Source organism: Pezoporus flaviventris, unplaced genomic scaffold (genome assembly GCF_033815535.1).
Source record: "Pezoporus flaviventris isolate CSIRO_AGI_PZ_B2104156 unplaced genomic scaffold, CSIRO_AGI_Pfla_v1 ptg000041l, whole genome shotgun sequence".
Lineage (NCBI taxonomy): Eukaryota > Metazoa > Chordata > Aves > Psittaciformes > Psittacidae > Pezoporus > Pezoporus flaviventris.
In genome coordinates, this window is record NW_026892589.1 from 12,402,624 (window position 1) to 12,470,672 (window position 68,049).

Sequence of the window (68,049 nt, forward strand, 5' to 3'; positions counted from 1 at the left end):
CAGCAATGAAACTGCCAATTCATTGTACAGAAATCATCAGCTGTCAGGTGGTTCTTACTACTATTCTATAGCAAGATTTATATGAGAAGTCTCCTGAGACACAGCTGCATATGGAGACTCCAGTTAGACTTGGCCCACACAAACAAATGCAATAGAGAGGGAACAATCTCAAACTAAGAAAACAACCTATATCTTTCTTGATCCCCTGAGCCACCCAACTCTGTGCATTTCAATGTGTTATTCTTAGCAACTTATTCCTCCTACTGACAGCTTTCCAGGTAATAGTAAAGTAGCATAACATTAACTCTTGTGTTCAAGTTAAATAAAAAAGTTAGTTAATTTGATGTTTCTTTTTTAGGACTGCTGTTCTGAGGAGTTCTGAAGACTTCATTGTGCTAACAAAGAACAACATTCACTTCCCAAACTTTAATTACACCATGGAAGTGCAAACATTCCTCAGTGTTTTCTGAAGAGTGAGTAGTTGTGCTTGGAAAAAACTGCTTGTATAAATGGGCACCTTCTTTAATAAAAAAGGTTGTGAATTTAGATCTGTATCTGCTCAAGTGACAAATATCAAGTTTCTGTAATTCTTTAGCCCTGTTAATCCTTCAGGAAGCAAGAGAAATCAGGAGAGCTTAGGAATAGAGCCTCCCAGAAAAACACTGTTTCTCTCATACACTGGGCAACAGAGTTGTTCAGTCAGATACACTGGTTTATGTTAGGGTAAAATCACTAAAATACAGCACAACAGACATGTGCTTCACATTATAAGGTGAAGGTATTTAGTTTACACAGGTAAAACTGTGCTGGTGATAATATCCAAAGAGGAAAGAATTCATCTTGATTCCCAGATCCCGGTGAGGGATGTATACATCTGGTAGCTACAAAATCAAAAGCTCATATTCTTACAAACTGAGCACGTTTCACGCAGGTTCTAGTAAGTGTGAAGTTCCTTACCTGTATCTGTAGCTGCTCCAGCTTGCTTTGAAATTAAACAACTGTGTGTGTTCTTCACAGCCTAAATATTCCACCAAATTTAAATACCTCCTGCACTTACAAGATCAGTTCTTCGCTCTGTCCAGTTTTCCATCTGGGAGATACCCTTCAGGAAGCACAAGAGGAATTCTCTGAGGCGGCAGTGAAGGTCTGTGATACCACTATTTTTTTTTTCATGCTCAGTGTTAAAACATTAATTAGTGCATTTACTTAATGCTCTTGTTGTACATTTTGCTGTCTGACATGTAATGGAATTGTTCCAGGTTCAGGACCTGATTGTGTGAGAAGCAAAGTAAGCTCAGTCTTCAAGAATTAAATGTGCTTTAACATCTCACCCATTGGACCCATGTTGACAGAGTTGATATTATTTTGCCACTATTATAGCACACAGAGGCCCTTTTATAAAGCACAGTGCATTTAAATAGATCCTATACAAAGCTGTCACTCATGGTCATCTTTTGATTCTACTCAAGTGGATCCTAAATTCTAAACCATATTGAAGCAAGGGTGTGATGAGGTGTGGGGAATGATGACTTGGAATGATGTTTGATTCTCCTTCACTCTTGTAGTCATGCCCTTAACCTGCAGTTGCTGCACTTGTGTAGATGTATCATGATGGTCATCTTCCAAATGAGCATGATTGTATTGCAGGAGATTTTGCGTTGAAAGGCCTAGAAATTTCCAGCAAGTGTTCACAGAATAGCTGGAGCAGATTCCACGATATAGAAGCTGAGGCTTGAAATTACCTAAACTTGTGAGTTTTCCAAAGCAGTGAACACAAATAAAATAACAAAGTGTTGTTCTTCCATCTGGGTAACCTCACAGTTCACTGAATTACGATTAACTCAAAAGCAAATCAGAGCTTTCAGGTCTGTGTGCACATAGCAGATTTATGAGAAGTTTTGACAAAAAAATCCTGCTGTGACTCCAGTTGTAAATAATTACACAAAGCATTTATCCAGTGTTTATCAGCCTGTTGTAAAGTGGTCCCTCAGATCTAGGTCAAAACTCTTGTGTAACAGCACTCTCTTTTTTTGACTTGCAGCATAACTATTACTACACTATGGGTTTTCATCCTTTTGTGATGCTAACATGAGTGCCATAACTGTCTAGGAGCCGCCAGCGTGTTCCAAAGCTGCACTATGCTGGAGCTGTGCAAACACAGACCAAAGAGGTGTTCCCTCTGACCTAGCAACCAACCTGACAGAGCTCTGAGCCTAAGGCTAGCAACATTTTTATAGGCAAAGCAGTTTCTGAGAAGGCTTTTGGAAGAAGACAGTGGAGTAGTTTTGAAGATGTTTAGTGTCAGGTTAACACTGGGGTCAAAATGCCAAGAATGGGTTTGCCCCACATTTTTAATCCTTTAAACATCAAAATACCAGTCTGCAGAAAGATTATTTTGCTGCAGTTCAGCTGAAATATCTGCTGCAGGAAGTGAGCAGCACAGGCTCACTGGCTGAATACAAGCTGCTGGCAGAGTGTGCCTGATGCCAGACCACATCCTGGTGGCCTGACCATTTGTCAATCAAGGGGTTTATTGGCAAGGAAATGTCATTCTCTAATCTCTCCAAAATTAAAACGAGGGGCAGAGTAGTTCAGTGCAGCTATTTAAAAAGCAAGGACAGTGAACGTTGAAGAGCAGTGAATAGATTGAGCATAATACTATCTAAAACAAGCATGGATGTTTTGGCAAAGATCATACACAAACCCTGCCATGCTGCTGAGCTGGAGTGCCAGCTTGTATAAACAGAGTTGCTGGTTTCAGAGCTACCCAAGTGAGTGAGGGAGTTAGAAATGATCCTTCTGATAGTTATGTTATATTAAATGATCCTTAAATGATAGTTAATATATTTCAAGAGAACCCTTTTTGACATCAGTGACATGTCATAAGAATGTAAAATATTATCACATCAGAGGTCCACCAGCCCAGTGTCCTAAAGCCACCAAATATCAATAGCAGAAAAGAGAGAAATAGAACAGGTAGAGAATGCTGCTCCCCCTGCAGCCTGGCTGCCCGGCAAGTCAGGAAAGCTACTTTAGACAGCTTATAGCCTCTGGCTGCAGGAAGCCCTATTGATTTCCTCTTGGTTCCAAAGGGAATTTTGTGATGGACACATGCAAACAGCCTTTAGCCTTCCGAAAGAAAATAACTACTTGAGGTGCAAGGGAGCAAGGCTTCAGCCAGTGATCAAGAAAGCTCTTACTTAACAGCTCAATTCTGAGCTGTTACAGAGGAGAAGGCTTCTATGCCATCAAGAACAGATGTGAAGTCACCTCTCCCCTTAGGGCTAGAGAAAACCTCCGATCCTGGAAAATGAGGAGAACTTTCAAATAAACCCTAAGTGTCCTGCAGGCTTCAGAGGCTGAGAGCTGGCCAATAAAACACGTCTTGGCCACAGGCTGTGGAACCCTTCAGCACAGGGAAAAGGGCATTTCATGTCTGTGCCAGCAAGGAGAAAGCAGAACACATTACAGTGTGTTTTTCTGAGTGACTCACTGCCTTCAGAGAATACAAATCAGATCGCAGTGAATGGGAAGCAAATGATCGCATGATCTAGGGAACTCTGATTCAAAGCACTCAAAGTCTGCCAAACTTAGCTCGCAGTAGGATGTGCAGGAGAGGGTGGAATCAAGTAAAAGCTTTCTCTGAGCTGGTTTGTTAACATCAAGATAGCAAAGCAGAGCATCAGGGGCTTTTCTGCAAAGAGAAAGGAAAGGAAGGGAGGAAAACGTGGTTTTCTTTAGATGTCTCTTGTCATCCAAATGAGTACCTGGAGATGGGAGAAGGCAGAGGGCTGAGCTAATGGAATTTACACCAGACATATCCTCTTGGAACAGTTTACTCTTTCAATACTTGATCAGGCAACCAACTATAAAACAAATTCTAATTGGCAGTGACAGAGTGAGCTGGGAGGATCTGCTGCCCCTGGAACTGACCTTCTGTCCCTTCAGCTAAGCAAATTCCCATTCAAATTGCTCATCTAAATGAAGGAGAACAGGACTTAGAGATCACTCAAGTAAACCAGTCAAGAATGAAACAGCACTTTAAGTCCCGACAGCATGTCTGAGGCAGAAGGCATATGGTTGTTGTTATCAGAGGTTGGATATTCGTATTATTGTGTGGATTAGTATGTCTTTCAGTTTAATGTTATGATTTTGTGTGTGCTGCCAGCTTTTCATTGTCAGATTTAAAAGGATTTCTTTGTTCCATGCTTTGTGACTGCTTTTTGATCCATAAGCTGATGCGAGCTGTGCATCAGGTCATGTTCTTGACAGAGTAAGAAACTGGAAGGTAGTAAAGGCTCACATGATTCTTGACACTCTCTAGGGATCGAAGAATGAAAAATATCTGATATCCAGCATGCTAAGATGTGCTCAGGAGTTCAGAGTTGGTCTTGGATAACATGATATTAAAGCCCTCAGGCATGGGCACTTTTGTCATTGCCAGCTCCTCACACATCCTTGCTGTTGTTTTCAATCTGCTTTGTCTATGATTGAACTTCCTGCAGTTTCCTGCTCCTTCAGTTAGTTCCATACCATGTCTTCCTGTTCCCTTGTCCCCATAATTCCCCATGGCCTTGCTATCCCAGATACTGCAAATATGGGCAGTATTATTGAGGTAAAGACAAACACTTAACCTTTGGGATCCTTCCTTCAGTGGGGAGAACTAAGGGATATCATTCCAAACCGATTTAGGTTTCTGCCACCCTCCCATATTTCCAGATTAGATTCTGAAGGGCTAAAACTAGATTCCTCTTGTCTGCCTCACGGAAGTAAGTCCTGTGGCCAGAGGATGTATTTTCTAGAGTCAGCTAAAAATTGCTGCTCTCCCATGGTGGGTTATGTGCCAGCGGGAGAGCGTTGGTGTTGAAACAACTTGTGAGGTGTCGATTCAGTTTCGCTAGGGTGGGCGATGGCAACACAGAAAGACAATCCTCCTCCAGATCTGCTGATCCATCATCATTATCCCTATTGTGCTGTGTCAAATGAGAAACCCAATGGGGAGGATCACTGTTGTAAATTCTCTCTGCAGTTGGATGAAGCAGTAAATGCTTTTTTCTTTAATTTATGTTGGGAATTGTTGTCACAGAGCCACCCTGTGAAAGTTTGTGATGCTGGCAGCTGCTGCACCAGTGGGTCCAACGAGAACCAGGATAATGCAGAATCTGAGCCAAAGCACACCAGTGAGTGGGTTGTTCGTTGATGAGAAGCTCAACATGACCCTGGCAACGTGTGTTTGCAGGCCAGGTCAACTGTGTCCCAGGCTGCACCAAAAGATGTGTGGCCAGTAGGTGAAGGGAGGGGATTCTCCTGCTCTGCTCTGGTGAGACCCCAACTAGAATACTGTGCCCAGCTCTTGCAGCCCCAACATAAGAAGGATGTGGAGCTGCTGGAGTGAGTCCAGAGGAGGCCATGGAGATGCTGCGAGGGCTGGAGCAGCTCTGCTTTGGAGACAAGCTGAGAAAGCTGGGCTGGTTCAGCCTGGAGGAGAGAAGGCTCCGGAGAGACCTTAAAGCAGCTCCAGTGGCTAAAGAAACCTGAAGAGGAGCTTTTTACAAGGACATGTAGGGATAGGACAAGGTGGAATAGCTTTAAACTGAGAGAGGGGATATTTAGATTAGATATAAGGAAAACAATCCAGTGAGGGTGCTGATGCACTGACACAGGGTGCCCAGAGAAGCTGTGGCTGCCCCATCCCTGGCAGTGTTCAAGGCCAGGTTGGAGCAAGCTGGTCTAGTGGGAGATGTTGCTGCCTGTGGTAGGGAAGTTGGAGCTAAGTGATTTCAAGGTCCTTTCCAACCCAAACCATTCTATGATTCTGAGATTGTACCCTGGTTTTAAGATGGAGTAAGGATGTGGCACAACTTGAGCTCATGCTGTGACTTACCTTGGACATTTAACCTTTTTTTCCTTTCATGGATCTTTAAAAAGAAAACAGAAGAAAGCATGTGACTTCCCAAAATCTTCTGATTTCTTATATACTGAATTCTTATATACTGGATTCTTATATACTGTCTTTGGAGAGGCACAGTGGCCTACTGCTCAGCATAGAACAAATACTTTGACCTAAAGTGCTTTCTTCTGCCTTTGCTTTACTCTCTGAGGGAATGGTTTGGAAATGTAGGCTCTGGGGTGAGTTCTTAGGGCTTCCTTATAGTGGAAGATTCCAGGCTCCTGCCTTTGCACTGCTGCACATCAGAATCCCAGCTGAGTCAGGAGCTGACCAGCACCATGAAAAGAACATGGAGCCAAGAATCATCTCAAAGCATGACTCCTGAAGGAAAGAAGTCCAAAAGAGAGATTGCTTGAAAACGTGGTCCTGGGCATCTTTCTGCTCCAGCCTTACCACCTTCCTGCAGCCCTGGATCGAGAGACTCTGGAAAGAGGCCATGGAGCACGTAAAGTTTCATAACTCGCTGTTGAGGGCCTCCTGGTCCATCCACACTAAACAGGCTCATTTTAGATGATTTCAGTGACATGAAGCATTTTCTGAAAGGCCCAGCTGTTCTCTTGCTATTGCTCCTTTAAGCTTGAACTCAGGAATTACAAGGAAAAGTGCTTTTATTGTCTCTATGTGTTATTTTGGGACATTTCATTCATACTCATTGAAACTGTAATGTTGGATTTTGGCCTCTTGTTTGCTCTTAGCTTCAAACAGGCCTTTCCTCCTTCACCTCCTCCTCATGAACAGCTCAGTGCGAGTTGCTTTGTGCACTGATGTGCAAGGGCAGAGTGCAGCTGAGGAGCACCATATTTGGGGTAGATTAATCTGTGCTCCAACACCTTTTCAGTCCTTTCTTTTTGTTATACTTGGACATGTTCTATTTTTGTCGGAACAAGGTGAGAAGGATGCTAATGTATATATTCTGCCCTCCTTTCATCTAAGCTTTGTTCTTTGAGCTAACCCAGCAGTTTGCCATTCCGTTTCCCACATATTTTAAAATACATTGCTGGGAGATTATGCTAACAGCATTTATATCTTCACTGGTAATATGCATTAATTGTATTAGCATTCATATTGCAGCATCTTATATATCTAGAGTGGGAAAATATTATAATTGGCATTAATGCGTTCCGGTTCTGACACATGAGCTCACTCTCCTTTTGGAAAGAATTACGCTGAATATTCACTTAAGACTGATTTTAATCTCCTTTTACATTTATATGCATATATTCTTCCTTATCCTCTCCCCTTTTCTTTTTAATTCTGTCAGATTTGACTGTTTTTGTAATAAATAGAGGGTTTTGCTAACTTGTAGCTGACCTAAAGTCCTTTTAATGATTTCATACTCCCTGGATTTCCCACTGCCAGTTTGTCAGTTCCCTTCACCTCTTTCTAATGGTTTACCTGCTATTATAAGGGTTATGGTGATGTTTCTAAAATAAGCATCACATTGGGCAGCTCACCATCATGGAAGGTGCATGAATTAGGTGGTGCAGATCTCTGCTTTTGCAGCAAAGATTAATTCTGTGAGATTATAAATGTAAAGGATTTGCTCATTGTGGATGGGAGAATGACTGTTTCAGCCATGCTTCTGCTACCTCTTACAGGCAGTTGTTATGTCCTTGCTCTGAGCTGTCTGAAGTGTTAGGATGGCCTGAGGTTATATGTACAGCTTCTTTGTGAGATTTCGTAGCCCAGAGGAGGGCTGACAGCAGCAGACTTACAGGTAATGCCTAACTCCTGTTTGACCAGTATAGAGGTGAAAAACTCCCCATAAACTTGCTAACAGCGAGTAGCATGGGGGGGTGGGGGGGGGTGGGAATTCTCCTTTATTTAGCAACTGGGGTGAGAGCATCCTCCTCCGGGTGACCCACCATAACCCCGGTGTCTGTGCACAGCAGCGGGAGGCCTCGGGTACCCCGGGGGTTATCCCCGGAGGGGTCAGGGCGGTGGGGAACCGCTCTTCCCTGCCGAAAGCAGCCGGGGCAGCCGCTGCCTCCTTCTCGCCCCGCCCGCCCAGAGCCCGGGGCACGCTGCGGGGCCGCTCTCCGGGCTGCTCGGGGCGCTGTGATTCCGCGGGGCCGCGGCAGCCGCTGCCCGGCGTGTTAAGGGGGGTTCCCGTTCTCGCTCCCGCCCTTCCCAGGCCTCCGCAGCCGCCGCCATGGTGTCGTGCGCGGCTTTCCAGAGCTTCCTCTTCGAGTACGACACCCCCCGCATCGTGCTGATCCGGAGCCGCAAAGTGGGGCTCATCAACCGCGCGGTGCAGCTCGCCATCCTCGCCTACGTGATCGGGTGAGCGGGACCGGCCTGACCCCCGGCCCCGGGGAGGGGGCCCGGGGCGGCTCCGCGCTGAGAGCCCCCGGTTGCGATGCTAAGGGGAGGGAGCCAGCTGCAGCTACCGGCTGCTGGGACCCCCTCTTTTGTGTCAGGTCTTAGGGCTGAAGGGAGGCTGGAGATTGCCATGGGTGCCGACACCAAGAGGTGACAAGCTGGGGGTGGCAGGGCTTAAATGGGATAAGAGGGCTGCTCAGGGAAGCTGTTAGGCAGGGGAGGACCCCTCTGGAGTGGAGACCATCCCAGAGGGTGGTCGACATTCACCCGGCAGGATGTGCATAAAAGCAGTGATTATACCCTGCCAAACCACCCTGAGAAAAGGAACATAAGGGAGATTGCTTGTCTTGTGACCCCTTCAGGTGACACACGAAAAAAGGAGACATTCCCACTGCCGGTGCTGATTTATGGCATTTACGTGATGGTTTCTTTCTTGCAATCCTTCTTTGACAGGTGGGTCTTTGTATGGGAGAAGGGCTACCAGGAAACAGACTCTGTGGTCAGTTCTGTAACCACAAAGGTGAAAGGAGTAACGCTGACAAACACATCCGCCTTGGGAGCCACGGTCTGGGATGTGGCTGACTATGTCATCCCTCCTCAGGTATCCGTCACTTTCACATGCAGAGGGGGGGTTCTAACAACCAGCTATTGCTCTGCCAAAGTCCAGCAAGGTCTGAAGCAGCTTTGGCTCCAGCGTGGCCTTGATATGAGAGAATGAAGCAGCTTTGCTTTGCTGCAGATCATGTTGAGCACCTGCACTCCTAGCCCTGGGGAGGCTTGTTTCAAGGAAAGAGTGTCTGTGTGTTTGTATAGGAGGGAGAATCTTTCAGGCTTGAGGAACAGAGTTTCAGCAGTAACCACGTGTGCTCTTTCTTACTGCTGTCTAAAGCAAACAACTCAAAGTTAACTTGTTGGCAGAAACCCCAAGAATAGCCTGCAAGTCACTTGATCCGGAACTGAACAGGAGGTATTGCTGTAGTTACTGATTGACTCTGTGTGAATCTGGGCTGTGTGGGCAGTATGTTCAGGGCTGCTGGTTGTGGGTCACTCTGCATGAAGTGTAGTGAGGTAAAAGTGGCAGATTTAGCCAGATTTTGGCCAAGTGATCCTATTTGCGTGTCGGTGGAGAAGCAGCAAACAACAGATCCTGAACTGTGCAGATTTGAAGATCATGGAAGCTGTGCTCCCTGGAGAAACCAACAAGGACTGGTCAAATTTCTAATAGATAATTGCAAAGAGTGGGAGTTGTGCTCAGGCTTGCAGCTGGAGGTTGATTTCTGCTTCTGCCTCGTGACTCCGTGAGGAGCTGTGTGATCCCTGTTTTCATATGTGAATGAGGAAATTTGGGCCAAGTGGGGGGACAGAAAGGGTTGCTAGTCCCACAGTCCTCCCTCCACATAAAGGCAGTGGCATTAGGCAGTACATGCGGGAATCTGCTCCTTCAGTGCTACACCAGCACTGCCCAAAGCAGGTTCCCTCTGTGGGGCCACCTGCGCTCTATCATTTGGCACAGTACCTTGGATACTCTTTGCAGACTCACTCTGAAACTTCCTCCTTGTTTTGCATGCTCAGGAGGAGAACACGGTGTTTGTCATGACCAATGTGATACTGACACTGAACCAGCGCCAAGGCCGCTGCCCAGAGGTAGGTACAGGATCTGCTTATATCTGCCTTGTCAGGGTGGGAGTGTGGGGGAGAGAGTTCATAGAGTTTAGTGTAATTATTGCTTCTTTCCAGCTTCCAGATGATAAAACAGAGTGCGAGGTGAAGAACAACTGTGTTCCAGGGTATGCCAGCACTCACAGCAGTGGTAAGAAGCCTGCTGCAAGGGCTCCTTTCAGTGTGTTGTGATACCTGTGTGCTGTGCTGTGAAGGAAACAGAATTTGACTTCAGTCTCCTTGTTCTCATTCTCTCACATCTAAGAAAACTGAATGGGAAGCTTAAGTTTTTCTTCTGGGGGGCGAGCAGATGGGCTTAGTCTGTGGTGGGTGGATGCTGGATAGATGTGTGTTTTGGTGAGTTAGCAAACAGGGCGAGAGCGTTTGCAAGACCTTGAGCCCGTGAAGCAGTGTTTCATGTAGATGAGGATTTGACTCAGAAAAAGGATCTGATGCTTCTTTCTCTGAAATTTCACTATAAATTGCAGTGGCGGTCTTGGTACTGGCACTTCACCTCTGAGCAGATAGCTTTTACCTTATGGAGTGAGGAGATATCACAGGGCATCTGCTGCCTCTGTATTTTTCCTTGGTGGCATCTCCATTAACATGACTTTCTAGGCATCCAGACTGGGGAGTGTGTACCATACAACAGCAGTGTTAAGACCTGTGAAGTCTTTGCGTGGTGCCCTGTGGAGAATGATTATCACATACCCAAGTGAGTGCTCTGTTCTCCTACTCTGCATCGACCCTCCTGAGAAGAGGCTAGCAGTATGCACATTTACTTACTTTTCCTATTGTTTTGTAGGCCAGCATTTTTGCAAGGAGCTGAGAATTTCACCATTCTGGTGAAGAACAACATTTTGTATCCCAAGTTCAACTTCAGCAAGTAAATAGTGTGGGGGCCCTTCCACTGTCTGGGCTCTTGGACAGTAAAGAGGAGCTGGAGGAGTGGAAGAAAATGCAACAGATCTCTCTCTCTGTTCCCCTTCTAGGCGAAACATCCTCCCCAATATCAACTCCACCTACCTCAAGAATTGCATCTATGACTCTCGGACAGATCCCTTCTGCCCTATCTTTCGTTTAGGGAAAATAGTTGAAGCTGCAGGGCAGAACTTCCAGGAAATGGCTGTGGAGGTATTTCGCAGATCCTTCTATTGGGCCTCAGTTGTGTAGAAGAGGAGTGGTAGGTGGTTGTCCCCCTCTGCCTCGTGGCATCAGCCACAGGACACAGAATAGCTGCAGAGGGGTGAGTTACTCTGGCCAGATGGACTAGAGCGAGTTCTGCTTGACAAATACTTGGCTTTGGCTTGTTTGGGTGGGGTGATCTGCAAGGCCCTTCTATAGTAGCAGGACTGTTTGACTGGGACTGGGACATGGGTCAGTAAATCAGGGTCCTGGGTCAGCAGAGAGCCTAGTGCTGGGCTGACTGGGCACTTGCTCACCTTCTCCTCCCCTTGACAGGGTGGAGTCATGGCGCTGCAGATCAACTGGGACTGCAACCTTGACAGAGCTGCATCCCACTGTGTGCCAAAGTACTCCTTCCGCCGCCTGGACAACAAGGACTCTGCTCACACTGTCTCACCTGGCTACAACTTCAGGTAATGTGGCTGTGGAGGGTCACCTGGTGTCCCCGAGGCTCAGTCTGCCACTGGTGTTAGGAAGTGCCTGCGCTCCTACAGCTGCAGGTTCTCCTTGCTGTAAAATGTGGAGAGTTTCTCTGCTGCTGTTAACACAGGGCAGGTCTGATCTTCACTGTGTGCAAACAGCAGCGGAGGGGAAAGGTCAGTGAAGCTCCACTGATTGCATCAGTCTCTTTACATCATCATTTGCATGGCCATTTGGGCCAGCCTTCTGGGGCATGGCAATGTGAAAACTGCTTCAGGGTGTGCTGACAGGGGGAGGTTTGAGAGCACTGGGGCGTGGAGATTGGAGACTAAGCATCTCCTTTACTGTGGACAGGGGAAAAACCAATCTCTAGAAAGTGGCTCTGCACCAGGAGCATCCACCATAAACACACTGTGGCCAGTATGGATAGATCCAGCACCTCCAGTAAAACACCAATGCAGAGCTGGGTAGCTGGTTGTATCCAGACTCAGAGCTGTAATAACAGGGATTGGCCTCTTGCTGAGATCCATTTGTGAGGAAATGTGGCTCAGGGTTATTCTTGCTTTTAGAACCACAAACTCTCAGCACAGGGGATCTCTTTGATGGAACCTGAATGGTTTCACTGAGAAGCTGCTGTCATACAAACACGTGTGTTTGGGAGGTGCCAGGCCTGCAAGTACTGGGGTATTGGGTGAGACTGGCTGGAGGAAATCACAGCCTGGCCGGGATGGGCTCTGAAGCGTTCTTGCTAACTCCAGACCATAGTGCAGCCCCTTACCAATCGTTCCTCTTTTCTTCCACCCTCTTCTCTGCTTCCTCCTGGCTTAGTCATCCGTGCGGTGGAGTAAGTCTGATCTCACTTATTCTCATCCCCCTTCCCTATCACTTGCCTGCGAGTGACATTGTATGGGACAAGGAGCAGCTTTTGTGTGCCAGGTTGAGTGGTGCTGCCTGCTCCCGGCCCTGCCCTCTCGTGGCTACCTGCACTCATGCAGCTTCCTGCTTGCCTCTCTCTGAGAGGGCTGATCCTCATGTGTGGCTGAGTTTCTTCCTGTCTGTCCTTCTGCTTTCTCCCCTTCCTGTGCCTTGCAAGTTTCCTGATTTGGCTTGTGCTAACCGCTATCTCAAATTCGCCTGTTTGGAGCTTTTCTCTTCTGTGTGCTTGCCTGCATTACGTCTTCATCATTTTGGTACTTCTAGAGACAAGCATCATGTTCAGCCCATCCTCTTGGAATGGGGAGCACACCTAAGTGTTGCATGATCAGCAAGCTGATCAACATAAGCAGCCTCAAGATTTTCCAGCTAAGCTCTGACCTATCTTTTCTCTAGGTTTGCAAAATACTTCAGGGATAGTAATGGCACTGAATCACGGACACTTGTCAAAGCTTACGGCATCCGCTTTGATATCATAGTGTTTGGAAAGGTGGGTGACTTAATTCCTGGAGGTCTTGTGGGGAGGGCTTTCAGAGATGCTGAGAAGCACATTGACCCTTGTAACTGTCTTCTAGGCAGGAAAATTTGATGTCATTCCTACCATGATTAACATTGGCTCTGGCTTAGCACTGTTTGGCGTGGTAAGTGACCTATCTGCTCTTGGACTCAGCTGTGGGTTAGTGCTTCACTTGCGAGGATCGTTGTTTTAAACTTTTCCACTGTCCACCAGGCAACGGTGTTGTGTGACGTTGTTGTTCTGTACTGCATGAAGAAGAAATACTACTATCGAGAGAAGAAATACAAATACGTGGAGGATTATGAACTGGTGAGTGTCAGTGAAGGCAAAGTTGCTTCCTTCCCAGTCTGAAGAGATTGAAACAGGATGTAGAGTCTGCATCAGAGATTTTGAGCCACTTCTCTGAGGAAACTTTGTCTTTGTTACAGAAGCTAATTTTTACCTCAAAGCTGCTGCGGAGAAGAGCATTAGAAACAAATATTGTCATGTTTCCTGGGTAACCACTCTTGGAGAGGGAAATGTATGTTCAAGAACTTGTCATGTTCCCACTGCACCTCTTTTTTGGGTTGCAGTCCTTGGCAGTTGCCTTCTGAGAGCCGTAGACAACAGCTCTGTCCCTATCAAATCCTTCCTTTTTGGCTTTGAGGGTTCCTGCTGCTGTGAACAAACTCGTTCAATGGGTTGGTATTTTCTGGGAGGAGTATGCTGACAGCCACAGCTACAGCTCCCTCCAGGACCCAAATGATCTCTTTGGCCAATAGGACTTAGTGATATAGTGGGGTTGTTTGACTGCTACCAAGCACAGAGCTTGGCCCTGCTGCTGTGTTTGCTGGAAGTGTTGCTACAGAAGGTGGATTTCTAAACCAAAAGGCCTTGTGGCACTGGAAAGTAAAGTCAGAGTAGTGCAGAGGGGTTTATGTGAAAGGAAGGGAAAGGAAGAAGCTATTTCTAGTAGAAACCTGTGATCTCTGATCCTTGCAGGGAGTCGGTGAGACATATGGAACAAACTCCTGACCTCCTGTGCTACAGCACAGACTGCTGCTGTGAACGTGACTCTGACCCTGCCGTGAAACCCACCTGCTCTTCCCTGGGGGAACAAACCTGAGAAAGGGACTTTTTCTTCACTACTCTTCACTACTTCGGCTGGCTGGAGCTAACACCCAGAGAGAAGAACTGGGTCTGCTCCTTGGCTGCTGTCCTTCCAGGTTAATTGCACTAAGCAAGAGGGAGAATTGCGCTTTTATGCCAGGCTTCAGCACTGGCTAAGCCTAGGACGGGGACTGCTCTGACATTCTCATTTTGACAGGCCTCCTTTCTGGTAGCAGAGAGCACAGGGTGACAGGCACAGATTCTTCCTTGCAGTGAACATGGCCCCTGCCAGGTCTTCCCTAACCTTGGATGAGCAGCTCTTTGCTGTTGTCAACTCACTTTTCCTTGCCCTGAAGGATTGTCATGCTTAGCTGAGCCTGTACCTACCCTTTAATCATGTCTCCAAGCTCCAGTGGCCACAGACTGAGACAAACCAGTGGCTGGTGCCATTGTGCTGTGGTAAATGGCTCACTGGTTACAGATTATTCTGTTTTTTTTTTTTTTCTGTTTTGTCTCGTTTTTATGGTACTACTTTAAAATTTACTTTCTTTTTAATAAAATATTACCATCTCTCAGCCCTCCTAAGGTCCTGCAAGCTGGGTTTTACTTGTTTATTTTTCCTCAGGGAGAACATGTGAAGGTTAGGGGCAGTGAGAACCGTCTTCATTTTACACAGATACCATTAGAGGAGGGCTATCAAAGCCAGTGCTGCTGTCTGCTTGGCCTCTTGGTTCTCTCAAGAGTGATGCAGTGAGAACAGCTTCTGCTCCACCTTGGATCTCTTAACACCATGTCTGGGTATGTTGCATTAAAAAGGGAAAAGGCTTGAGAGGTGGAGGTCAGGGAGGGTTAGTTGAGCATGGCTCACCTTTTGTTTTAGTCTTTATTTGGCTCCTGGTGCTGAGTGTCTCAACTCAAATGGGATAGAATCAGAGCTCCAGTCTGTACATGTGAATGGCCCAGTTTGGATGATGCAGTGGCTGGAGCTGCTGCGGTCTCATCCTGACCCCAGTAATGGCAGAACACCAACCTTCACTAATGCAGGGAGGTGCCTTCAGGCTCCTCTTACAGCAAGGAGGCTCTCAGAGCTTAATAAAGACCAGTCAAACGGGATAATGGTTCCACTTGATCACTAACTCTGGGTTTGGTTGCATGTCATTTATTTCAACTTGTACAGTGAAGTTTGAACAGCTCTGTGGAAAAACACTTAGTTGTTGGTTGTTTTTTCCTTTCTTCTTAGGTAATATAATTTAAAAGTGGTAAATACACAGTATTTAAACTTGATACACCTGATAAAGTTAAATGCATAATAAAGGGATAGGAATGAAACACAAGCCTTGGTCATTAAACAAACAGTATAAAAATCAGCAATAGTTCAGGACCTTAGAAAAGAAATGGATCAATTGTCTGATAGGTAAGAGAGGACCACCAAGGAAAACTATTCAGACAAGAGGCCTGGTTTCCCCTTAGCACTTTCCTGTGTGCTCAGAGCCAAAATGGCTTAGTACCCAGCATTAAGCCTACAGTCAGCACTGGGCTTGCTTGAAGAGGAAGGGAGCTGGGGAAATCAAGCTAGAGCCCAGTTCCAAGGCACAAGCAAAATGTTTACTTCACTATAAGAAAGAAGCTAGCTCTACTACAAAGGAACAGCCGCTGGGGAACTGAGCACGTTGCTATATACAGCACAGCTTCTCTAACAGGTCATGCAGTTAGACAGCCCTTCCTCACACAGCCACGCTTTATGCTTTCAACAGAACTCATCAGCAAGAACAATTGACATCGAGTTTGTTTCACAGATGTGCGTTTGGCTGCAGCCCGCCCAGAGCTGGCACTGAGAGACAATCCTTTTGGAGCTTGAGGATCCTCCTGAACCGAGCCCATGCTCACTGTAAGACACTGAGCTATGGTAGTGCTTGAGACCCAGTGGCTTTGTGGCTGGGCATCGAGGAACTGGTACAATTTCTTCTGTTCGGAAGCTGCGTTGCACCTGACAAGCCTGTTTGGTAAGTGTAAACTGCCTCACTAGGCACCCGACAAATCACACACCAGAGATACGCAGCACAGAGCATCTCTACAACTCGCCTTTAACAGAAACACACCACACACGTTACTATGCCCCAGCTACAAACAATCACATTCCCTGATTCTTTTTAATTGTTTCTTTTTTTTTTTTTTGGCAGAACAAGTCCATTTGCAGGGTTAGAGGATGCCCCCTCACATACATTCCTGTTTAGGAAGGGGGGAGCAGGCAACTGTAGTAGTGCTGGCACCCAAGTTACCTGTTTGGTTTTGCCATAGCTGAAGCTGCAGGGCTTTGGCATAGCCTCTGAGTAAAAATGGTAGGAAAACAGTGCATGTCTTATGGCTCCAAACTCCATAGTACTGCTCCTAAACCACAAACCATTGTCACTGGCTTTGGAGAGAGACCAGCCCCAAAGTGTTTTGGTAATAAATTGTGGTTTAGGGGGAGCATTAATTCAAGTGATCAAAAGATGTAAGGGCCAGTTTGTGTAGGCACCCGTGCACTTGCTAACGCTGTCCTGGCTTTAACAAAGACCTGTCTTAACCAGGAAGCTGCAGTGGGGAAAAGGACCTTGGCACGCTGCCCAAGGTAAAGGAAGACAAGGGGATGGTCATTTCCTGAAGTGTGGTCAGGGTTAGCAGGCAGAGGTCTTACCATTAACCAAAATACTTGTGTCTCTCCTAGTGTCTTCTTCCTCAGGGCAAAGAATTACTCCTTAGCAGTCCCTTACAGGCTTGGGACATGCAAATCCTCCCCCTCTTTCAGGTACACCGTCACTTAAAACACCTCATTCAAGGTCACACAACCACATCAGACATTGTCAGATCTTACCCCCAAGTCCTATGCTCCATCCACAGAACAGCTGTACTTACCGTGACCCCTTTCCTCAAGCAAACCCTGATTCTTCTCCAGCTCACCCATACTCTGCCACTCTCCAGCTCTGCCCAAGCAAATCTGGACATCAGAATCTCTCCCACCACACAATAGATGATTAGTTTTTTTACAAGCACCACAAAATAATCAGAGTAATCTGACTGAAGGTGAAGGAGCTCTTCATAAGAAACAATCCATGAATTAGGTATACACTTAATTTACTAACAAGCCTCTGATCCACAGGCATTCACAAATTACTGGTAACGAACTTGCAAAAATACATAGCATTGGCCCCAGAATCCAGATTAAGAGTTTGGAAAATTACTACCTAATCTAAGTATTTCATTAAGATCTTAAACTCTAACAAGCCCTAAATCTATACTTAAAAAATAGCATAACTTGTATTATTTTTAATTGTAGTAAACCATGTAATGTACATGGAACTGAAGGATTTTACCCTGAATTTTATATTTCATAATATATCTACCTAGATCAAGTAAAAGACTTAGAAACAAACAGTTGTTAGTGCTTCTCCCACTGTTCAAAACAAACATTCAGCTAAACACCACCTTTTACTCCTGTGTCTGCAGCAAAAATAGTTCAAACTGAACTTAAGCCCTTAAATACCTTTTCCTTTCATACACTGAATAGTCAACTTACCAAGTCCTAATCACACCAAGACCTTGGGAATGGCATTAATTACACTGGGAGGTAATTAACCTCACTTTCTGAGTGTCCCGAAGATGCTGCTTTAGTACAGCTTGGCTCACAAAGGCAGGCATTCTTTAGAAAGCTGGAAAGGTGGCTTTTTGCTTTGTTCCCATGCAGTTAAAAAGATGTCAATTAAAACCAAACCAGAATGACGAGAAATAGATGCAACAACATTTCTGGCAGGCTGTGAACCCTCAAAGTGTAGTTTTACTGTTGTGTATGTCACCTACACGATGGGCCTACAACACCCCTGGGATGCTGGCATCAGCCTCTGGAAACTATTTGGCATTAAAAGCAGTTCCAAACGCATGTTTGTTTGACTGCTTTGTTGGGTTCTTTTTGCTCCACACAAGCTCACCTCTGCTGCCAGCCAGCGCCTTTCCTGTAGGAAGTCAGCAGTGCCAGCGATCGGAGATGCTCGATGTTCACGACAAGCAGTCGGATGTCTGGTAACATGCTGCTATGGAAGCTCTACATCCAGCATTATACTGAGATAGCGCCATGTCATGCTGTGTTCGGTGCAGGCTCTGTTGATGTCGCTCATCCTCAGCTGCACACTTTGTAACGTGCCCTGGACCAAGCTGCTCAACAGAACCATAAAGTAGATGCTCACGAAAGAGGTTCCTCCTCTCCCACGTTGGGCAAGTCGTTGCATTTCAGATTATCTTCACTGCCTTGTTTCCTGCTTTCAAAGGAAACAAAACGGTTGCTGAGTGACTTACAAAAGCCAAAGCAGAGGCACCAGCATCATGGGAGCTTTGGGACCCTGAACATGTGTCTTACCCCTCCCAACTCCCCTGTAACGGGCTGGAAGTGCCATAGAAAGATGCTTTTCAGCCTATTGAAGTAGCAGGATATGTCACATCACGAAACATCATCCCTCAGCAGTTACAGGTCACACAGAAGGCGTGTGAAGATCCCAGCCACAGCCCCACCGAAAGGTTCAAGCCAAACTGCTCAAATTCTCCTGTTCTTTGCAGTGATTTCCAGAGACAATTTCCATTAAGACAAGCTGCAAACGTCATCTGAGGTTGAGGTGAAGCGATGACACTTACGGCAGCAGGTTCCCGGGGGCAGACAACGACCGCTCCTCCCTCCTGCTCCCCTCAAAAGGGTTCCCAAAGGATCGCTTCCGGATCATCGTTTTAACCAAGATCTGCAAGACCAGATTGGAGTTCATCAGGATGCTTTCCTGTCATTCAAGAGCAACAGGAACATGCAACCCTCATGGCCAAGTGATTATGAAAACAAGTGAAAACAAGTCAAAGTTTTCTTGTAACAAAAAAGCAGAAGGAAACATGTTTACAAGTCTGCAGCTGGGCTTTATCCTCTGAAAACCATGGTGCAACTGAACAGGTAGATGACAACCACACTAGCTGTGAGCAGCTGGAAAGAAGAGCAAAGCCAAGTTTGGGAAGGTTTTCTCCCCCCAGAAGTAGGTTTTACTGATTGTTGCATCCAGTGCCTGCAAATCCCCAGTTCCCCGTCATTACCTGGCAGAGGAATTCATTGGCAAGGGAGAAGGGAAGGAAGGAACCGCCACAGTTTTGCCTTAGGCTGCTGGGAACAGAGCGATTGTCAGGGTTCTTCCCAGTCATCCCCCGACTTATTTTGCTGGTGGGAGCAGAGAACAACCAGTGAGCAGCACTGGCCCTGCCTCAGCATGTGCATCCTGCTTTGGGAACCCCTGGCTTCATTTGATACTGCTTCTTATCCTTCTGTGCCTTATTTATCTGCTCACCACAGTGCACCAAGAGCTCTTACACATCGGAAATGCACGTGCCAGTGAGGTCCCACAGGGCAAGTCAAAGCCACGTGAATCTCAGTGTTAATGCCTGCAGTTGGATGCACAAAGATCAGGCACTGGAGGGTAATTCTGAAGAACAAATGCAAATGGGAAGCACAAGCTCTGCCTGGAGGCGGTGTTATTTAAGAGGCAAGAGTCAGTAAAAGCTCATTTGCCCTGAGCTGTGCTAAACACACCTGGATTTAAACAGGGCTGAGGCATCCTCCACTGCATCACAAGAAGTCACCTCCAAACAGGAGAAAGGGGGAAACCCCCTCATCAGTGGTGATCTCATTAGAGTGAGATCTGCTCTTTCAGCTTGAGCAGCACAAGGCACATTTGCATGTTAACATATCTGTGGTTGAAGAGACTCATGTGGGTATCTAAGTGGGAGAGAGCTCCAGAAATGGGTCCAGATGTGGGCACAGCCACAAGACAGAAAAGGGGATTCAAAGGGAGACCTGTACTTCAACAAATCACAGCCTGGGTGTCTACAGGCAGGTAACACTGTGACAGGAACTGTGAATGGTCACTTCTCCAGCATAAGGACATCCAAAGGAATTGTTAGATTTAAAACCCCGAATGATTTCACTTCCCACATAAGGCAGGGTTACGCTGTGGTTCTCACCACCACAGTGGGTTGCAGAGAATAAAAATATGAGCTTGAAAAGAGATGAGTTCACCAAGAATAGCTGCAGGCGGGGGCTAGAGCACACCGTGGCCCAGATAAAAGCTTCATCCCAGGAAGCTCCTGCAGCCCCTAAGGCTGAATGGGCAGAGCAGGGCAGGAGCTCCTTGTGCCTGGCCAAAACACCAGCTCCCAAACACAGGCAGGTCCTGACCAGATGCTCTTTTGCCCTGAGCAAATATAGTGGTATTTAGGCAGCCAGGTCAAGTGTGAGGAGCAGGAACCCACTGACAGGTCCCTTTGGGACCACTCTGAAATACTCTGGCCACCTCCAGCAAAATGCTGAGACCCCATCTCGCAGCACTTGTTTCTGAGAGAGGGAAAGTCTTTGCTCTAATCCTGCCCAATGCTTTTGCCCTTCAGCAGCAACCTCCAGCTGCTTGGGACCATCCTCGGAGGCAGCATGGACCTGGCTGTGCATCCGCAGACCATCATCTCATCATCTCCCTCATACTCACCACAGTGGCCAGGCTGGGGATGTGCTTGACCGAATTCTCCACCTCCTCCTCCGTCACCTCGACGAGGGTGCAGTTCTCATCCTCCGTGGGCAGCAGCTCCGCTCCGTTCTTGGTGACCCAAGGGTGCAACTTCAATTAATAACACAGCCTGTCAGGAACGATTTCCTCTTTTTCAGGACTCCAACAACACAAGCCTGGCAAACGCATCTCCTCGCCCAAGCTATGGCCCTTAACGTGCTCCTGAAGGACCAGGGAGCAGGGGAGAGATGTGCCGCCTCACTGGTGAGCCAGCTCACCCCAGCACCACCAGGAGCAGAAAATGCTGTGGTGTGGCTCATCTAGAGCCAAAGCTGGCCCCATCTACACAACTGGTTACCTACTGCACTGAGTGGGTTTTAGGGAAGAAGACCTATTTTCACTCTCATCTGTAAGATGAGAGCGACATGGTCTAACATCACTGCAAGGGAAGTTGGAACTAGATGATCTTAAGGTTCATCTTAAGGCCCTTTCCAACCCTAACTATTCTATGATTCTGTGACAATGCCAAGAGTGATTTATTCTGGACCATACGTATGAGCCATAGTGATGGGGAGGACCCACCAAGCCCTAGTCTTGGACCTGAATTAATCCACGACAGAAGGCTGAAGCTCCTCTTTCTCCTTGCCCACACACCAGGCGTCCGGGGCAGCTGCAGGAGGAGCACAGAATGGTTCCACAATTCCCCCACAATCCTTTCTCCCTACCTTAGTCTCCATTTTCTCAGCTTCTCGCCCCTTCCAGGCTCTCGCAGGGGCACAGGACCAGAAATCTCCTACGAAAGGCTGTTGCACAGTACTTTCCTGGTAGCAGAGGAAATACTGTGCTTAGGGGATTTCCTTTTGCCTGTGACTTCTCTAGGCACCAAAGGTCCCAAAGCTGAGCAGGTCCCGGAGCAGGGGAAGGAGCTGGGACTTACCTGCCCAGGGACCTGGGCACAGGGGGAGGACCTAGCCTGGCGCGATCAAACTGACTCCCAAAAAGAGACGAGTAAGGACAACCCAACAGAAGTGAAGCCACAGCCAACACCAGGGGGCTGGGTCAATACCTTGATTTCTGGGACCGAAATCCTGGATTCGGGATTTTTATCCAGCATCCGTGTGATCAAATCCTTCAAGAAGTCTGTAACTTCTGGCCTGGGGAAAGGAGAGGAGAGAGATGAGATGGGGAAGGGGATGGGTGCTGCAAAATATCCCCTTCGTGTGCAACCTGAACCAAGGTTCCATATGTACAGGGCTGGGAGAGCCCAACACCACTTCCACCCAGGCTAAAACCCAAGAGGCAGCAACTGCTGAGGTTATTCTGTTCCCTCAAACGCCTCTGCAGCTTCAGTCACTCCTTCAGCTGCAAAGCAAGAGATGCTGCCTTCATGTTTAATGCAAAGGAAGTTTTCCAGGGCCAACAGAAGGGCTCAGAGCCTGAGTTTTGCAAACCCACAGCCCCGCAGGCCCAGCTCCACCCAGGCAGCTCAGAAATGGCTCAAATGAGCTTTAAAATAAGGGCTGGGGCGTGGTTTATTGAGCACTTACTGGTCTGGGAACTCCAACGTTTGGGTCTTGATTTTATTGTGTAAACTGAGGATCCTTTCATCCATAAAAGGGCACTGCCATGAAGAATAAAGCAATGAGAAAAGCAATGACCTCTGATGAGAGGCAGCAGTGGGGCAGCCAGTTGAGCATTGGGATCTCATAGTGTTTGAAGGAGGGTTATGGGGAAATACCAGAAGATTTCCTGTTACGTCAATGTCTTCTTTTAAACACAATGAAAGTAACATTGGAATAAAACGCTCAAACAGGAGTGCAGATCCCACCACATATCTGGTACATGGGAGACACACACCAACCACCCACAGCACTGAAAACAGTCTCATTACCTGCCCAAACACGAAGCAGTACAGCGTGATCCCCATGGCCCAGACATCCAAAGCCTGCAGAGGGAAGGAAGCACAGTTAGATCTGCAGCAGACAGTGCGTGAACAGAAGACCAGTCCAAAAACCCTCAAACTGTTATTAAATACCTTTCCAGAGAAGATTTTCCTGGTTTCCGAGAGCGTCTCCGGGGCCATGAAGGCAGGGGTGCCCACTGTGTTGGTTAAGAGGGCATCAGCTCCCTTGAACTCATTGCTGACTCCGAAGTCAGCAATCTTGATGTGCCCATCTTCCCCCACGAGGAGGTTGGAAGGTTTGATATCCCGGTGGATTATCTTTTGATAGTGCACTGCAGCCAGAGGAGAAACAAGGGATTCAGCAGCAGCACTGCTCTGCAGCAAAGGAGCCACAAAGCCTTTCTGCTAACACCATGACCAGCTCCAGCTTCAAAAACCCGTGTGCAGAAGCATGTGCCACCAGAAAGGGCACTGCACAGCAGCAGAAAGTGCAGTCCCTAGAAAAGAATAACAGTAAGAAATACCATCCTTTCGGCAGACACTTACAGTATTCAATGCCCTTGATCAGATCCTGGAAGTAGAACCGAGCCTGGTCCTCACTGAGAGGTTTCAGGGTTGGGATTTCCATCACGGGGCTGCAAAGGCAACAGAGAATAGACCTCGATCCCAACCCATATGTGCCAAAACAGGTCTCAGAGGCTTTACTACCATCTGTTGACAGCACACAGCCCTGAAGGCAAGCACAGGGTGTACAAAGCTGTGACCAGGTTGGGGAGATGTGACCCAAACCCATAGGAGACCCACCATGAACCTCCCCATCTCCTCTGTGTCCTGCAGCAGCCTCAGGTGGCCAAGCTGTGCCACCACCAAACCCACCTTCTGTTCATGCTTTAATAGGTTTAAATCTGGAATCCAATACTCACCCTTGCTTCACCAGTTCAAACACTGGAACACAAAAGAGAAGGTGATTACTGATCATGTCCAGGTTAGAGCTCCTACGAGCACAATCTCAGCACAAAGCAATTATTTTTATGACAAAAATGCTAAAAATACTGGTTTTTTTTTAAACAAGGAGATGTCACCTCATGTAAGGCACGTGGTGTTTTGGTTGCTCCCATTTTCAGTTGAGGGGATGCTGCCAACTACCTCATCAGTGCTGCAGCTTCAGCCTCATGGAAGTGGCCCACTAAACCCCCCAGTTTGCCTGCAAAGGCCCAAGCAAACCCCTGCACTTGGCCATGAAGGCATCACACGCTCCTCTGCTGGCAGAGGCTGAACATAAGTGATAGAAAAGAAGCACCTCCTCCAAAAGTGTGTGTATTTGCATCAAGCAAACCACTGCAGCCTGCAAGAGAGGTTGGGAAGTGGCTCATTTGGACCGTGGATAACTAACACGCGCTTTGTTCTCGAAGCCAAAGAAATGAAGTCACTTTCTAGCAGCCTGAGAACATGACACTGGTGCCTCCCATGGCCAAGCAAGCCCTGATGTCCAGTTAAAGCCTACAAACACTTCAGTCTCCTTTCTGAACCCAGACTGGATCCCATTTTCTCTGACCATTAGAGGGAATTAACTCCTCTGGCACATCCAGGCCACACCAGAGAGACCCAACCCCAAAACAGTCACCCCACAACACAAGAGCATCTTTTTGCCCTGCCAAACCCCATCCCACTGACACCCCATGAGCACTGCAGGGCAGTGGCCAGTTACCCATGTACAGGTGGTCCTCACTGGGGTCATCCAAGACCTGCCAAAAGAAGCAGAAAGGCAATTAAACAGCCCCCAAAATCCTTGCAAATTAAAACATGGTGGTTTTTTATTTAGCAGCCATCTCAGTTCTGCACCATCTGCACCATTAGCACCGTCTGCTAATCTCTGAGCTTCTACCCACGAGGGGTAGGGAAAATACCCAAGAGGATGGAGATAGAGCTGTACTTTAAGGAAGTAAATATTTAAAACACACAGGAAGCATCATCTGATTCACGAGCCAAATCAACTCCAGCCTGCACATGCTTAGATCTTGATGGACGTGCAGGCAGTGGGTGGAGGGCAGGGTGGCTGCACCACAGAACCCACAGAAACACCAGCTCCTCCTCAAAACCCTTCTGAGCACTTTGTTTTCCCCAGGAAAGTGACATTTTTCTGCATTTCCCTTTCTGGGCAGGGAAGAAAAAATCCTCTTTTGGGAGATGAGAATAAAAAGCCCTTTTAAACCAGGGAAAACAGGAGTCTCCCATAGGCAGGACATGCCAAGGCCATCCCAGCCCCTCTGCCCAAGGCCATCCCCGCAGCATCCCGGCTCCTTCACACTCAAGGTGGACTTTAGAAGGGGCTGGCCAATGCTCACCTCCACCAGCTTCACCACGTTGGGGTGGTCCAGCTTCTTCAGGATGGCAATCTCCTGGTAGACCTGTTCAATGGGCCCTTTGGGCTGCAGGCAGCCCTCGGAAGCAGCTTTGGCTCCGCGGGGCGGCGGGCGGCCTGTGAGAAAGGCAAAGATGTGGTGTCCATCTGGGAATGAACCTCCCAGGTCCTTAAAGCACCCCACAACCCAAAGCTTTGATGCCACTTACGGGGAAAGCCTGCTTGCCTCATCAGCTTCTTTTTGGAGAGAACCTTCATTGCCTGCAAGAGGGGAAAGAACATGGGAACTGGGGCAAAGCAAAGATAAAACAGGGCTGGGGGATGCGGCTAGCATGGAGCCAAGCAGGGAGTCAGCAGAGGGGATCCATCCTCATCCCACTTGCCTCTCTGTGGGCTCTGGGAACATGCACTACTCACATAGTAGGTGTTATCATCCTCATTGTAGGCCAGCTTCACCACCCCATAGGAGCCCTAGAAAGGGGCAAAGCTTTTAATTAATATTAAAGGGAGGAATTTATTAATAATAGTTTTAAAGTAATAATAATATTAATAAGAATAATTAATAATAATTTTAAAGATAAATACAATTCCATCAGCACCATCCCAAACGCCCCCATCCCACCCCAAACCCAGCCCATATTCACCTTCCCAATCTCATCCTTCAGCTTGTACTGGTTGAGCTGCACACAGTCCTGCGGGGAGAGAAAAGGGGGATCTGACATGAGCCACGAAACCACTTGCATTCACTTTACTCCTTTGCTCTTTACTCTCCAGTAAAACTCTGTGCAAACCCACACCCTGCTCTGCTCGGGGCTGGGCAGCTTTGATCCCTGAGCCATGAGCACCAGCCACGTGTTGGTGTGTTTATAGGCAGCTAATTGTGAGTGTTAACAGCCCGGCAGGCAATATTGTCTGCTCATGTGGAACAGGAGTGCACCAGGGGCACGTGGTGGTGGGGAGAGCCCTGGGGCTTTAATGCCAGCGACTTGGTGCTGATTATTTCTATTTCTTATGGGCAAAGCAGTTGCTCGCTGCCTGTTTCCTGGCAGCACTGGCAGGCTGGGGGCAGGCAGGGCCCTTTTCTCTTTAGACCTCTGTGGGTTTTTCTCTTTTCTTTTTAACTGGGAGATGAGGAAAATCACAGTGTGCCAACAGCATCCCCAAAACACAGCCTTGGTGCCATCTGCAACAGGCACAAAGTGTGGTGAGCTGTTGGGTCCCACCTCCCCAGGGCTGTCTTTATAGCCCAGGATGGAGCAGGACGTCCCACCGCCACCCACCACAAGATGCCATGGGGTTTGATCCCGAAAAACCAACCAAGAAGGAATGCCACAGGGGAACAAACACGTGTACAAGTGTTCGTCCCCCCTCACCTGCAGCCCCGTGATGGACACGCGGTTCGATTCCACTGTTGGCCGCCGCGGCAGCCGTGGGGAGGAGTGTGGGGACGTCACTGGGGAGTACGGCAGGGACGGGTAGATGAAGCGCTCATTGGTGCTATCGCTGCTCCCGGGGGAGCGGGCCGGCTGCGACCGCTCCTGCAGGGACAGCTTTCGGCCGGAGAGGTGCAGCTTCGCCCTGGGCTCCTGGCTGTCCCCAAAGCCCTCGCTACCGGACACGTTCATCTCCTCCTCCTCGCTCACGCTCCCCGTTGTGTCATACTCGGTCACCACGATGAGCGAGGCCATGACGAGACTGTGGGGGCTCAGCGCCGGGGGGTTCCGAGGCGCCCCAGGCACGCGGTGGCCGCAGCCTCTGTCACAGCAGAGGGGCTGCAGGGTGGGAGAGCTGCTGGGGATGCATGATGGCATGGTGCGACCAACGGCCTCATCCTGGCCGTGCTGGGACCTGCAAACACACAGCAGCTCAGTGGGCTCCCCTGGAGAGCAGGATTTCCTCCCACGGGTTGTTATTCTATGGATTGATTAATTTATTCATCCATAAAGCCAAGGGCAGCAGCAGGATGGCACCCCTGTGTGCCCACCCTGCCATGGGGCAGACCCCAGGCAGGGACCAGCCTCAGCCCCAAGGCTGCCACCACTGCTCCTTTCACTCCCTTTATTTAAACACGCCAGAGAATAACAGTCCAGTAATTTCTGCTACAAAAATACCCTAAAGGGGTATTTTACAGGATCAGGATGCAGCCCTACACTACACTGGCATAAATACCACTTGGTTCCCTGCTTTCCTGCTCAGTTCTACAGTGAGAGCAGGCAAATCTCTGCCAAACACCCCCTAAACAATGCAGTTTATGAGTACAAGGACCCACTTACCACGTGTGGGGTGCAGGATCAGCCCCCTGGGCTCACTGCCTCCTCCTGCAGCCTGTCATTGCCAGTGATTTCTCTTCCTTGCTCTGGGTTCCCTACGGTCTTCTGTGCAAAACTCAGGTTCCTGAACCTTGAGATACAAGAGAAACAATTCAGTGAGCCACAAAGAAGACTTACAGATTCTCAAATACTTCAACAGCAATTCAAGAAGGGTAGGAAACGGTGTGGATTCACACACCCTGAACGTCCTGCTGCAGCTGGGGCACTCTGACGCTTGGCTGGTTGTGAGCAATGGCTCTGCCCTGCCACGGTGCCGGGGCTGGTTTTAATTTCTAGGTTAACGAGTTTCTGCAGAAGCAAGTGAAAAAAAACCATCCCAAAACACAGCCCAGGAGCAGGAACAAGGCTTGAGGCGTTTTCCTGCCTGGTTCCCACACCTCAGCGAGGCGGGCAGTTAAAATTAGCTCCACTCATCTCCATTGAAGTTTCTGTGATGCACCCGCAGCACAAGCACTCTGAATCAGCCCCGCAGAAATCACGGGTCAAGTGCAGAAATCAAACCCTCTCCCCCTTCCTCAAGGCTCCACAATGGCCTAATTGCTGTTTTCAACACCAATCCATAAACCGGAGGCTTTTCTGCCCGAGTGGGATCAGCCTGGGGCTGAAGCCGACCCAGCACCGCTTGCTGTTTCGAGGTGCAGAGACACGCAAGGGATGGGGAGGCTATAAATAAGCCAACGAACAGCAACAAGGACAAACTATTCCAGAAACGCCGCGTTTCACAAGGCTGAATCCGCTCCCAGTTGGAGCTTTGCTGGGCAGGAGAGCCGGGAGCTCCTTGTCTTGGGCATTGTGGCTGCAAAATCCCCTCCCTGGTGCTGCTGGCAGCCACGGCAGCATGTTTTACTGCACTCCCCAAATGGATTAAAACAAACAGGCAGCTTGCCCCGTTCACCCCGAACCCTCCGGGATGCATCTCGAGGCCAGTTGCCATTTGCCTGGCTTGCTTCAGGCACGCTGCCAGCAGACACATATAAATAGCTGTCCCCCGAAGCCGGAGCTGATCCAGAATGCCATGCCATGTGCCCTCACCGTGTGCCACAACCGCACCTAAAAAGGCAGCTGATGGATGAGGGCACCCCAGGAGCATCGCTGGTTGCAACACTGGTCCCCAATGGTGGTACAGCACGGGTGGGCATCCTCCCTGCATCCGGATTTCCAAGGGTTCATGCTGAACTTTGCCAGGCTAAACCAACACTGAGTTATGAAGCCTCTGCCACACTTGAGAGCCTAGCGTGCCCTGGCCAGCATTGGCTTGACCAGGATAAACATATCAAGGCTGATGAGTTGAACCAGGCTCCCCCAGACTCTCTAAACAGACTAAAAGTCATCCAAGCACCATCACAGTATCAGCAAGGGTAGAAAATCCAGGGACTTCTTCCCTTGGTGTGTGTGCAAAGGGACCAAGCATGGGGTTTTGCAGAGATTGGCCTGTGAGATGATACCTTCCCCTAAAGAAACCCAAACGTGGGATCATAGAATCATAGATCCCACCGTTGAACATGGCCCCATGGGATGTGGGACAACTGCTAATGGTAATGCAACCTTAACAAGCATACGGCGAGGCTGAGGAGGAGAAGAGCTGCATTCCCATCCAAAGGGAAAACCGAAACAGCTGGAATGAGGGGAATAAACCTAAAGAGGGGAAATACAGCCCAGAGGCCTTGGCTTCACCAACCCACTCGGTTTGCCCAGGGAAAAGTGGCACATTCTGGTATGAACTCCTGCAGATCCTTATGTAAAAGCAAGCAGCACATGCCCACAAAATCCTCAGGAACTCGAACAGCCTGGTGTATAGGAATGATTTATCGGCACGGCTTTTGGCTGCAATCCACACATAACCCATAGCGGCTGCGGCAGGATTATCGAAGCAATCAGTCTCGCATCTAATTCAGCAAGGAGAGGGATATTAAAATGAAAAGAGCTCTGTGAAACCCGGGCTCTCCCTCTCGTTCAGCGTCCATGCGGCTCAGTGGAAACGAATGGGAGTGAAATCAGCCCCCGTGAGAGAGAAGTGATTTTGACAGCCCCCTCCTGCCACCCCAGCTCTGCTGTGAGCATGTGGTCCCTGCGTGGTCCCTGCTGGGATGCACCCACCTCCGGATGGGATCACACTGCCTGATTTCAGGAGGGAAGAGGATGGCACCTTGCAGCCAGCCACTGGCTGCACAGATTTAAATGGGAGCATACGGATGCATCGGCCTGTCCTTCCCTCCCTGGAGCTGTTTCTCTACCCCAGTGCAGGGTGAGCAATGGCAGGGTGCCCCCAGCTCCTGCATGCTTGCCTTCCCCTGCCATACTTCCCTCCAGCAAGGCCACAGTGTCAGGGTCAGACCCTCCTATGGCAATATGACTGGGAGGCAGCTCCAGCAGTGACACCTCCCTCCATCCTTCCATGGGGGTCAGCTTATGCACTGCAAAACCAAGCTGTTTGTAACAAAACTGAACACAAACTACCTAAACCAAGGCTGGGTTTGCTCACAGAGGATCCTCCCCATGCTGCCACCCAAGGTCTGTGGTTAACAGTTAACCATGGCCAGCGCATGGGGCAGTTATCACCCTTGCTGGGCAGAGTCCAGGGGCTATTTTGCTATCCCTGTGGTCACTGTCAGCGGTGGAAGTGCCAGTGCCAAGAGTGGTGTCATCTGCAGCAAATGGGGGCATCGATCACAGTTTCCCTTCCTACGGGCGAGCGCAGATCTTGCCAAAAATATATTAGTCACTGTAGTATACAAAGACCATATGCATCCCCGCCTGACTTCTAATGGAAAAATATCTCTCATCAGCTTCTCTAGAAGTCTGAGGGCACCCAAACTAATGAGATACTCGAAACAAACACACAGCTGCCATCGACACCAGGTCTCTGTGCCCAGGCAGCAAAGGTTTTCATTGCCCCTGGGGTGAACAGAAGAGCCTCCTGCGCTGCCTGGCCCATCCAATGCAGTGGAAAGGATTGGAGACAAAATGCAAAGCCAAGCTGGTAGCACTGGCACAGCACAAAGCCCAGTGGAGGGCTTCAGTAGGAGTCAAAACACATCCTTACCAAGATTATAAGAAATCTTGATGACAATGCCTGATACTTCTCAAGCAATGAGTACCCCCAAACAAGAGTGTAAGCTCAGGACATGGTGTTGAGCACAGGCCAGGATGCACTCAGGAAACCACCATCGCCTTGTCCAGCATCCCAGCTTTCCTGGAAACAACAGCTCCAGCTACAGTACCCACAAGAAAGGAAATGAGAGCAGCTCTGTGCTTTGTGAACACCACTTAATAGACATTAGGGCTGAGCTGAAAGCAAAGTCTCCTCCAAATTACCTCCCCAGTCTGAAAACAGCCACCTTCCCTGGAACAGCGCTGGTCGATCAATCCCCTCGCAGTGCACTCACAGATGGGTGGCTGCTTTTCCTAAAACTAAGTGCTCACAGAGAGGGGCCAGGAGAGGGAATAGGCTCCTTCTCCCAGGAGAGGGGCTACCTCTCCATTTAGGGGCCATGAACGAAGCTCCAGCACCCACAGCCACCACAAATGACTCTCAGCACAGTTCTCTCTGCCCTGAGGACAACCTGGTCCTGTCCCCAGGGATGGTTTCTGCTCCCATAGCATCACACAGCCGTGTGGTCACCCCATAGCTCCATCGCAGCAGCTTCCTGCGGTCATCCCGCTGCTGCTCTTGGTCTCTACTTTTACCTTCACGCACCTTATGCTCTGTGCCGTGCACGTGGCCACAGGGCTGCGTCCCACCTCCTAACCACGCTCAGGCACTCACAGCAACAAAACCGGTGGCTTCTCCTAACAAGATCTGTCCCCTGCACGCGGTCACTCCACCAACTCCATCCCCTCCATTGTCTCCTGACCTCTCATTGCTCCTTGACTTTAAAAATCCCCTCCTTTTCCCAACTCCACGGCCTAACTCTCCCGGTGCCCCCACTCCAAGCCCGCACCTCCCCGGTCGGGAGCCCCATAGGGTTCTGCAGGTCGCCTGATGTCACAGGGACAGGCACCACCCTGTCACATCCCCAGCCCGCGGATGCTGACAGCCCACCGGGTACCACCGGCATAGGAAAGGCCAGCGGGATGCTGCCGGGCCCGGCCGGCCGCGGCGCAGCAACCCGAAGAGGGACGGGGAGATGCGAGCACGGATCCCGCCCCGCCGGGATGCCCGCACAGGCCCCTGCGAGCCCCGCTGCAAGGAGCTGCCGCTCCCGGCTCGCAGCGCATCCCCGGCCCGGCCGCCCACACCCGCCGGTGCCGGTGCCTCCGGGCGCGGCTTTGTCTCCGCAGCCGCAGCCCCGGCCGAGCCCGCCCCGGCCTCCCCGCCCGCACCCGCGGCCACCGACCTGGCGGGACGCTCCGCTCCGCCGCCCGGGGGAGCGGCCCCGAGGACCCGGAGCCGCCTTTGCTTTCGGTTCCGCTCCGGCGGTGGTGGCGGCGGCAGCGAGGGAAGGAGGGAGGGATGGATAGAAGGAAGGAGAGAGGGAGGGAGGAGGGAGGGAGGCCCCGCTCCGCCCCGGGGAAGGGGAGGTTTCCCCCCGGGCAGCCGCATCCTGCCCGCCCGCCCCTAAAGCCACTCTTTGGGGTGGGTGTTTTTGTTATGGTTTGGGGCTTTTAGGATTTTTTTGCTTTGTTTTAGTATTTTACCCTCCTCCGACCGCGGCCCCGCCTTTACCGCGCAGCGCAGCCTGGGGGGGGGGGGGGGGGGTATGTGTGTGGTGTGCTCCGGCCGGTCCCACTCCTCCCCGGTGTCCGGCAAACAAGCCCCAGCCTCCTCCCGCCGCTCCCGGCCGGAGCTTCTTTCCCTTTTGCCCTTGTGCAAACACTGGCTTTGCAGCATGAGGTCAACGGGTCCAAAGGGGCTTAACTGAACCAGCCCTCCCACCATGGGCTCTACTGAGCCATTGCCCAACGCTTCCTAAATAATCACTTAAACTGGTTTCTAAAACCCCCTTTCTGTGGAAATGTCACAGCGGCCACCATCAGGCCACTGCCGCCGCCTCTGAGCACAGCTCCTGCCCAGGTTGCTGCTCTGCAGCGCTGGGACAGAGGCAACCCTGCCCCATGGGCACAGCCTGGAGCTCCCTGGCTGGCACCGGCCCTTTGTAAACACCTCCCTTGCTTTGTCCACGCTAATCCTGGTTAGTTTCCTTACCAAGAACATTCCCATGAAGCACCGTTCTTGCGCTGAGCTCACCTGATCGACTCTTCCATTCTTGAAGCAACAGCTTCAACCTCGAGCAGATGCAAACGCTGTTACTTTGTGGTATGGGCACCACTTTGCCAGTGTAGAGCTCCCTGGAGCACAGCCATGCTTCCAAACAAGTGTTACAGACAAACGCTGCTATTTTGACCAGGATCTTGAAAGCCACTCTAGAAGTCAGGTTTATGCACTTACTGGGACACTGTAGGTGCTCCAAATGTTTTATGGATTACGCGGATTAAAATGTAGCTGAGAGGGGGTGAGCCACCAAAACCAGCGTTCCTGCAAGCCTGCGCTGCTCTTCCCTGTTAGAAATAAAGTCAGTGTTTTAAAACCAATGCACTGATTACCTGCCAGCAACCACAATCCAATCCAGTTTAACAGGATGACTAAACCAGCACTGAACTACCCTTATTTCAACCCCATTTTAGAGCTTCTCTGCCCCAGCAGAGCCATGTTTCGGGCTGCTCTTGCATTGCTAATAATGCCACAGTTTAATCTAGTGCTTCCTGGCAGGGCATCTCCAAGCGTTTATACTCATGATGTTCACCTTCTATATAGTCAAAATATGAAAGGACTGGATCCCCTATCCCCAAGGTTCACCCACAGAAGGTTTACACTCCCAAAAGAGCAATCCCATCTACATCCCATCAAGGATCTAATTACTAGAACTCAATGGAAGCATATCAGATACTGAGCTAGTTGCAACCATCTTCATTTATTCACCCCTAAAACCAGAGCAGGTAAATTACACCAGCACCTACAGGAGAACAAGTACAATGAGCTGTGCTGGGGCTGTTCATCACTTCTCTCAGCTCCTCTTTGCACAAGGACACACAGAACAACGCCGGGACTCTGCACCATTAGACTTCAACTGAATCCTGTTTTTTTTCCCCTTCTGCCAGCACCATCTGTTTCTATGGAGTAAACAGCGACTGTAGACAGGTTAAATGCAAGGACATGTTTTAAACAAGACCCATTCTATACCACTTGAAACAAGAACAAAGCAGCTTCCCATACATTTTCCACTAGTTTTGTTCCTTAGCGTTCGTAAAGCTCTGAAAATGTCACAACAAAGAACAGATATTACTTCATTGTGACAGCACCATTCCCCTCGGTGTGTTTATCATGCAGACAAGAAAGTCTGTCCATTTTCCCCTGTTCAATTCTTATTCTTAATTACAAGTACAGAATACAAGTGAAATGGGTGGAAAGCCATGCTTTCCCTTATGTCATTGCACACAAAATGCAAGTTTGTTCAATAGAAGACCATGATTTATTGGCAGTCATTTCGAAACATGGAATACCGAATATAATAAAAAGACACTTGTAAAAAAAAAACCCACAACCCAGGAAAACAAACAAATCTCATCTTTAAATGCATCACTTGAAGGCATTGATCAAGGGGACACCGTGTGCCGGCAGCTCCTGGTGCAACTGACGGAACAACATGGCACATTTGTTCCTTTCCTGGGTCTTGCCTAGGGTGTGGAACAGCCGGGCTTGGAAGTAGAGGACGTCTCTGAGTTGCTCTTTACAGTCCACTTTGGCAAAATAAGTCTTGGCTTCATTTAAATTCAAGATAGCAGATTCCAAAGCTGTGGAAAGAAAGTGGGACAGTCACATTTAAGATAAGATCACCATAACAATTCCAAGTGATACAGCTCAATTCTGAGGAGCCCAATGACAAATTCCTCAGCTTTTCAAAACAATTTGTGTCTTAGCAACATGCTCTTTCAGTTCTGTTATTCAGCCTTTGCTGCAAACCATGGGTGTGAAGGTATGCGGATAAACAAGACTCCACTATAAACATCGTGGCTGTTGAATAACTCATTTTGCTATCTTAAATCTAGGTAACACAACTGCTATATCATTCAGTGTTTTCAATGGTGATTGTGTAGCAAGACCCCAGTCTAATACACTGGGTTGCACTTCTCAGCAAATGTCAGCAAGGAAAATCCCTCTCCACTCTACCTTCAACCTTCTTCTGTGGTGTGTAGGATGCTGCAGAAGCCACCTGACATTTGGCCACCAAGAACATGGCACAGCCTTTGTCCAGGACAGCTCCGTGGGCCAACACAGGTTCTATTGCCATGTGCAGAATATTCAGGGCTTGTTCAGGGATGCCAAGGATCAGCTGAAAGAGAAATACTTGCTGGTCTAATACTGGAATCCACTGGTAAGAGCAGCTTCTTCAGAGAAGAGCAACAGACATCACATCTGCTTCTAACAACAAGTGCACTATAGACAAGGATGTATATTTATGTGTATTTTTCCCCCACAATCTTCTTTTAAATCAAAACTTACTAGGAGAAACAAGCTGCTATTTGAAATGATTAAGCATGGCTTCTCTACCACAGTCAATGCTGACAACCACGTCTCTGCCAGCTCAAAATCAACAATATAACTGAACTCCATTACAAGTGTTATTTTTAATTCAAACACATGCCAAAGTGAGCTACTAGAAAGCCAAAATACCAGCACAAAGAATAACAACTGAAGAAATTAAGGCAGGGGCAATTTATGCTTGCCTGCTTAATTATATGCAATAACTACACATCTTAGTGATACACATGAAACTCAACTTCTATTATCTTCCTCACAAGATCCTACATTTAGAATATACTTCCTCAGAGTCAATAACTCAATTCCAACAAGGCTGCATTCTTAAATCTTGCAGGAGTAAAACCAGTATCCAGATCCCCAGAATAAATGTTGCCCTACAGCCCCGTGAAAACACAACTCAGGCATACCTGGGAGAAAGCCAAGTTCAGCACAGTTTCAGAAGCCAAGTACTGGAGGCTATATTCTCGAGAGAGGGCAAGAGCCTGCAGCAGGACAGGCAAGGCAATGGTATGACATGAAGATCTCCAGTAGAGCTCTGCTATTGACAGGAGTACACTAACCAAAACGGGGAAAGAATTACAAACTTTTCCTTTGATAAAACACCTTCACTTGTTTCTTCGATCCATAATGGTATTGATTTTATTATGAATTACATTACTGCACATACAATAAACTTAAATTACATCCTTAAGATGAGATGCCATTGATATCCAAAAGGATTAAACAACACTGCAACTACTCTGAAGGTCACCACAAAGGTACAACTACCCACATGCATTTCTATTTCCTATTTATTCTGGATGCAGTGTTTCCCTCTTCTTGCGTATGTCTTTATGCAGCTTGAAGTCTACTGCCTTTCAGTTTACATATTTAAAATGACAAGATTCCAATTCCACAATATTTTGAGGATTCCTCCATACCATGATTAATAAATGAAATTATTTTTAAATCTCCAAATCACAGTAGGTAATCTGAAGAGTAGTGAGGTTAGAACACAGGCAAATGGAAATGGCTGATTCTCATCACTGCAAAGTGGCTTTAATACTCTGAAAATACAACATTCTTACCTAATCACCATCTCTGTGTTCTTGATTTTCTGGCAGTGGATCAACAATTTCTGCAAAAGTCTGTGTGCCTCTGACATTTGATTTTGGGCTTTCAAGACAATGGCTTTTCTGCCGTGGTGGAAAGAAAACATCACTGATTGTGGTTTTGTGTTTTAGATACAACTCTGCTCTTCAGAACATAAGTAAAATAGGTGTCTATTGGTGACCCTCTGTTTCTTGTAACTGCAGAATGGTGTTCTGACAAAGTGTACACATGGTGTACATGCTGACGGGGAAAAACAGGCATCTCTGATTCCAGCTGGACAACTCCCAGGCAGAAAGGATCACACTCATACAACAGCTTCAGACAGAAAACAGGGATTGCCAAAACCAAAGGCCAAACAGGCAGCGCATGCAAGCTAGAAAGCACAATTAATTAGCTGTAAGAAAAACAGGTATGAGGTAAAGTAGCTAAAATTGGCTTGAACTAACAAGGATATGGAGCAACCGGGAAAGAGCGAGAACAGGGAAATGAGAAGCAAGTACACAGCAGTAGGGGATGTGTACAAACGCCCTGAACGCAGACACTGAGTAGAACACGTAAAGATCAGGGGAATCACAAAACAGTCCAATTCCAGAAGGACAAACATCAGGTCCCACAGCTTGAATACTGATCTTCTGGCTTACTGGCACTGGTTATGTCTGTAAGTGTTCTGCCTCATCAACAAGAAATTGCTTTTATCAGGAAGTTGGTTTTCAGGCTCTCAAACACCAAGTTTTAACTCTACATATTTCTAACACATCTTTCTCATTTAGGAACAAGAACCCATTAAAGGGAGTGAAAAAACATATTGCTCCATTTCATAGCTGTAGAAACCAGGACACAGATGAAGACACTCAAGCTCAGAGCAGGCCTGAGATCCATCCCTAGCTGCTTGACATAAAAATCTGCTTTGTGCTTAGGTTTGAGCACAGTTACGATGGCAGATTTCAAAGAAGTATTTTGTGTTCTCACAACAGACCTACAGCTCTAGAATAACACCAACTTCAGCAGTGCTACTGCAGTTCTTAAAGTGTCCAGAGAAACGACTGGAAATCATTATTGCAGGAAATACTCTAATGGAATAAGCACTTCAGAATAGACAACATGACTCCACTTAGCTCTGGAAAGGGAAGAACATGTAAGCACACAGAACAGAGCTATCATTTTGCTAAACTTTTCATTGTCTTTATGGCAGACACCTGCAAGTGTATGCAGAGTCATGATTTCTTACCTGTACACGCCTTCAATGCTATTCAGTGCTGTAATTCCAGCTACAAGAGAATCTGCTATATGGTATCTGCCATCATTCATGGCTCTCTCAAACTGTATTTTCTGATCAAACAGCATCCAAAGCTAAACAAAGAACACCAGGAACAAGTTTTAGAAGTTGTGCCCAACTCATTTTCTAATCCCAAGTTAGAATTGACTTTTTCCCTGTGCATATTTATTTCTAGACACAACTGTCACCCTGCAGTTACTGGATTTACCATATTGCTATCCTCAATGGAAAATGGCTCAGGTCTGGATTAATGTTTCAATACCAAAGCCCACCTATTTGACTGCATTTTAAGTACAAAAGCTCTTCTGAATCATTACTAAACAAGTAGAATCATAGAATGGTTAGGGTTGGAAGGGACCTTAAGATCATCCAGTTCCAACCCCCCTGCCATGGGCAGGGACACCTCACACTAAACCACCTCACTCAAGGATTCGTCCAACCTGGCCTTGAACACTGCCAGGGATGGAGCATTCACAACCTCCCTGGGCAACCCATTCCAATGCCTCACCACCCTTACAGTAAGAAGTTCCTCCTTATATCCAATCTAAACTTCCCCTGTTTAAGTCTGAACCCGTTACCCCTTGTCCTGTCACTACAGTCCCTAATGAAGAGTCCCTCTCCAGCATCCCTATAGGCCTATGTAACAAGTAGACTTGTTCTGTAGTGAAAGGGACCAAACTATATTTAACAGAATCTTGAAAACTTCAATGTAAATACTGTCTTAGACTCATGTGTTAATGTGTTTACCAGAGTTACACAAACTCCACCCTATTCTCTGTTATTTCTGGATTGCAGTATATCAAGATAAGCAGCATCAATTAAACAGAAGTTTGAAGCTCCAAATCAATGCACAGCATGTAACTCCTATATGTGCTCATGAAGCAGATGCACATTCCTCTCATCAATGACATTTCTATTCAAAAAGCTTTTTCTTAGGAAGCTAGGGTGAGATAAATGTCTCACCAGTCTCAAAACAACAGGGCATCTTTTTCATGCTTCTGTAGCAAAGTTTATGCCATACAACTTCCTGTGAGGTCATGAGCCAAGTGAAATTATCCAATGTATAGCCTAAGGCATACAGAGGAAAGAATTCAGGTGCAATGGAATTCAGGTCCTGTTGTATAATAGTTACATGATTTACAAGCTAAATGACATTCTACCTGTGCATGTTGACTGTTGGGAGGGAATCTTTCCTTCAGGTGTTTCAATATTTCAGAAGCAGCTGCAAAGTATCCCTGTAAGACAGAAGGAGCACTGTGATTAATGGACACCGGGGCAAGCGCCGCTCCCCTTCATTGCAACACAACCTTCACAGCCAGAACCTGCTGAGCCAAAGCCTGCATTTTCTTTGCCCCCAGTGCAGACATTAAAGTCAGAACAAAACACAAGTCAAGTCTCGCACTCCCTGTCAATAACACCCACACGTCCTCTCGCCCAAATGACATTTTGCATGAATAGCCATAAACCTCACCTGCTCTGCGTGCAGCTCCGCCAGGTGACACAGTACTACAGCAAAGGACTCTGTGTTATTCTGCTGAACGCCCACATTCACAGCCTCCAGGCTGTTCATGCTCAGCAATGTCTGGGCTTGTTGGAGTGCCATGGTGCTTGTGCGAGAGAAACATCTTTTAGCTTTCAAGCAATAAACACAACTATTTTTAATCTATGTTCTTGTTATGACAATAGCCTGCATTTTCTGGCAAGTCAAGGACCTGGGAGAGAATGGAAGCTTGTAAAACCACTGCTATCCAGGAACTCTGGACTACACATGCACATCAAGTACTACACACCAAAAGCTGCACACCGTCTAAGCACAGAGATGCTGGTAACGGGCACAGGAACAACTTACAATCTATTTGCCACTGCTAAATGGAAACTCAGTCTCTTCTCCAGTATGAATTTCAGAGGAACACAACAGAATGGAAGTAATTGCTCTCAGCCTGTACTGAATCAGAGTCTGATTGCTTTATTTTAGTGCACTGAAGAGACACAGTCACTTGTTGCACCTGTATAAATAACTCATAATGCATTATGTGCTAACAAGTACAGTGAGCTAACCCAAGAGTTCAAAAGAAACAAAATACCTGCGGCCATACAATCTCCAAATGGCAGTCTTCTGTGCTATACTAATATCAATAAGCTCTGACAAGCTGTGTTTCCAGTGCAACAGATCAGAATCTTTTAAGGCATCCATTAGTTTGTTGGCAGCCTTCCCTGCAAAAGCTCTTTGCTGAACCAAGGACTGTATTCCCAGGGAAGCAAGGTACTGGGAAGAAAAAAAGCATATATATACATATATATACAACAGTACTGAAAGACTGCAAACAGAGTCCACTACACTTGCAAATTACACTGGAGCAAGAGTTCTGAACTAAGGGGAAAAAAATCCCAGAGAAAAAGGGATGATGTTATTCAGTACAGACAAAGGAACACTGCTCCAGGCATTTCTTGAAATACCCACTTATGCACACCCACACGCATGTGAATGCCATTTTGTTAGATGTGAAAGGTAATTTCCACTCCTCCACATAGAAGTCTTAAAGAAGATGACAGGACTTGTACCTGGATTTCTCCAGCGATGAAACAGCTGTGAAAACACAGAGCCTTCCCCCCCCTTCCCCACCAAGCAGCCATGCCTGCTCTCATCTCCCAACATCAGCAGTTTAGCTCCTTTTAGAACAATTCTCTTAAGAAAGAGCTTGCAGATCTTGGGGGAGATAGAACTAAACATCCATGGTGCAAAACTGTCAAAGGGGAGGGCTGCCTTGCAAGATCTCACAGCTGGGACAGAGCCCTACAAGTAAACATGCGTTCAAAGCCCTGCCAGAGGCACCAGCACCGAGTTGTTCTATGATTCTCTAAGAACCTCCCTTTGAGCCCCAGCAGATTGCGCTATGGGCCTAAGGCCAAAATGGTGCATGGGGGCGGGCCAGAAGCCACAGAGTTTTTCTGCCTGAAAACCAAACAAATGAGAAGGAAAAACAGTGAGGCTTGCAATAATGCACTGGCATTAAAGCAACTGAACTCTGGTTTGTTAATGTGAGGAGTAAAACTAATAGAAACAGCTGGATTTTGGAGTGAGATTCGCTTACATTCAGTTATGTATTTTGAGTAGGCCAGCCACAAAACCCAAACCTCCTCCCACGCTCCCCTCACCACATGTGTTTTCCCTGGAATAAAGTTAAGGATAATTGAAATGAACTTACTGGCAAGCCAAAATGTAAAGATTTGTTTACAGAGTGCTCCAGCAGGACACAGCTATCGAATATCTTCTGCTCCAAGATGTACAACCAGCTCTAGCAAGGAAAGAGAAGTTAAGTCCCATTGCAGACAGCCAAGGGCTGCAGCACTTTAAACTTTTAGCACGGAATGCACAAGAACCCACTGGAAATAACAACCACTCTTCAGGATTAATGTGATACTAAGGAAACCTCTATTTAATGCTGCACAGCAAAATCACATCAGAAGTGCAGCTCGGCTGCGATGCTTGAAGGCAGTCAACACTGAACTGGAGGTTCAGGGGAATGCAGAGAAAGTAACGCAGGAACTGGATACCATTGATGCCAATTCATCATACCAATAATATACATTACAGAACAAAATACAGAGTATCTAAGTCTTTCCCTCCTCCTTTTTGTTTGCTCAAAAGAAGGCTGATTACCCTTTCAGAATCCAAGAGACAGGAGGAAAGGAGGAAGTTTATGAAATGCTATGTCTCTTTAATACACGTAAGACTAAACTTTGGGCTTGGTACGAAGGTTTTTGTACTCTAGGATCACAACTCCTGTTTAAAAAAGTAAGCCTGAGCTACAACAAAACCATCCCATGATGCCCCTACAGGTGCTCTGTGTGACCCATCTGCCAGAAGCACTTCCACCCTATTGCTGGGCAGTTATACTTGAATTACTGATGTAATTTGATGAGCTACCATTGTAAAAGTAGCCCTGCAGCAGTTCACTGAGCAAAGGGTCAGATCACAAAGGTGGCTTAACCTTGTTTCAACACAGCTACCTTACCAGGCAGTGCTGCAAGCAAACGTGGTCATTAGACTCCTGTGCAATTCGGATAGCTTCCTGAAGTGCAAGTTCAGCCTGTTGGCTAGAAGCAAACAAAAAGGGAGAATATATTAGTGTTCCCACAGTGCTTAAAATACAACATTACGATACTGAGGAATATTGATGTAAATTATGCATATAGCACTCAGGAGATAACTCTGATTAAAGACTGATGAAAAAGCCTGCATTTTCCTCCTGGCCCTTCAGCAATATATTCTAGTCTGGAGGATAATAAGCAAGACAACATCTGCATGCCTCTACAAAAACACAACTATAACCCCAAGCAGGCTTTCAAACCCTGTACAGGCCAACGTGCCAAGCTATTGTTTGAACAAGGGCAATGTTAAGCATCTGGCTGTGTAGAAAACACAATTTTGCAGATGTCCTTCCTATCTCCAGCCCTTTTACGTGATTCCTCCAGGCAACAGTCAATATATGCCAACCATATATGGAGGTGGGTGAGCCAGCTTTAATCGATAAAGTAACACCCACCCCTATGGCATTTTAAAACTAAAAAAGCTCAGATGGCTTTTCTTCCTTTAATGATCCCTTTTCGAGATCATCAGCTCTATGCTGATTTGAATGTTAACAGAAAACCAGCCAGTTTCTTGAGAATATAGCTGAAAATAGGCATCCACGTCCACTGACCTTTCTGAGGTCATGGAAACGTAGCAATGGAGAACTTAAATACTCAGGAAACAGTTGCAAAAGGACACAGACAAATGTCAACTCTTACCCTGCTGGAGATGGCTCAGTTATTATGGAAACCAAATAAATGTCAAAATGAAAACAAACCCAAACAAATCAAGATTCCAAGAAAATTCCAACCCAACTAAAGCTGTTATCAAATTAAAGTCCCTTCTTCTCCTGAACAGATTTTCAGAACAAACAGAAGAGCTATCTATCAGCACTTACGAGATGAAACAAGATGAATTTCAGTGGCATGGTACAATACAGTGACTTACTAGTGGCCAAAGCGACAGTGCAGTGCAGCCAGGTTCAGAGCAGCGTATCTCAAACTCCGACCATAACCTTCATCCCCATTGCTTTTGCTTTCTGCTCCAGTGAGGATTAACCGGTCAAAGTAATGAAGGAGGCTGTGGGTTGAACTGAAGACATCTTGCACTCTGAGACTATTTAAGTAGCTTAAATAATGCTAAAAATTGAAGCAAAATCAGCTTTAACTATCCAGAACTACTAAAACAAAGGGATGTTTATAATTACCATGTAACTTCTCATTGAGAAAGGTTGCCTAATAAGTGCAACCCTGCAATACTGCATGGCCAGGAAAGGGCTTGATCAGAAGTTGCAGTGATGCTGATACTACCTGTGCAGAATTCCTGTAAAACTTGGATAAAATGGGTCATTTGCCCTAACAGGTAGTGTTCCATAGGCCAACATCCGGCTGTCAGAACTATCCCACCAAGCCTGACACCTCGACATAGGTAGAATTCCTGTATTTATGTGCTAAGTGAGGGAATGGAGGCATGGCTTCCACTGTGCACGCACTGCAGAAGAAACTTTGAACTGTGAGCACTGCTTCCAGATGCCGTGCAGATAAAAAGGAGATGCTAAAGCTATGTATTCTTTTCTTGGCACTGTGGGACCTGGGCAGGACAACTCTTTAAGTCAGATGGAACCCTGGAGAGGACTTCAGACCATTTACATGCAACTTGCTCGCATTTTTATCATCTGCTTATATTTCAATACAGAATAAGTTACTCCCAAATAATCCCATCCCTTTGCAAACAAATCTCTTTACAACCATTTTGGATGAAGAAAGAGACACTTACTGCTTCAGCAAAGTCTGGATTAAATTTTAACAAGTTGTTCAGTTCCTTTTGTAAGGATGCTGGAGCGAGAGCCTTTGTTTCATCATTCTTTAATAAAGAAGCCTGGAATGAAAATTGAAAAGCAAAAGTAAGATAAGTGACAATCCAGAGGGTTACAAATGTATTTTGATACATGCTTGTCAGTTTGTTATCTGCTTGGAGGTAACATTAAAGAGATTTTGTAACAGCTCTGTTTACTGTGCCACTGAAACATCAGTGGCAGTTTTGTGCTATACTGTATTATAGCATTCACTTTGCTGAGATCAGAGAGACCAAGTGAAACAAAAGCTTATTTAAAGGAGTGTTTAAAGGTACTTAAAGAACTCTGTTTAATTTTCAATTTGAAGAACTAATACAATGGATTGCTCACTGGAATTACAAGCATCTTCTTACAAAAACAATCAGGGAACTAAGAGTGAATCCATGGTTTCTTCAGCAAGTAAATCAATAAAAAACCTGGAGGAAGTCCAGACCTAGCAGAAAGTCCCAAGCCAGCTGATGGAAAGACTGTGGGGCCTTTGGGTCAACTGAGAGCTGCATTTGTATGTGTGTTGTGTCTTTTTGCAAGGCAAATCCAGGGGCCAGTTACTTGATAAACTGAGACTATAAGCCCAGTTATTGGTGAAATCAAGAGCGAGAGAGCACACGCACACAAAAGCATACAAGTGCTTGTATTTCACACTAATCATCCTCATCACACTTCATCCTCATCAGCCAGAGAGGGGAAGAGGATAACAGACAGCATGCTGGGCCTCAACACTGCTTGCACTGGAAGCCATGGAGCTGCAGGAGCTTTGCCATGATCAGGCTACCAGATTCAGCAACCTCTAAAGGTAAAGAACCTAACAGGACTGGGAAGTTACTTTGAACTCTTAAAAGGTATACAAAACATCTCTTATTAGATCTAACTTTTATATTATATTTATATTTTATATTTATAATTTGCAATTTATTATATTTATATATTTGTATGTATTTCTACTTAGATTTTATATTATTTATATCTTTTTTTTGTTTCTCTTTATAAGTTATTACAAGCATGCAGTGCTTTAACTGCCATTTGTGCCCATGTGCATTTCTGCTCCACTCTGTATTTATCAGCTGGAATAATCAACAAAACTGCGCATTTCACAGACACCAAATCCAAAGCAAACAGTGGGAAGGGAAGTGACCTTCTCAGCATCAAACATCATCATCTGGTGTGCAAGTCTAGATAAAGCGCTTTTAGCCCCAAGTGCTCATAATGAGCAACTACAGGCAAGCTATCAACACATCTTTAACAGATCTAAGAAAACATCATGCCTGACACTGTGGATAGGACTGAAGGTGAAATTCACGTTACAGATCATTCACTCAGCTGTATTCAGAATTAACATACCTGCTGAGAAAGAAAATACTCTGCTTGTTTCTGGGAAAGAGGCCCGCTGCAAGATATCTCTTCTTCCCTGCAAAAAAGCACTCAGGTTAGAAACAAGAGCACTGAAATAGAATACAAGGAAATACATTGTATTGGACACTGCACACTTTTGCTTTATGAAGTTTTAGGAGGCATCACAGCTCAGAGCATGAAAGGAAACTAAAAGGAGAAAGCTTAATAAATGATTTCACACAGTTTAGTTGTAATCTTGACCTGCAGACCATAGTCAATATGAATATTACCCTAAATACATGTGAAAACCCAATGGAAAAGAGCAGATAGAAGATTTGGGGTTGCCATCTTCCAGTGGCTTTGCTCTGCTTTTCCTTTCTTCCAAAGACAGTCACAATGAAATGAACTGGCACTTGGGCCACATACCTCACTCCAGAAAACAGCTGTTCTGCAAGAGCAGTTTCCACTTTATTCCAAGGAAAGCCAGCAAGTACAGCAGACAGCCAGGCTCCAAGAGCTGTTAACTGACTCATGCTGTGGCAGAGCACGCACAAGCACAATTTTATACAAGGACAGTTTAGAAAGTAGTTTCAAATCCATGGATACACAAAACGCTCTTGGGATTATTCTTACAGTGGAGCAATTCTTTAGCATGTGAAAACTCACAATGTTTGCTTCTCAGTTTTTGATATGAATAGACGTGAGTTCTATTTGGAGAAGGGCAACAAGAGAAACCAAAACCATTAAGCTTAACTTTCCCTTAGCGAGCAATCTTTCCTTGTTGGAAGCAAAAGTAAAGCCTCCAACGGCTTTAGCGCCTCACAAACTAGCACAATTCACCCGGCAGTGGGCTGTACAGAAGGAAACTGCGGGCAGCATCTGGCTTTTAACCTGTGATTCACTAAGAGCGCATGAGAACCAGTCCTGCCATCTTCTACGACGGGCAGAACTGCTGTCATTTGAAAGTGTTACCACATGGTGGCACCAAGGAAACGCAGCAGCCACCCGGCCCTGCCAGTGTGCATGAGGCTTTATAAATCACTACATCTCAATATTGCAGCTGGATTTGCTAGTGACAGAACACACACATGACCTTGATGACCACTGGTGGAGTCTGGAAGGTTTAACAGCAGCAGCACCTTGATCTGGACAAAGCTTAAGTTTACTCTGATGTATACAGAAGTAATCTGAAATAAGACTTAATTCTCTTAAGAAGTGGGGAAAGACTTAACATATCACCTTAGAGGTAGATCGAGTTCTTCTTTCTCCATCTTCCCCTCAAATTCCTCCGTATTTGTCAGGTCCATATCACTCTCATCAATTCCATTTTTTTTCTCCTCATCATTCTGGAAGTACTGCTGAAGCGCAGTGTAAAGTTTATAGACCTGACTAAAAGAAAGCTTATTGTATGCCAGGATCATATGGCGCAGAAAGAGGCCTGCAAAGGAAAACATCTGCTATGACAACTGCCTGTAAGGGCGCTGTTTCAGAGAGGAGACTGGAAACCATCATAAGCAGAAGCTTACATCACATTATTTGATTTCACTTCAGTGTCTCAGTCTACCAACTGATAAGACTATCCTGGAGGGTGTAAATCTGGTATTACTTTAGTGGCAAATCTCACAGACCACCTGATCACAGCAAAGTTAAGCTCAGTGTAAGAACATTACAATATGAAACATTCGAGCAAGAGAAAAATCAGATCATGCAAGCTTTACACCTCCCCAGAAAGAAAACCAAAGCTGTCTCCTGAGTGAATTACATAGAATCACAGAATAGTTAGGGTTGGAAAGGACCTTAAGATCATCCAGTTCCAAACCCCCTGCCACAGGCAGGGACACCTCACACTAAACCATGGCACCCAAGGCTCTGTCCAACCTGGCCTTGAACACTGCCAGGGATGGAGCATTCAAAGCCTCCCTGGGCAACCCATTCCAGTGCCTCACCACCCTAACAGGAAAGAATTTCCTCCTTAGATCCAATCTAAACTTCCCCCGTTTCAGTTTGAACCCGTTACCCCTTGTCCTGTCACTACAGTTCCTAATGAAGAGTCCCTCCCCAGCATCCCTATAGCCCCCCTTCAGATACTGGAAGGCTGCTATGAGGTCTCCACGCAGCCTTCTCTTCTCCAGGCTGAACAGCCCCAGCTTTCTCAGCCTGTCTTCATACATCAGTGATAGCACATCAAATACAGAATACGGGTAACAGTTAGTTACCTACTACACTTGTTTTATGAACTTCTGGCTCTGTGCCTGTAAATGAATCAGAAAGGTCATCAAAAAATTGCTCCATATCTTTCAGTTCTCCTTCTGCCATAAGTTTCAACCTAAACAGGGAAAAGAAACCCACATTTTTAAGGGCATTGATAAGATGCGTCAAATAAAATATTCTTCTATTTCAGATACAGATGAGTAAACACAACCAGAACCAAGTGGCAGCTACTTCATTAGGCCCAGAAGGGTTCTATATTCGTAAGCCAAATCAAAACATACTAAATATTAATAATAAGTATAATAATAATCAGGTTTGGTTGGGTTCTTTTTCCTTTATAAACAGTTAAGAGCACAATTAGGAAAGATGGTTATTCTTTTAATATAATGAATAGGTACCCAAAACAGAGTGATTTTTAAAGCTGTTGCTGTTCAGTGAGTTAGACAGTGTCAAAACAGATCTTCTGTACATACAAACTTTAAAGCAGACAGCTGTGGTGTCCGGGTTTGGGGCCTTTCAGAACTTATTTATGAGAGCTTAGAACCACAGAGTGGTGTGGGCTGGAAGGGACCTTAAAAACCATCTAGTCCCAAGCCCCAACTTAGGTAACTATAGAAGTACGTTTCTGCACCTTTTTAACTACTCATTCACAGGTTCCAGAGCACTTCTCAGGGCAGATCTCTGTAACAGAGCATGCAGAGAGCACCTTTACCATCTTCCACAGAACCACTGCTTGCAGCAGCCGTGTTTTCACCTTGCCCACAGGGAACAAGGACCCGACGGGATGATCCGCAGCGCTCCTCAGCTTCCAGCACTGGAGAACCCTGCCCCGCTGAGCAGCCTCCCTCCACCACAAGCCCTGAGCGGGGCCCCTAACCCCGCACCCCGGTACGGGTCTCCCTCGGGCAGGCGGGGAAAGGGAGTCGCGGCCCCGGCGCCCACCTGATGTGCACGGAGCTGGCCAGGTGCGAGCAGCACTCCTCGATAGCCTTGCGCAGTCGCGACAGCGGCATGTCAGGACCCTGGGGAAGGGGAGAGCGCCATGTCGCGATATGCTGTGGCGGTCACCATCCCTCCCCCCCCCCGTCCCCAGGCCCAGGCCCCGACCTGCAGCAGCGGCAGCAGCAGCCGGTTGAGCCGGCGCCGCTCCAGCAGGCCCAGCTGCGCGCCGGCACGACCCAGCTCGCTCAGGAGCACCAGCAGCGCCATCTTATAGGGGGTGACCCAGTCCTTGATGCCGAAGACGTTGGCGTGCACCACGCCGTTCGTCATCATCGGGTTGAAGTACAGGCTCTCGTGCACGCTCGCCATGGCGGCACCCGGCACCGGCAGACCGGGAAGGCGCTCTCGCCCGCCAGCCAATCGCCGCTACCGCCGCCGTCACGTGGGTCACACCGCGCCCAATCAGAGCGGGGCTGTGCGCCGCCACAAGAAGGGCCGGTTGGCGGGATGATGCTCCGGGAGGGCGTTCCGGGGTGGAAATGGGTGCTGAGGGTAACGGGGGGCTCTGAGTGCACCGTGCGGGGCCCCTCCGAGCGGCCGCAGCCCCTTCGGGCACGCTACAGAAGGAGGAGCTATGGCCCGAGTCGGTGCGGGTTGGGCACTGCCTGCTGTCACCCACAGCCCGGCCGTGCCGCCCTCGTTACCTCAGGCCTCCATGCTGCTCCCGCCACAGCCCTGTGGGGACCGGCGGCTCGGTGGGGCCTGCACTCAAACCGCGAGGGCCTCGGTGGATGCACTGCAGCCCTCCGCGGGAGGTACGATGGTCACCGGTGGTGTCCCTGCTGTCGACCGTGTGTCCTGGTGAGGAGAACCGCAGCGAGGACATGGCGTTTCCCCATGGCCGCATGGAGGAGGCCGTGGTGGGGTTCTCTGGCCCATATGGGAGGGCTGATCTGTGCTCTCATGCAGGCATTTCCTCCATGGGATCATAGAATGGGTTGGCTGGGTTGGAAAAGACCTTAAGGTCATCTAATTCCAACCCTCTGCCATGGGCAGGGCCCACCACAGAGTGAATTGATTCCTGTTAGATTGCATTTCTTGCCCGTTAATTATGATGCAACAGGAATATTTCCACACCCAAGTTTTAATTTTCTCAAGAAGTTGTTAAAGTGCTTCATTAAGGAAACTACTCCAATTATTATAACAGTCCTCATTTTTGCAAGTGAGAGCAAAACAATGCTCAATGTTATTATACATCCGAGTGCCCCTGGGGATTCCAGTTAAGCTGCTCCTGATTCACGCCTCGGGGTGACGAGGGGAGGAGGAGGCAAATCAAGCATGGAGTAATCTTGTAGAATGCATTTACAATTCATGTTGTAGCTGGTTGTTGATGGCAGAATTAATGATAGCTTCCTAACCCTCAGTGAACTGATACTTATTGAACTACATTTGAATCTGAAACACAGGAAATGACTACTGCTGTTAAGTTATAAAGGTCATTTTACTGCCGTTTCCTGAAAATGAAGTGTGGCGGTTTGGGAGGAAGCACTGAAATGGTGGAGTGCCTTGGCAGGGAGAAGTGGGAGAGGAGGCAGCGGTTGGATGCAGCCAGCACAGGCAGAACTTGGAGGGTAAAGGAAATGACAAATACATCTGGGTCTGGTGTTCCTGTATAACGCTTTGAAACCAACGTGTGAACTCTGCTAACAGCCCTTTAACGCGTGGTACAGGGAACAGTTATGCATTTTAAGTGCTTTTAAAGCATATCTAAATAAACCCACACAGCTCAAAGCCAACCCTCCAAATAAGCAGCAGGAGATTATTTTGGTTGGTTTAAACTCAAGATTGGGTAATGCAACTGAAAAAGTCCTCTTTTATCTTTACTTAAAGTAGGCTGATGCTGATGAGTAATAAGCTTGAGCTGCTGAAACATGAAATGGCCACTGCTGGGTATGGGGACCCATGTGTTTTCGTGCAACTCTGAACCTGTTGAACCAAGCCTCGGCAGCCTGAAAACCTTCTCAAAGGTAATTCCAAAGTGATGTGCGTCTCTGGTATAAAAAGAGAATGCTATAAAGATTCTTGCTATGGGTATTAATATCCAACGTGAAATTCCCAACTAAACCCCAATAATTCATTATTATTATTATTATTGTTTAATTTTACTAAAAAAATTTGCAAGTTGTTACATTAAACCCAAAGGAATATTCTTGGTAAGAATAACTTCTGATGATGTGTAAAATCTTGGGGGATTACTGAGCTGCAGCGAGTCATTGCCACTTGTTAGTTTGTGGCAGAAGGAAATGGGACATCAGCATTAATAGATTTAAATCTTTTAATGCTTCCTTGGCACGATACAGAAGGCTCAGCCAGGGCAAGTCTTTTATTAATAGAACTTCTGCAAAGGCAACTTTTCAGCCACAGGGAAGCTGATGGAGTGTAAAAACAATCTCCACATTAGCATTAGACACAGTAATGCATTAGAAGTGCAAAAAATATCACGTTACACGTATGATTCATCAAGATCTGCCCAAATTAAGGTGGGAGTGGCAACTGCAGCTGCCAGCACAGTCACCAGATCTCAGCTCTCTCAGTCCCACGTTACTCCCTAAAACATCTGTGTTTGGGAGGATTTCTTGCTGGCAAGTCCTCAGCTGAGCTAAAGGAAACATTTTTAGGTTTCAGCTCAGTTTGGCTCCTCTGTGGGACAGAGATTTTACCCCACTTACAGTGACTGCATGAGGAGCTCTCACATTTTAGGGTTATTAACAAAAATACGTGTATGATTTGGTAGTTTAAGGGTGACTCTGAATTGACAGGTGACATAGAAGTTTCTAAAGCCAAACTGTACTGATACTCCAAGGTGTCTGTCCTGGGTTCAGTTGTAAGTTATTTTTCTCCTTCTTAGTAGCTGGCGCAGTGCTGTGTTTTCAATTTTAGTCTGAGAACGATGCTGATAACATACTGTTTTCAGTTGTTGCTAAGTAATGCTTACTCCGATCAAGGACTTTTCAGTCTCATGCTCTGCCAGTGAAGGGGGACACAAGAAGCTCAGAGGAAGCAGAGACAGGACACCTGTCCCAAAGCAGCCAAAGGGATATTCCGTACCACAGCACATCATGCCCGGTATATAAACTGGAGGGAGTTACCCAGAAGGGCCAGATCGCTGCTCTGGTCAGCCTGGTATTGGTCGGTGGGTGGGGAGCAATTGTATTGTGCATCGCTTGTGTTTATTGTTTTCTTTTTCTTTCCCCCTTTTTATATTCTCTCCCCTTGTTATTTCCCCTATCATTATTATTATTGGTGGTGGTGGTAGTAGTAGTTTTGTATTGTACCTGAGTTACTGGACTGGTTTTATCTCAGCCCATGGGATTTATATTCTTTTTTGGGGGAATAAAGGGGAGGGAGTGTGTGAGTGGCTGCGTGGCTCTGAGTAACCAGCTGGGCTTAAACCACGACAGTGCCTTAAGGCATCCTCTGCCATAAGAAATGTGGGAAACGTGCCATTGCTCATTCCAACATGGTAGTCACAAGGTTGTTCTCTCTTTTCAGCTGCTTTGCCTCAAATGACAAGTTATTGGGGGGGGGGGGGGGTGTGTGGACATTTTGTATTAAATCATGTGTAAAAGTTCACAGCCTATAAAAATCTTGCTGAGGATCAGAAGCATTTCCAAAAAGAGATGACCTGATTTCAAATTAAAATATGGTGTCAGTGCAAACCCAGAAGTTGGACTGCACAAAGTATCTGCTCTTGGTGCTACAGCAGCCAAGACTGTTCTGTTCTCGTGGCAATTACATACCACTTTTCTCTTTACTCAGTTTTTGTATCTGACTTGCTCCAGAAATAGCTCCTTCCTGCAGGAATTAGTAAAGGCTGCATGCAACCTTCTGTGCGGGTAAATTTGATTTACAGTCACAATTTATTTTCAGCCACTTTTGTCTGTTCCTCGTCTTGGCAAAGGCCTCCTTTATTCTTGGCCTTGTGCACTCTTATGTAAAGCTTTCGTGAAGGCTTGGTTGGGTTTGTATTGTGTGGCTTTCTCTAATGTAATCCTCTGGTGAAAAGCTTTCAGTTCTTACAACCTGTGGTTGTTATTTTATATATATATATATTCCATTCACAGCACTGAGATGCTAATAATGGCATCTAGAAGCTAGCTGGAGCTGGAGCTTTAAATAACAAAGCTCTTCTCTATTACTTAAAGAGTATCACCAAAAGGCTTGGTAGGAAAATCAGCACTGTGCCCTTTCGCCTACAGCACAGGGGCTTTTAATTCCACCTCTGACAATCCCTGCTTGTTTGCAGACGTGCAGAGACTTTGGAATTCTGGTGACTGCCAGACTCGACCCGAGCTCTGTGAGCAACGTGCTGGACACCATGTCAGTGCTTAGACCCCATGTCTGTCAGTGCTTAGACCCCGTGTCTGTCTGTGCCTGACCCCATGCCTGTCTGTGCCTGACCCCGTGCCTGTCTCCTCACTCAAAGCCCGCCTGGCGGGTTACAGCCACCCTGCTGGGTCGGTGTTCACAGCCCCGTTACCCCGGTAACTCCTCCCTCCCGCACCCTCCGGTCGGGTCCCTCCGTTACCCCCCTCACTCTTCTCCCGCCAACGCACAGGCGCTCCCTCTCCTCCCATTGGCTCCGCCCGCTCGCCGTCGGCGGCTGGGCAGCCAATAGCATGCGGCGCCTTGGGAAGACCCGCCCTCCGTGAGGCGGCCCGCCGTAGCGCCTCGCGGGGCGGGGGTCGGCGCCCGGGCGGACGGCGCCGGGGAGCGAGAGGCGGCGGCGGAGCGGCCATGAAGGTGAAGGGGGTGTTGCTGTGGCCGGGGCAGCGCCGTTCCCCTCGCTGCGGGGACGGAGGAGAGGGACGAACCGGCGCGGGACGGGGTCGGGACCCCGGTGGGACGGGCTGGGCCGTACCGCCCCTCCTCTCTCCCACAGGCCAGGCCGCTGCCCGGCCCCGGGCCTGCCCCGTTAGTGAGGGACCCCCGGGCCGGGCATGGCCTCGCTGAGGAGCCCCAGCGCCCTGCACTGACTCAGCAGCCGGGCAGGGCCTCCTGCTCCTGCTGCCGCCGCCCGCGGCGAGCCCCCGCCCCTGTGTGCGCGCCGCGGTCGCTTCCAAACCCCCCCACCCCGGCCGCCGCGGCTGAAGGAGCGGGACGGAGCCGGGCTCGCGGCGGTGCGTGGGGATTGGGCCTGTGAGGCGGGCGGCGGTTGGGAGCCGGCCCCCGCCCGGCCGCTGTGCGGGGAGGCCCCGCTGCGGCCACTGGTTCGGTGCCCAGAGGAGCCTCTTTCGCCTTCGAGGTGATGGTTGTGCGTTCAGGTGAGGGCTGCGGGTTGCGGTGACCGGGGATGTGCCAGTTCGGTGGGTTCCGAGGGGTGCTGCGTTCCTGAGAAAGCTTTGCTTTATCGCAGGATGGGGGTAAGGAGGAAATTTCAGCTACAAAGAGAGGAAAAACACCCCTTCTGCTGCTCTCCTCTTGGTCTGGTGGCTTTGATGGCACATTCTCCTCGGACTGGTGTGGAAGGAGCTGCGTGCAGCCTCCCAGCTTCTTGGGGTGCTGTCTTTCTGAGGGGAGAGTCTCAGCAGGTTACTGAACGTCCTTAAAGCCAAAAATGAGAGCAGAGAAGTTCCAGGGCTGTATTTTGCCTCTATGGGATGCACATAACATATGGAGAGAGAAGATAGCGGATAGCAGCGTGTGAGAACATGGAAGTGGTGCCTGATGTGGTTGGAAAGGTTTTGGTGCAGAAACGGACAAAATTTGAATTAATTCTCGAGGGAAGGAGTTTCTGTTTTAGTGTGTCTCATTTGCACCTTGTGTTGGTGCTTCTCAGCATGGTCTCATTTCTTTAGAGAGTAATACGAAGAGTCTAGACGCTGTAATTCGATTATCGGTTAATGAGACACAAGTGCATAGAAAGCATTCACAGCTGACTTAGGTTAAGGAGAAAATTAACGCTGCCACGTTGCTTACCTCTCACCTCAAAATGACTGAATGCTTGGCAGTGAGTGTGGAGAGGTTTTGATACTATCAATGTTCATTTATCCAAATAACAGTTGTCCAGAGTATCTGTTTTAGTGTTGATGGTGATGTCTGAGCACTTATTGAAGGCTCTTGGATAAAACAAGTCTAGGAAGCAGGTGTTAAACTACCAGGGAAATTGATAATTTTTAAATATTAAATAATTTACAAATACTCTGTTTTTCAGAAGTCCCTGCTTTTTAAGGTTTTAAAACTTGGTTCTCTCTTGGCTTAAATCATTGGTTTTTGGAATGTATTTCTAGAAAGAGAATAACTCTTGCCTAATAATCTAGCATAATTAAGCAGAACTTGTATAGGAAAAGTTACTATTGATCTGTTTCCACTCTTTATTATTGGAAATTGGAAACCAAGCATGGGTTTGATGATGGTTTAATGATTGCCAGAGAAGTCTGATCACATGCTGGAGAGGCTCCAAGTGCTCTGTATATCTGGAGTGCAGCCACGTGCTGGGGCTACCTGTGTCTTGGCCAGGGGTCAAGGCAGGGCCACTGGAGCTTGTCTCCCTTGAGCTCCATTTGCAGGAGGCTTGAGGAGGAGGTTTTCTCCTGTGCATGGGGTGCTCACTGCCATGGAGGTTTCTGGTCATGCCTGGCATGGATTCTGCTCTTGAAATACCTGTAAAATTAGTGAATTTAATTTGTTGCATGTATATTTGATGTTATAACTGCACAGAGTGTCATGTGATGTACCGCTTAGGAGCAAAATGACTCTGTTCGTTATTTCGCTGTATTGCAACACTTCTAATGTCAGCTTACAACAGTGAAAGTGAAATACTAGGTTTGTGTGGGTTGGAGGGATGCTTCTCATCTTCTGTACTTGAGGCACTTGCATGAAGGTGGTGGTGTAGAACACGTCTGGTCCGACGGCATTGCTCCTCACCACAAAGTGAGGACTCTTTCCTTGCCTGTTGTGCTCAGTGGTTTGAAAGGAGACATCCTGGCATAGCCCAGGATATTGTGTTATGTTCCCATAAACGAAACAGGACCGTGTTCTGTCCAGGGTAAATGTGCAACTTAATGTAGAAATTAATCCAGTTACTACAGCAATTAAAGCGCCATCATTACTGAGCTGAAGTGTTGGTTTAGGTTTTGCAGTGAGAAGTCTCAAAAAGCAATTATTTTGTGTCTTGGGAAAAAAAAAAAGATGCTTCCCTGGAATGAAAACCAGAGCAGCTCTAATCAGCATAGTTAAGAATATATATATATTCTTACATATATAATATGTATATAGTTGAAATGTTGTACCACTCAGCTTCCTTTCAGAAAGAACTTGACATGATTCTTTCAGTGAGCCACATGACAGTGATTAAACATGTGACCTGAAACAATTTGGAGTCCAAATTCCAGCTTTAGTAGAATATGCACTTTTGATAGAGAATCTAGTGCCAAAGACTTCCAAGGCTAAAAAGTAGCCATTGATTTATGTATTTAGGGGGTTTCATAGTCTTTAAGGATTGTGTGACTCAGAACTGAAGTTTAGTCAATATGGAGTAAGTTCATTTAGAGTCAAGTTCTGTTAGACATTTTGTGCTAGGGAAGGTCTTGAAGAACATTTCCCTCTCAGAGAAACTGGAGTGTAACTATTTCTAATGAGGTTTGGTTTAATACTTTCCAGTTTGAAAATCCAGAAAGGTTTTTGGTGTTTTTTTAGAGTTGTGTGTGAGTCATAGAAGAGCTGGGTTAGTTCTGCAGAGGATCCTGCAGGGGATCTGCTCTAATTATGATAAATTGCCGTGTTGCTACTTGTCATCTCATCAGGTTTTGCCCTTCACCTGTGACTAGCTGTTAGTCTTGTTCTTTGCTTCGTTGTTGCATTACCTCCTCATTCCTTACCCTTTTTGCACACAACTGTGCTAGCAAAGGAGTTATAAAAGCAAGCTCCTTGTGCCTGTGTTAGCTTCTTGGAAGCAAATCCCACCGACTTTGGCTTGCAGCTGGGAAGTGGGGATTATTGGGCTGTTTCAGCCTGGTGCTCTGGGAATTCGCACCACATGCTTCTGGGATGATGACAGATGGACTGAAGTAGCTCTTCAGTAGCAAGGCACATCTGATGTGGGCTTTCAGATATTAACTCTCTTTTTTTGCTTTGTGAATGTTTTCAGGCGGGAGCTACTTCCATGTGGGCTTCCTGCTGTGGATTGCTGAATGAAGTGATGGGGACTGGAGCGGTCCGTGGCCAGCAGGCTGGCTTTGGAGGAGGCGCTGGCCCATTCCGATTCGCACCAAACACGGACTTCTCAGCATACCCTTCCCCAGCTGCTGCAGGCACTAACATAGTTTGCAAAGCCTGTGGGCTTTCCTTTTCGGTTTTTAGGAAAAAAGTGAGTATATTTCCTATTGCATAATGTTTTTACTCATAGGAGCTGATCTGTAGGCATACTGGGAGATGAATGTGTATTCTTCTTTAGATAAAGAAACCCAGGGCAGAGAGCCAGGGAAGGGAGTAAGTGCTTTACTCTGAGTTCACAGGAAATTAATGTCAGACAGGATTAGAAGAGTCTGATGTTCATTAATCGGTGACACACAGGATCTGCTCTGACCTAAAAGTTAGAGGATTCTAATTTGTAAGATGTGTGCTTTAGCTTCAGAATCTTAAACATTAAAACAAGTCTGGTTTTGAAGAGGATACCACACATAGTGGTTGAGTACTGGAGTGAACGAACTGGGTGATGGAAAAGCTAAAAACTTCCAATGTAGAGCTTCTTTCTGTGACATACTCGTGTCATTCTGCTTGCTTCCAGACCAGGTTTAGTTCTGTTAAATGCTATTGCACTTCCGCAGCCTCTTGCTTCATTTGGAGGTGGGTTGGTGGGTTAGTAAATGAGTTTGTTAATACTGTTGCTGTGTGTGACTGCCCAGTGTGACCTAATCCCTTGCAGCTCTTTTAGATATGAAGCCTCATTCCTCAGTTTGAGTGTTCAGTTTCCCCTTCCTGTGCATCCTGTTGTTCACATGGCAAACACGTTGAATTAAGCATTATGTAGGGATGTTTTATGAAGCTAATATGAATTTACTAAGATCCTGAAAAACTTGATTTGCTCACAGAGCATGGGGTGACCATTTAAAATCACTGCTCAAAGCATTGCCTGTTCTAGCTTGTGTGTGTTGTATGAGCCTTGTGAACAAAGCTCTTGTCAGAAGTGACATTTGGGAGTACTTACCTGCCATGCAGTTCACTACATTTAAAGCTTACTTTGAGTTCTATGAATCAATTGAGGAAGCAAAGTGTTCTTTAAAGTTTGGGGATTACATTGTTTTTTACACGTGTGAATATAGCTGTGACACTCAGTGTATTCAGATGTATTTTAACATACCATGATATTAACTGGCATTTAATTTCTTTTATTGTCTAAACTACATCTGGAGTACTTCATCATTTGTTTATTCATGATGTTTTTTCACTGAACCCTCAGATATGGTTGTAGCTTACGGGAATGCTACAGAAGCAGTGGGATTTCCCTGGAACTCCTGTTTGACAAAACAACTGTTTCATGGGGCAGTTTTCTAGACTTGCATCCTAAAAATGCTCTTTGTCAAAACTGACAACGAAAAGGCTTTCAGTAAATGACATAGCCCAGAGAAGGGAAGAACAGGGTCTGCCTTTGTTACTTGTCCAGCTGAGTGGTTGTTTTCTCTTTCTCCTCAGCACGTGTGCTGTGACTGCAAGAAAGATTTTTGCTCGTTTTGCTCGGTTTCACAAGAGAACCTCAGGAGATGTTCCACTTGCCACCTGCTGCAAGAAACAGCTTTTCAGCGCCCTCAGTTAATGAGGTTGAAAGTGAAGGATCTGCGCCAGTACCTGATTCTCAGAAACATACCCACAGATACTTGCAGAGAGAAGGAAGACTTGGTGGATCTGGTGCTGTGCCACCACGGCTTAGGTTCGGAGGAGGAGATGGACGCTAGCAGCTTGCACTCGTCACGGTCACAGACTTCAGGGTTTTTTACTCATCCATTTTCTATGTCTGTATCGGTGTCATCTCAAGGAGAACTTGCAGACAGAAGTGGAAGCACAGGAAATGGAACACCTTTACGGGTACAGGAATTACTGTGTTGGGTTATGGTCTGGCGTAGCTTTTTCAGTAGGTATGCATGGCTTTAAAATAAAACGCCAATTGGTACACCTTGGGGTGGCAGGAAATATACTTTTTTCTTTTTATCTATCTCTGACCCGAAAACAGAAGATTATTAGGCAAGATTCCCAGTTGAGGTGATGGAGGTGACTTGAACAGATAATGCTTAATAGCAATTGAAACTTCAGAGTGTCCTTGTCTGTGATCAGTTTGGTACAAAGGAAGATGTTTTATAAGGGATAAAGTGGTTTTATCCTGATAAGTTTTGTTTTGTACACAGGGGCAAACAGAAACGTCTTCTGTCAATAATGAAGAAGAAGAAAGTCCAGAAGAGCAGGTGAGATGCAAACTATCCACAGAATGCATTTTTGCCTTGTGACACTATGAAGTGTTGAAGTTTCTGTCACATTTAGTACCTTGTTCTGATTAGTTAGCTGTGACTAACAACGTGTATCTGTACATAACTTGCTTTAAAAAGAATAGACCTTTAGCCAAGGTGCTGTTGCTGAATGCAGCACCACATCTGGTGCTGTGAACTTACCAGGACAGCTAAAACCATGTAACTGATGTGTTTCAGACCCCTGGACTGTCCAGAAAGCGAGCAAGGGCGTCTCTCTCTGATATTTCAAGTCTGGAAGACATTGAAGGGTTGAGTGTTCGGCAGCTGAAGGAAATACTTGCCTGTAACTTTGTCAACTACTCAGGATGCTGTGAAAAATGGGAACTCGTGGAGAAAGTGAGCAGGCTATACAGAGAGAGTGAGGAAAACCACAAAACACGTAGGTTTATGTCTTATTCTCACTTTTGTAAGATTTATTTTGGGGTCTCCAGTAGCTGGTTCTGCTAACAGAAGGATTTGGTATCTAACTTGGGTCTGCACGCCTGGGCCAACTGGAAAAGTGAGTTTTAACAATCTAGGGTTCATCTAGAGTAGTTCAGTGTGGTTCTAAGGGATTAAATGAAGCTTTCCAGGATTGTGCTGGGGTTTTAAGCCTTTTTTCCAAAGCTCAGAGATCTCAGCTTTCCCCGTGGAGGTAAAATTGCACAACTGAGAACCGGTTCCTCAGAGAACATGAAACTTGGCACCTCTGCATCCTTTACTAGGTTTCACAAGGCGTCAGTGAGAGCTGCTCCGTGGCTGCCAACAGGCCAGAGCAATTCAGGTCTTTTATTGTGCTAAGAAGTAGAAGCTACAGTGGCAAAAGTCCAAGTTCAAGTGGTTTAGTCTCTGTACACATTTTCATTAGGTGGTTCTGTGGCCGCAGCTCGGTGATGAGTGTTCTGCCCTCTCTTACACTCAACCACTGGAGTCCTTCCCTTGTGTGACTGCTGTATGTCCACAGACCGATTCATGGTCAGATGTTATATGCTGAAAAGCAACTTTTTTGGTGTCATTATCAGCTTCAAAACCACCTGCCTGGCTCCTCAATGCTGCCCCCAGCAGCTGGGCTCTGAGGAATGGGGCACTGTGGTTGGCTGGAGAACTTAACAACCCTGGGCCAATGCCCAGCCACAGACACTGCAGGGCCTGTGATAATTGAAGTAGGGCTTAAGTGAGTATCAAAACGGGGCTTAAGTAGGTGTGAGAGCATGGTTTAAGTGAGACCCTCCATTTGGTCATAGACCAGAACTGAAAACCTGCCTCAGATCAAGCTGTAAATGTCTCATTTTTATAAATTTACCTGGTTTTCTGCCGTGGTCTGATGGAACATTTGGTTGCTGCCAGGGGCTTTTGTCTATTTGCAATGAAACTTGGCAGGCTTTGTTCAGTTCTGCCACCTTCACAGCTTCCTTAGAGCAGACTAAGAAGTGGAAGCCTTATTATTATTATTATTATTATTGTGTTTAATCTTCTGAGGAAAGCATTCTGCCAGTCAGAATAAGCTCAGAAATGGAAAACCAACACGCTCTGAATGTTAATCCAGCACATTACTTCACGCTCATTATAGTCTGAATGGAAAATGGTCTCCCAGTTTAAAGAACAAATCCAAGTACTGGCTGTTCACTTTTTAGGGGGTTTCTCGTTCTTGTTTCTTCACCTTTTTTGAAGGAATATAGACTAATTCTTAGCTGTGGATTAGAAAAACCGCTGTGCCCAGGCAGCAGCACCACTGCCAAGTGCATGATCTCCCTTCTCTGTTGGGTTTCAGAGGGCGAGAAGATGCAGCTGACGGATGACGACGACAACCTGTGTCGGATCTGCATGGACGCCGTCATCGACTGTGTCCTGCTGGAGTGTGGCCACATGGTGACGTGCACCAAGTGTGGCAAGAGGATGAGCGAGTGCCCCATCTGCCGACAGTACGTTGTCCGGGCCGTGCACGTCTTCAAGTCTTAACCCCAAAGCCCAACGGTGCAGTCACCCATCCAGGATTCCTGGGGGCAGGAATGCTGAACCTTGGGGTGCGCTTCAGCTTTTCAATAAACACCATTCTGAAGATTAAGATCCTAAAGGTTTGTGAGGGATTTTTCTACAGCGTAACTGAATGCCGGGGTTGGGCAGGACAATTCCTGTGTGTACAGTAACTCGCCTTACAACCCCACACACTGTTGGATCAAACTGTTTACAGCAGTCCTTGCTCTCTTCTGAATAATGCCACCTCAAATGAACGCGTTCACGACTCAGCAAGCAGTCAGGAACACCGCTGCTTGCCTGTATTTGCGTGTGACCTTGTCTAGTGCATTAGAAGCAACAACTATCAGTTGAATATTCAGCTTTTACGTAATTATAGAATGTAAGTGCTGCGACGCTGCTCCCGCAGCAGTGGTAGCAGTGAGCTGCGCCTGTAGGAAGCACTGCCATGAACGGTACCTGCACAGAGGCCCTTAAGTAATGTCTTGCCATTACATGTGCTGTCCTGGCCCTTCCTTGGAACTGTACACGAGCCTCCATCACATTGTGGGGCACAGTCATTGTGCAGGGCTCTTCTGTGTGGTGTCCAACTGCCCATTACTAAGTGTTTTTTAGTTAGGAATAACCTATTTTTTTAAGAAGGGGGTATATAGTAACCATACTACTGTGCTCCTTAAGCCACTCATGCCTATTGTAACTATTACTCTTAAGTGTGATGATTGTACTCCATCTGTACTGTGAATACTAATCAGGGTCATGAAACTTCTTGCTGCTAACATGTGGAATGTACTCATGGTGTTACTGACCTTAAACAGGCGGTCGTTGTTCAGGGGAAGGGGGATGTGGTATTTGTTTGAAACCTCGCATTCACAGGCTTTAACCAGGGCTGTGTCACCAACAACCACGCTTCCCCTCGGCTGCTGACTCCTGGTGTTGCTGTCAGCCCTTGGCTCTGGTCCCAGCTGGGCTCTGTGCCATCAGCAGAGGTAAGGCTCCGCTCGGAGCAGGGGTTTAAGTGTCCTGGAGGATATGGAGAAACTTGCTTGTGTTCTAAGGACAGGATGCTGCAGCCAGTCATGGCCGTGGCTGCCTTTAAGTTCACTGTAAAAACCCAGTGGAGGCAAAGCAGGGATGTGGATTTTCCAGGCAGTTCCTTTAAGCAGGGCTGCTCAGTGAAGCTGCAGCTTCTCCTTTCGATTTCCTGTGTGGCAGCAAAGTAACAGAGCCAGGGCCCTGGGGAACTCGCAGCTCTGCCAGGCCTGCTCCCATCTTTGATGTGAAGTTACGCTGGCTTGAGACAGCAGCTCCTCAGAATAGCAGAGAGCTTGCACCCGCTGTGGGTTATTGTTCAGAAGGGAGCAAACCTCTCACTGGCTTTGTTTTCTAGCAGTAACTTTTTAATGGCACCGAGTGCCCGGAGCCTGTGTTCAGCAGGGGGGGCAGTGAGGAAACCCCCTCTCTGTAACCTCCGTGCTCATCATTTGCCACACAAGGGTAATAAAGATTTGTGATGGGCGTTCTCAGCCTCTGCCTCTTTCCTCAGCTGCTCTCGGGGGCTCGGCTCAAGCTTTAACCTTGTTCTTGTGCTGTCAGTGCTCCTAGAGGTACAGGACAGGGCTCAAGCGCTGTGAACACGCTACCTGGAACACACCAAGCGGATCGAGACCAGGAGCACTCATGGATCCCCCCACGCAGCTCCCCCCTTGTGCCACGGAACAGAAACCCGCAGAGCCAGCACCTGTTTTTGTACAATTGTTTATACAAATTCAACAAAGGTAAAACTGCATCAGGAAGGTCTACGAAAACAACACCGTACAACAATGGCACTTATGAATGCAGAAGTTTACAATCAGGAAATAACCATGTTATAAACCTTAAATGAGAACTCAACTCACACTTCAAAGAAAGAGAGACTACGTTTGACCATTTATTCTACCGCTGGACTCACTGTATAAATTAATTCCATATTGAGTACAAGAGCTCATGCTACAGAGTGAAACCCTCCTATGTGCAAAAGCTGAAATTGGAATCCTTTAAAATTTTGAGAAAAAAGGTGATTTCTATACAGATAAAAGTGGTTTTTTTTTTTTACTTCAACTATAATTTACACCTTATTTCCACAACATGCTTATGTCACTTCTGAAGTATACAAAGCAGGATATAAACTTCCATTAAAACATGCTTGAAGGTTGAAAGTATGAACCTACTTTTTCCTGACCTGGGCACGGCTGTAGATAGATACTGTCTACGAAGTATAGGTTAAGTTCTCGCCTACCATAAGTAAAGATAAAAATTGGCAATCAAAACCGAAACACTGGTAATGCATTCAAACATTGCATAAATAATTTTTAAACAATTTTTGTACAAAAATAGTTCTGCATAATGTAAGATGTAACAAAACAAAACGTGGGGGAGAAGGCAGAGAGAGCTGTAGTGCGTGGGCCGCTGTCATGACACCGACTTCTCGTTTTTGTGGTGGTTGTTTTAAGAAATGAAAAGCAGAAATCAAATTTACACTACCAAGCACATGCTGTGGTACTTTAAATAACAGTATTTCATGGAGCTCGGTCGTCTTCCGGGTGTGAACAACTCTCACCAGTAACAGTCGCCTTATGAATTTGCATAAGAGCCAGTGCAGGACACCCCAGGGAGACCGAGTTCACCAGTGGCACAAGTTGAACTTCGTAACGTGGGTAGTTTCACGTTGTTCTCAACAGGAGGTGTAAAATCCCATCGCGGTATTTTCCAATATTCCAAGTTCCCAATTGAAAATAAAATCCCTACGTGTGTTCAGTCCCGTCCCCCCCCAGCCCCAGTATTTACACGTGTCCTTTAACTAACTCAGTTTTTGCAGGAGTTTTTCTTCCACTTGCCCAAACTGAACACTTACTGACATCTCTGCGATGAACTGCTCGCAGCCTTCCTTCGTCACTTGCTTGCAGTACCTCAGGTCGATCTGGCAGATGTTTCCGCAGCGTTTGAAGTAAGACAGGCACTGGTCAGTCACCTTATTGCAGTCTGCGGAGGGGACACACAAAATCAAGGGGGGGAAGTTCATGGGGTGTCTGGGTTTGGTCCCCAGCATCAGGATGGTTTGTCCTGGTTGCAGTGGGAAAAGGGATTTCCCTTCTCCAATCCCTGTCACTCAAGGCCAAGGGGCGATTCAGGTTTGATATAAGGCAGAAGCTCTTCCCTGCGAGGGTGCTGAGGCGCTGGCACAGGGTGCCCAGAGAAGCTGTGGCTGCCCCATCCCTGGCAGTGCTCAAGGCCAGGTTGGACACAGGGGCTTGGAGCAAGCTGCTCCAGTGGAAGGGGTCCCTGCCCGTGGCAGGGGTTGGAACTGGATGATCTCAAGGTCCTTTCCAACCCAAACCCTTCTGTGATTCCATGATTCCCATCCTCCTCCCCTGTGCTCCCGCCTCTCACCTGACAAATTGATTTCCGTTAAAGAATCCCGCGTGGTGGTCCCGACCGCGGTCAGCAGGTTGATGGACTGATCCGTCACGTGGTTACAGTAACTGAGGTTGAGTTTGGAGAGCAGAGGCATGTGCCTGATGATGAGCCGCAGGGAAGCGTCTGTGATATCCAGGCCAGCCAAGCGCAGCTCCACGATGTTCCGTAGCTTACTGCGGTTGTCGATCTGACCTGGGAAGCGGAAGCAGACGGTCACTCCCGTGAGTCTTCCCTCCACCCCGTGAGCTGCCAACATCTGTATGAAATGCACCGTGACACAACAACACTGCTGCCCTAAGTCAACTTCAGGCGCTTTTGCCTGTCTGGAGTTTCGGAGGGGACGTCAGCAGGAACACTTTGTCTATGTTTGGAACAGGCACGTGGGCAAAGCCAGCTCCTGATTCCAGAACAAAAAGGGATGAATGTAACCGCAGGGGCCCAGCGGAATTGCACGTCGGGAATAAGCGGTAGGCTGTGCAGTGCATGCCAGAAAGCAGATCTGATTTGCTCAAAATTTCACCTGAGCTGACATCCGGGCGAATGTGGCATGCCCCACAGAACTGCTCCTTCCCTGAACTGGGAGGAAGGGTTTCCATACTCTCTAAAGTACACCCGCTGCAGCCTGAAGAGAAGAAAGTCAGACAGAAAACCAGCGCAGTGGCTCAGACTGTTCAGCAGGCAGAGAACACCACTCGTCACCCATCCAGCGAGGAGGTGTTGAAAGTCACTCCTGTGAACACCCTGAAGCCCAGAACCCCTCCGGCTGTAGCCGTGGGGGTTTCTGCCCATTTCCTCTAAGGGCACTTAGCAGCAGTGACTGGGACAGGTCCCCTGGCTCCTCCCGCCTGTTACCTGGCCGGTTGTCTGTGGGCGGTGACAAGAGGTCTCTCATTTGTGCGTCTTTCAGTCCTTCTGCCCACTGCACGTCCAGAGTTCGGAGTAAAGGACAACTGGAACTACAAAGTGCTGACACTGCTATCCACGAGCACCCTGATAACAGCAGGTCTCGAAGACCTGTGGATACAGAAGACGTTGGAGCACAGGGAGACATCCACCACAGTGATCTCTGCTCCCATGGGCAGGAGCGGGGATTGAACAATCCCAGCGCTCCAGGGCACCCGTAAGCCTCCTCCCTGCCTAGCTCTCCATCCCTCCCACCACCTAGAACTTCATTACTGTGGGTGACAGCAGGACCACCCCCCACCCCTCTGCTAAACCCCTCAGCACAGGCACCTTCCACAGCAACATTCATTAGCCCTTGTCAAAGACCTGCCTCAAATTAGTTCATCCAACAAGTCCCAACAACCAAGTTTGAGCCCATTTTAACCCACCAAGGCTTCACTGCTACAGGTCTCCTCCCCTAGGATACCTGGATCCCTGCAGACACTCCTCAGGGAACTGCAGTTCAGATAAAACTGGTTTGCTAAACTGGGTGGTCCAAATAAGCATCACTTACCTGGCAGTCTGTTGATGAGCCAGCTCAGCTGCTTTTTAGATATATTTGTCCAGCTAAGATCAAGGGTTACAGGCTGTCTCCTAATAATGCCGCTGAGCATAAGTGGAGTGATGGATTTACAATGGTTTAAATCTATTTTGGTCCATAATCTTTTGTCACAGCACCTACCCAAAAAGAACAGAAAAAAGCCAACAGCACTTAATCTGGCACTTGTTCTGGTTTCTGCAACACTTTAAAAGGTGCCATTAAACAGCAGGGAAAACGACAGCATTTAACTCAAAATAGCAAAACTCAGGGTGAGTGACGCTAAAAGCAGCCCGACAGCAGCACGCAGCATTACCGGGGTTTGAAGCTTCCCCATCAGGCAACCAAGCAGGGAGTTACTTCCACAGAGCTACAAGTGTCAACAACTTCAGAGCCTATTTGAAGTCATCACAGCGCTTACTAAACCCCTTTCTCTACCCTAAAGACAAGCCACAACTCCATGCCTACACTGAATACAACTGGGTTTTAATGTTACCGCCCTGATTCCCCCGTGCTTTTCCTTCCTTAAGCCCACTGAACCCTCTCCTGTGCTGTGTGTTTGTGTTCTTCCTGGCTATATGGCTTATGTGTTTTCACACTCTCTTTATGGTGCTCTATGGGCAACAAGCAAGAAATCCTAGCGAGTGTGTGAGGTTCTAATGGAAAGAAGTGAGAAAATGCAGGAAACCCTGCACTGAAGTGGAAAAGGCATTTCCCAGCTTTCTGTGACACCGGGAAGCCCACGGAGGAGACGCTCACACACATCATCCCGCACCCAATTAGCAACCTCTCAACCTCCCCGTTTTTTAACCCACTTTGTTACTACACGGTGCTAGAGAGGAGTCTCTGTTACAACCTGCCCATCTGTGCACACACGACAGTTGGATGTGAGGTGACAGCCAACAAGAGGCTTCTCTGCAAGTTCAGTGGAAGACAAACGTGTCCACTGAGGCCTCCTGCTGCTGCACAGTCACAACTGTGTCAGTGTTCACATGCTGCTAGCCCTGAGCACCGAAAGGACACGCTGTGAGTAAATACAACTGACAATTCCTCCATCAGCTCTGCTGACAGGGAACACGGCGAACAGGATGGCTCTGCATGTACCCTCTATGGGTAAACAGCACGGACCTTCTGAGCAGAACACCAAGACCCCTTCACTGTATCTCCATAGATATTTAACAGCTGAACTAAGCAAACAACTGCATTAGCAATCAGCAAGTCCTGGGGGCAGAATGACACCGAGACTTGGCATGACCTAGACGGGCCGTTCCTGCAGGCAGGAACATTGTGGTGTCTGACTGCAGACCAGGCTGTGCTGGAGCGCTACGGCCCCGGCAGGCTGACGCCAAGGCTGACACACACACACACACACAGAGCTCCCATACCATGAAAGCTGGAACTGCTGTTTCTGAGCAAGCACTAGAAGACACAATGCTGCTTCTGCTCCAGACACTGCTGGTCACCCCTTCCCCTTGGGCTCAACACAGCTTCAGTGACCTGCACAGCTCTTCTAGGAGATGTTAGTGCCTCCATCACCCACTTCCCATTCCAGTCCAGCCCACCACACACCAGACCTATCTCGCCTTCCCGCTTCTCCTTACCATCTGTTCCAGGTCTTGCAAACTCTCATACAGATGCACAAGTCCCTATGACTGAGGTAGCTAAAGACAGCCATCCAGACTTCCCTCTGCATCACGTGGGCTGCCCCGTCATCCAGGGGGAGCGAGTCCGGAGGGGGGCTGATGGGAGGTGGCCGGATAACGTGCCGTTCCATCTGGATGCATTTGGGAGGCGAGAGCGAAGGCGGTGGCCGGGTGATGCCCCTGGGGGTGCTCCGCAGGCTGGGGATGAGCTGGTGCCTCAGCTCCCGGGGCGTCCCGTTCAACCCTTTGCTGAACCTATGGAGTCTCTCGCTGTTGTTCAAGGCGCGCTTCGGCTCCTCGTTCTCGCTCTCGGGTTCAGATTTGATGGGTTGGTGGTTCTCATTGGCAAGGCTGTTCTCGGTTTTTTGGATCTCCTGGTTAAGCTCCTTGCTGAGCTCCTTGCTCAGTTCCTTATTGGGAAGCCGCCTTTTCCTCCTCATCTTGAACTTCTTCTTGTCCCTGGGCTCGGCACCCTCCGTGCTGGGCCCTGCAGTGGGCGAGCTGGACCGTGACTGGTCACTATCCTTGGACCTGGGAGGTGCTTCTGGCAGGTCATCCTCTGGCTCCTGCTTGAGGCGCCGCAGGGGTTTGATCATGGCAGTTCGGTCATCGGGAGCCTTCCACGATCGCCGCTGCAAAGGAAGAGACAAGGGCTGATGGCTGAGCAAGGACAAGGAGCTGGGCAACACTTCACATGCTGATGATGCTCCACACAGGCAGCCCTGCCCGGCAGTCGGGCCGCCTGCCAGCACTTGGCCCCCCCCATCCGAGCACCAGGGTACATTCACCGGCCAAAGGTATCAAGTTCAAGTGCCACCGTGGATGAGGAGCCCAGCTACTGGCTCTGAGGACTCCCAAAGAGTGACAAATGCATTTATTCACCATGCATAATCCTGCAGATTTAAGGGCCTTACTCATTACACAGCAGACAATCCATCTATAGAAGATAAGCAGCACACTACAGACAGCCTCTTCCCCAGCAGGCCAGAAGAAACCAGGCTTGGGACACATTCACGGGGCACCATTTTAAACACTGGCTGACATGCATTCAGTCATGCCTGATGGCCAAGTTCTGAAACCTGCATCGGTCACTGACTCAGACCGTGGCCGTGCTGTTGTGGCCCTCACTGCTGGATACTCACAGCCTCATTTAACCACGCTTTAGCCGCTCCTTTACCTCCTGCTAAACCCTCTTTGTCTTCTCGAGCTTCCCCACCTCCGGTGCATGCAGACTGGGGAGTGTGACTGACAGGTCTGACGTGCTGCTGGCCTGACACTGACACCATCTCCAGTACAACACAGGCTGACAGGGGTTAGCTGGCACCTTCCTCCCTGCCCCGGTCCCTGCTCCTAACAGCAAACTGCACTTCACTGCTCACATTAATCACATCTCTCTTTGATGCACACCAGACAGAAGCGTGAGAGACGTACAAACTGAGACCAGGGAACACTTCAA

General features: G+C 47.5%; 5 protein-coding genes across 26 annotated transcripts in view; 2 read left to right on the forward strand and 3 right to left on the reverse strand.

The window, feature by feature from the left end:
* Positions 1-7,549: 7,549 nt before the first annotated feature.
* P2RX4 (purinergic receptor P2X 4) lies at positions 7,550-14,650 on the forward strand. Of its 2 annotated transcripts, XM_061466274.1 has the most exons (13): positions 7,550-7,667; positions 8,085-8,233; positions 8,726-8,873; positions 9,845-9,916; positions 10,010-10,082; positions 10,550-10,646; positions 10,737-10,817; positions 10,924-11,065; positions 11,393-11,529; positions 12,866-12,959; positions 13,045-13,110; positions 13,200-13,295; positions 13,968-14,650. In XM_061466274.1, exons 2-13 carry the CDS (start codon positions 8,103-8,105, stop codon positions 13,998-14,000), a joined length of 1,170 nt encoding a protein of 389 aa, XP_061322258.1. In that variant the 5' UTR covers positions 7,550-7,667; positions 8,085-8,102; the 3' UTR covers positions 14,001-14,650. The 2 variants fall into 2 exon arrangements, with proteins under 2 accessions (XP_061322258.1, XP_061322257.1); XM_061466273.1 differs by lacking the exon at positions 7,550-7,667 and having other exon boundaries at positions 7,987-8,233.
* A 568-nt stretch (positions 14,651-15,218) lies between these two features.
* CAMKK2 (calcium/calmodulin dependent protein kinase kinase 2) lies at positions 15,219-31,699 on the reverse strand. Of its 6 annotated transcripts, none has more exons than XM_061466268.1 (18): positions 31,565-31,697; positions 27,171-27,297; positions 26,271-26,745; positions 25,542-25,589; positions 25,315-25,368; positions 25,107-25,158; positions 24,881-25,014; positions 24,244-24,280; positions 23,459-23,480; positions 23,082-23,170; positions 22,668-22,867; positions 22,524-22,577; positions 22,180-22,253; positions 21,699-21,786; positions 21,358-21,453; positions 20,615-20,743; positions 18,738-18,838; positions 15,219-18,367 (listed from the first exon to the last, which is right to left on the reverse strand). In XM_061466268.1, exons 3-18 carry the CDS (start codon positions 26,706-26,708, stop codon positions 18,292-18,294), a joined length of 1,692 nt encoding a protein of 563 aa, XP_061322252.1. In that variant the 5' UTR covers positions 26,709-26,745; positions 27,171-27,297; positions 31,565-31,697; the 3' UTR covers positions 15,219-18,291. The 6 variants fall into 6 exon arrangements, 4 of the variants coding, with proteins under 4 accessions (XP_061322252.1, XP_061322253.1, XP_061322254.1 ...); XM_061466269.1 differs by having other exon boundaries at positions 15,219-18,364; positions 31,565-31,694; XM_061466270.1 differs by lacking the exon at positions 21,358-21,453 and having other exon boundaries at positions 31,565-31,693.
* A 1,975-nt stretch (positions 31,700-33,674) lies between these two features.
* ANAPC5 (anaphase promoting complex subunit 5) lies at positions 33,675-47,954 on the reverse strand. The gene is made up of 17 exons (XM_061466275.1): positions 47,710-47,954; positions 47,545-47,624; positions 46,608-46,717; positions 45,631-45,829; positions 44,401-44,467; positions 42,984-43,085; positions 42,156-42,346; positions 41,152-41,233; positions 40,342-40,431; positions 39,220-39,401; positions 38,607-38,742; positions 38,296-38,370; positions 37,088-37,209; positions 35,835-35,942; positions 35,175-35,322; positions 34,396-34,558; positions 33,675-34,019 (listed from the first exon to the last, which is right to left on the reverse strand). The coding sequence occupies exons 1-17, from the start codon at positions 47,911-47,913 to the stop codon at positions 33,805-33,807; spliced, it is 2,274 nt and encodes a 757-aa protein (XP_061322259.1). The 5' UTR covers positions 47,914-47,954; the 3' UTR covers positions 33,675-33,804.
* A 1,514-nt stretch (positions 47,955-49,468) lies between these two features.
* On the forward strand, positions 49,469-60,110 carry RNF34 (ring finger protein 34). Of its 2 annotated transcripts, none has more exons than XM_061466291.1 (6): positions 49,469-49,571; positions 55,694-55,912; positions 57,238-57,627; positions 57,945-58,001; positions 58,242-58,443; positions 59,815-60,110. In XM_061466291.1, the coding sequence occupies exons 1-6, from the start codon at positions 49,476-49,478 to the stop codon at positions 60,000-60,002; spliced, it is 1,152 nt and encodes a 383-aa protein (XP_061322275.1). In that variant the 5' UTR covers positions 49,469-49,475; the 3' UTR covers positions 60,003-60,110. The 2 variants fall into 2 exon arrangements, with proteins under 2 accessions (XP_061322275.1, XP_061322276.1); XM_061466292.1 differs by lacking the exon at positions 49,469-49,571 and adding an exon at positions 52,233-52,347.
* Positions 60,111-61,756: 1,646 nt separating this feature from the next.
* Positions 61,757-68,049, reverse strand: part of KDM2B (lysine demethylase 2B) — a 122,674-nt gene continuing 116,381 nt past the window's right edge. For 13 of the 15 annotated variants that reach the window (XM_061466279.1, XM_061466278.1, XM_061466277.1 and 10 more), the window contains 6 exons: positions 66,552-67,225; positions 64,927-65,090; positions 64,323-64,484; positions 63,991-64,092; positions 63,444-63,662; positions 61,757-63,035 (listed from right to left, as the gene is read on the reverse strand). In XM_061466279.1, coding sequence (XP_061322263.1) covers positions 62,854-63,035; positions 63,444-63,662; positions 63,991-64,092; positions 64,323-64,484; positions 64,927-65,090; positions 66,552-67,225 — 1,503 coding nt within the window. In that variant the 3' untranslated portion in view covers positions 61,757-62,853. The remainder of the gene's footprint in view (positions 63,036-63,443; positions 63,663-63,990; positions 64,093-64,322; positions 64,485-64,926; positions 65,091-66,551; positions 67,226-68,049) is intronic. The other 2 variants (XM_061466283.1, XM_061466282.1) reach the window with 1 other exon arrangement.

What these genes read in the sequence shown, in the direction of transcription:
- CAMKK2 (XM_061466268.1), bottom strand. Translation starts at nt 26,708, where the DNA reads ATGCCATCATGCATCCCCAGCAGCTCTCCCACCCTGCAGCCCCTCTGC. An exon ending in GGAAAATCTTCTCTGGAAAG is followed by an intron (nt 22,578 to 22,667) that starts GTATTTAATAAC and finishes TTCCCTCTGCAG; the next exon opens with GCTTTGGATGTCTGGGCCAT. An exon ending in ACGTTGGAGTTCCCAGACCA is followed by an intron (nt 21,787 to 22,179) that starts GTAAGTGCTCAA and finishes TCCTTTCCCCAG; the next exon opens with GCCAGAAGTTACAGACTTCT.
- P2RX4 (XM_061466274.1), top strand. Translation starts at nt 8,103, where the DNA reads ATGGTGTCGTGCGCGGCTTTCCAGAGCTTCCTCTTCGAGTACGACACC. An exon ending in ACTATGTCATCCCTCCTCAG is followed by an intron (nt 8,874 to 9,844) that starts GTATCCGTCACT and finishes TTGCATGCTCAG; the next exon opens with GAGGAGAACACGGTGTTTGT. An exon ending in CCCAAGTTCAACTTCAGCAA is followed by an intron (nt 10,818 to 10,923) that starts GTAAATAGTGTG and finishes TTCCCCTTCTAG; the next exon opens with GCGAAACATCCTCCCCAATA.
- ANAPC5 (XM_061466275.1), bottom strand. Translation starts at nt 47,913, where the DNA reads ATGGCGAGCGTGCACGAGAGCCTGTACTTCAACCCGATGATGACGAAC. An exon ending in TCATAAAACAAGTGTAGTAG is followed by an intron (nt 45,830 to 46,607) that starts GTAACTAACTGT and finishes TTTCCTTTGCAG; the next exon opens with GCCTCTTTCTGCGCCATATG. An exon ending in CCAACAGTCAACATGCACAG is followed by an intron (nt 37,210 to 38,295) that starts GTAGAATGTCAT and finishes TTCTTTGTTTAG; the next exon opens with CTTTGGATGCTGTTTGATCA.
- RNF34 (XM_061466291.1), top strand. Translation starts at nt 49,476, where the DNA reads ATGAAATGGCCACTGCTGGGTATGGGGACCCATGTGTTTTCGTGCAAC. An exon ending in TTTCGGTTTTTAGGAAAAAA is followed by an intron (nt 55,913 to 57,237) that starts GTGAGTATATTT and finishes CTTTCTCCTCAG; the next exon opens with CACGTGTGCTGTGACTGCAA. An exon ending in TGAGGAAAACCACAAAACAC is followed by an intron (nt 58,444 to 59,814) that starts GTAGGTTTATGT and finishes GTTGGGTTTCAG; the next exon opens with AGGGCGAGAAGATGCAGCTG.